Genomic DNA, 72,089 nt, shown 5'->3' with positions numbered 1-72,089 from the left:
ATTAGCGAACTGGGACCATCTTTCTAAGCGAAGAGGTTTCACTTGTTCGTCCCAGTCAGTTCCGTCTAGCCATAATTCTTGGATCAGGATTTTCGCTTGTATCATAATTGGCGAAAGCCATCCTGCGGAGTCAAAAAGTTTTGCCATAGAGGAGAGAATTTGGCGTTTTGTAACGGCGGATAATGCGGATATGGACTCGGTCGTATAGGAAAACTGGTCTGATACCGCATTCCATTGGATGCCAAGAGTTTTTGTGGTACTTTCCTCTTCGGAATATGAGGAAATTAGTATCCAACAAATTTTCTTTTGGTATGTCTTTTAATATATTTGGGTGATTTGCCGTAATCTTTTTTAGGGGGAACCCTGCGGTGTTGAGGGCCTTTGTCACTTGTGATAAGGACTCGTATGGTTGTGAGAGGCTGTGGCTCCCAGACAGAATATCGTCTACATACGTTTGTGTTTTTAAGATTTTTGTTGCCAGAGGAAATTCTGACTTTGTGTCTTCTGCCAGTTCGTGGAGTGTACGGATGGCTAGATATGGGGCACAGTTTACGCCAAAGGTAACTGTTTTTAACTTGAAGTCGCGAAGTGGACTATTGGGGGATTTTCGGAAAATAATGCGCTGAAAATCTTGATCGTCTTTATGTACGACTATTTTTCTATACATTTTTTCGACGTCCCCGTTGAATACGTATTTGAATATACGCCAGTTTAGAATAAGCAGCATTAAATCGGGTTGGAGCGTGGGTCCCGATATCGTTTAGGGAATTCCCCGAGCTAGTAGTTCTTGAGGCATTGAAGACAACTCTGACTTTTGTTGTTTTCTTGTCAGGCTTCACTACTGCATGATGTGGCAAGTAGAATGAGTAATATTTGCCTTTTATGATTTTTTCGCATGGGCTTACTTCCTCCATGGTCTAAATGGAGGTATTCTTCTAAGACACCATCATAATGTTGTTTGAGCTCACCTTTTCTAAGTAGGTTTTTTCCATACTTAGAAACTGCTGTATTGCAGAGGTGCGAGAGTGACCTATGGCGAGTGTATCTGGAAATTGTTGTTTAAATGGTAGTCGTACGACGTACCGACCATTTCCTGATCTAGTAGTTGTGGCTTTGTAAAAGTCTTCACAATACTGATCTTCGGGCGTTGTAATTGTAATGGGGGAAGTTCTTCTAACTCCCAAAATTTCCTTAATTGTGAATTGAGGTATTCGTTTGAGATTTCCTCAACTTGAGTTGTCATTGTTGTGACTGGTTCCGCAACTAGTCCACTTAGTACCCAACCGAAAATGGTATTTTGCGCCAGAAGTGTTTTCGAAATTTTTTCAACACCTTCTATTATAATTTGTGATATAAGGTCGCTGCCTAATAGACGGTCTATTTGAGCGGGGGTGTTGCAGTTGGGATCTGCTAGCTTTAGGTGTGTAACCTTTTGCCAATGCTTGCTATTTATATGATATCTTGGAAGCATGTTCGTGAGTTGCGGTAAGACTATAGCATCTGCTTGAATGCGCTTATCCGCTTGGGGGGAAATTAGGATAATGGGGCAGATTTTATTGGAGTTTTGAACTACTCTTCCGCCCATTCCCGTAATTTCAAAATTGGCTAATTTTGTAGGCAGTTGTAGCCTATTTTGTGCCCTAGACGCAATAAATGATCTTTGTGATCCTTGGTCTATTAAGGCCCTGAGTTTAAACAGTTCTCCTCGGTGTTCGATGGAGACGACTGCTGTTGGTAGTAGTACCATACTTTGGATCTCGCTGTGCAGCGTTTGAGTTTTTAATGCCTTGGAGCAGCATGGTGCCTCTTGGCAAAATTCGGGATTTTGTGTTTCGGGAGTTGCGGTTGCAACTAAACACGTGGCTCTTTTTGAGAAAGCGCTACTTTGAAGTGTGTTGGGAAAGTTATTTAAGTGCAACATAGAATGATGCCTTTTGTGGCAATATACGCGGTTGAATTTGCTTTCGCAATTATTGAGATTGTGTGAGTGAAACAAACAGTTTGTACAGAGTCTTTTCGATCTGACAAAGTTGTTCCTTTCATTGATATTAAGTTTTTTAAACTTTTCGCAAGATTTTAGTTTGTGCCCTCCTTTACACAGTTCGCATGACGTTAATTTATTTTGTTCAGATGTGAACGATTGATTTTTAAAAAAGCTTCTGTTTAAACTGTTGTTGTTACTAGCTTGGGGTCTAATGAAGCTTCGATTTAGGTCGTGTTGAACGTTTTTGGTTCTGACTGTCTTTTTATCTACCCTTTCCGCAATTTCGTATTGGGTAGTTAAGAAATCTTTCATCTGTTGCCACGTTGGGCATTTTCTTCGTGATGAGAGCGATTGCTCCCACAGAAGCAAAGATTTTTCCGGTAATGCCGCGGAGCATACGTTTACCAGAATTGGGTCCCAGCTGTCTGTGGGAATATTTAATGTCGATAGAATCGACAAACAATTTGAAACAGTGGATTGTAGTGTTACAAATTCTTCACTTGTTCCTTTCTTAATTTTTGGCAAGTTTAATAGTGTCGTTACTTGATTATCGACCAGTATTCTTTTGTTTTCGTAACGTGCTTTTAGAGCTTCCCAAGCAAATTTGAAATTTTCGTCATTGAGAGCGAACTGTTTTACTATGACGCCTGCTTGACCTTTGGTTTTGTATCTGAGGTGATACAGTTTTTGCGCTTAAGATAATTTCGGATGGTTTATGTACACGGCCGTAAACATGTCCCGGAAGGACGGCCATTGTTCATAACCTCCGTGAAATGTTTCTGTATCGCATGCTGGCACTTTAAGGTGAATGCCTGAACTCGCCTCTTGGCTTTGAATTTGTGGCAGCTCTACTCTCGGTTGTGGAGTAGGTGCAATTGCTTTAATTAATTTCAATTGATCGGAGATCATGGCTTTTATCTCTTCATATTGGTCAAGGCAATTTTTATATTTGGCGTAAGCCGAGGATTTGAAATTTTCGGGTAGATCTGAGTCGTCAGTTTCTACTATCGCGTCATATGCAGATTGGAGACGTGTCTAGAAATTGTCAATATTTTGATTTTTGATTTCTAGCACCGATTCAGAGTTATCTTGAATCGGTGAAGATGAAAAACGGATGCAGTATCTTATTAAGCTGTCACTCTCAGAAATGAATTTAGCGTAAGAATTATCTTTTCCCCTTTTTTGCTTTGTAGCACCTTGCTTCGAGTGTGTAGCCGGTGTACTTGGACTTTTGTCATCAGACATCATTTTCGGAATTTTTAAAAATTGAGTAGATTTAGAATCTTTAGAGTCTGTGCTCATTTAGTATCAATAAATTAATAAAAGTGAATTTTTTAGTATAAATTCAGACGAATGTAAACCCGAAAACTCTTTTGCGTAAATAAGAGTTTTTAACGGGTGATTTTTTTGAGGTTAGGATTTTCATGCATTAGTATTTGACAGATCACGTGGGATTTCAGACATGGTGTCAAAGAGAAAGATGCTCAGTATGCTTTGACATTTCATCATGAATAGACTTACTAACGAGCAACGCTTGCAAATCATTGAATTTTATTACCAAAATCAGTGTTCGGTTCGAAATGTGTTTTATCGACAAATTTTGTTCAGCGATGAGGCTCATTTCTGGTTGAATGGCTACGTAAATAAGCAAAATTGCCGCATTTGGGGTGAAGAGCAACCAGAAGCCGTTCAAGAACTGCCCATGCATCCCGAAAAATGCACTGTTTGGTGTGGTTTGTACGCTGGTGGAATCATTGGACCGTATTTTTTCAAAGATGCTGTTGGACGCAACGTTACGGTGAATGGCGATCGCTATCGTTCGATGCTAACAAACTTTTTGTTGCCAAAAATGGAAGAACTGAACTTGGTTGACATGTGGTTTCAACAAGATGGCGCTACATGCCACACAGCTCGCGATTCTATGGCCATTTTGAGGGAAAACTTCGGACAACAATTCATCTCAAGAAATGGACCCGTAAGTTGGCCACCAAGATCATGCGATTTAACGCCTTTAGACTATTTTTTGTGGGGCTACGTCAAGTCTAAAGTCTACAGAAATAAGCCAGCAACTATTCCAGCTTTGGAAGACATTTCCGAAGAAATTCGGGCTATTCCGGCCGAAATGCTCGAAAAAGTTGCCCAAAATTGGACTTTCCGAATGGACCACCTAAGACGCAGCCGCGGTCAACATTTAAATGAAATTATCTTCAAAAAGTAAATGTCATGAACCAATCTAACGTTTCAAATAAAGAACCGATGAGATTTTGCAAATTTTATGCGTTTTTTTTTTTAAAAAAGTTATCAAGCTCTTAAAAAATCACCCTATATTTCCGAATTAGCGAGTAATGTATTGAAATACGCGTTTATCGTTTTACGAATTTTTTTGAAAATATTTAAACAAAGTATATATTTAATATATTGTATATAGTATATGTGTGTATATATATATATATTGTTTGCGGACTTATTCGTATGCCCTCGTATAAAATAATTAATATATTGTATATAATATAAGTGCGTACATATATATATATATATATATATATATATATATATGTATATGTATATATATAATTTGATTAGTATTATTATTTAGTATTTTTTTCCTGTGCACGGACTTATTTGTATGCTCTCGTATGCACTCTCGAAATTACAGGCGTCTATACCCTTTGTATATGTGCCTGGTCTGTATGTAATGCGCTATGGTACATATATATCAAATAAAGAACCGATGAGATTTTGCAAATTTTATGCGTTTTTTTTTTTAAAAAAGTTATCAAGCTCTTAAAAAATCACCCTATATTTCCGAATTAGCGAGTAATGTATTGAAATACGCGTTTATCGTTTTACGAATTTTTTTGAAAATATTTAATCAAAGTATATATTTAATATATTGTATATAGTATATGTGTGTACATATATATATATTGTTTGCGGACTTATTCGTATGCCCTCGTATAAAATAATTAATATATTGTATATAATATAAGTGCGTACATATATATATATATATATATAGTGCGGAGTGCTGTAAAAAAAAGGAGATAAAAAGAAATATTAACACATACAGAAAACAAAATACAGAAACGAAGTTCTTTTTTAAAAAAACAATAACATATACATACATATATATATAAACATAGCTATATAATTACATGTTCATGTGTAAAAATATAATAAAATAAAAAATAAGTTTTAAAACAAATTATAATACATAAAAACTAACAAATCATAATCACACGAGCGCGCCGCGTTATAAAAATCTAACCCTAAACATCATTTGGGCGCGATCGGTCAAAAAGAAAAAAAAAAAGGATTAATACAACATAATAACAACAACAGGAATACCGGAGCACACAGGCGCGGGACAACACAACAGGAAAACCGGAGCACACAGGCGCGGGACAACAGGACGGGAAAACCGGAGCACACAGGCATATAACTCCTTTACAAAAGCTTACTATCCCCCAAAACTCCTTGAGGCGAGATAAAGTAAGTGTATCGTTTCTCATTTATATTTATTATATGTATGTACATATGTATGATAACAAACGGAATTATATTTAATATAATCCGTTTGAACGGCACAAACCGCGCAAATTTCAAATGTTTATATCATCTATATACATAAAACAGTAAAAAACAAAAAATTTATATATATAGGTATATTTTATTTGCCTATTTGATTACCCCAGTGTTACAAACACACGTAACAAGCTAATTTAACAACAATTTAAATTCAAGTATCCACTTGCAAGATGTTCCGCAATACTCCTTCTGTTCCTCAAAACAGTAAGCAGTATATCTAAAATAAATTAGCAAAAGGCACAATAAAAATACAAGAAGAGAAATTAAAGACATAATAAATTCGAACATACATGCATACATACATTCATATTAACTAGTAACAACTCCGTATTATATTATACGAAGTTAAAACTAAAAACGCAAAGCATAAAGAGGTGAACACTTGCTCATGGTGCACTCTCTTTTGGATTCGTCGCGCGTCTACAACGGAAGAACGTAAAAGCAATAAAAATACTTAAATATATGTACCATAGCGCATTACATACAGACCAGGCACATATACATAGGGTATAGACGCCTGTAATTTCGAGAGTGCATACGAGAGCATACAAATAAGTCAGTGCACAGGAAAAAAATACTAAATAATAATACTAATCAAATTATATATATACATATACATATATATATATATATATATATATATATATTTTAATTTTAAAATTGATTTTTTTTTTCCAATTGTGCCTTTCTGTGGGCTCGAAGGACCATGTATTTTTCAGTTAATTTCTTAGCACTCACCATTCGGAACCTTATGTATAAAGAAAAAGGCAACACACAATTCCGCCAAAAATTTTATTTCTTATTCAAGGGCAAAAAACAAAAGCGGCTGAAGTTTAATTTATGTAGCTTGAAATGAATGATCCTTCACATTATCTAAGAAGTGCACCCTTTTGCCACCAATGTCACGGTTCTCTGTATATTTTAATCCGCACTCAGAACTTCTTAAATTTGTTAATCTCTATGTTCTATGAAAGCTAATCAAGACACTTTTTAAAAGAAAATTTTGATTCCAGGCATTTTATTTCCTAGAAAAAAGGGTTATACGAGTTTAATGACTTTTAGACTTTCAGCAATGCTTTTCCCTATATTATTTCACATTCATTCTGCTTTTCGGGGATGCTATATCTGTTGCTGTGAATAGTTTAATAAAAAAAGCTATTAATTTGTGTATCGTGGCGGAATAGAATGATCTGAAAAAACTAACTTTATGTTTGAGAGCAAATGTAAACTGAGAACAGTTTTTCGAATTTAAATTTATATACGAGTATATGGATTATATTTCTTGTATTTTTTTATTTTTTCTTCATAGAGCGATCTCCGGAAACCGTATTTTTTTAGTTTCAGATACAAACTGAGAACAGTGTTTGCAATATGTGATATAGTTTTTCAATACAGGTATTTTTAAGATTTATTTTAACTTTTGGAATTGAAAGCGTTGAAGGCTTAATTTCTGTAGCATATTTAGAGCGTTAATATTTTCTCAGCAAGAAAATTAATTAATTGAGAATATTTTTTCTCTTAGTAGTAAACTGAAGTATGCTTAAAAAATAATGAGAACGGTTTACCATTTGAAAACAGATTGCAATTTTTACGAACTTGTAAGGAAGCCCCATATAAAACTATAATAATTATAATTGCATGTGAATAAATATTCTTGCAGTTGTAAAGTTAATAAATTGGAAACACTCAATTATTAAGCATTTTAACGAATATATTAGCAAAAACATTAAAACTTTCATAATTATAAATAAGCAATAGTTTTTAATAATTGGGAACAGTTTTATTTAACAAAAAAGACAAGTATGCTAAAACAATTATAAGTTGCATGCAAATATTTTTTCTCACAGTAGCAAAATTAATAAAATGAGAACAGTTTACCATTTATTATAAATATTTAGAATTTTTGTCACTTTTTAGCAGAAAATATTAAAATCAGAACAATTATAAGTCGGGAACAGTTTTTTTTTGTATAAATGCAGCAAAGTTACACCCAATGAAATTAAATTTTCCAACCACGCTTTGAATATCCGAAAACGTTAATATTTTTCTATAAAGTTGTATGCAAATGTACTGTTAAAGGATGCTCGCTCACCGTCTGATAAAAGTAGAAATGCAAATCAAAGTTAAGTGACAAAGAGGGCCACTAAGCAGTAACGACAACGCCAAAGAGACAAAGTGCTGCCGACTGGAATGCACTGATGGAATTTCCGCCAACACCTACGACACAGCGGCAGCAATCAACACACACACAGCGCTCGTTATACAGTTGGCTGAACTACACCGAGCACAAAACAAGTCAGAGGTAAATGCATAGACATTGAGTACGAGTGTATAACAGGGTGGCAATGCTAAGCACGTATAATTTGGACGCTACAATACTATGAGCTGTCAGTTTGTCTATGTACATGTATGTTTGTGTGCTTTGAATAGAAGCTTAATCGGCGCATCAGCCTTTTTGTATTTGCATACGCCTCGGCCGCCGCGATTGAAAACCAACGACTACTCACTTCAACTTCTGACTACCACGATCTGCCTGAGCGGATTCCTACTGCCAACTTCCGGTGCTGGAGCTTTTTTTCAACATAAAATAGCATCGCCGCTTCTCATCTTACCGTGCTTGCATTTTTCGCCGACAAGCCTTGAAATGCTTCATTAAATCAATGTGCTACATGCAAATTGTGCGAATGAATGAAACGTGCGCAAATCACATTTATGCAGGTGCATGTACATACCTAAATATTTATCTGTGCGTGTGTGTTAGCCTATCTCAGTGCATGTACAGGGAAAAACTTTTATTCTTTAATTTGCTTTATTAATTTACAAGCGAATAAGTTGAAAGGTGCAAAATGAAAAGTTTGTCGTTTTCCAATGCTTTGCTGTTATTGTTGCAAATAATACATATATGTTTGTATATATATATGTACATATATGTTACTTGTGTATATGTGCTTTTCATACAATCTCACCATCACAAAGTTTCTTTAAATTTGATTAGTGTGCATACGGCGTGTAGCACCGAATGCAAAAATTAAATTTGAAGACACACAAAGATCTGTGTAAATATCTAAAAAAGTTGACAAATACGGCAGCACCGTTATATAAAACTTTCAAAGTGTGATGACAGAAATAATATGTACGTAATGTCAGGCTGTTGGCGGAGATTTGCTGTTGGGAAAAAGTAGTTTCAGGGGTATGCTTAGCCGTCACGCTCTCGCTAAACTTGATTTAAATATTAACGAGTTTCGTTTTTCGAGCCCCGGTGGCTAAAACTATTTAATTTTAAGTAGATCTCAACTCTAATAAGGGACTACAGCCATTTTTTCTTTCTCATGGAACCGCTGGCTTAGTATAGTTGAAATCTGATCTCTACTCACCCGGCCTGATCTCAGTAAGAACGAGTTTACATTTTATTCCTCTACTTCTCTACTTTCTTTTTGAATAGAGCTTAACCTTAAGAGAGAAAAAAATCTGCTAGCTTATTAGTAGTAGAAATCTTAACATCTCTAGTTCTTCAAAGAGGGATTGAAGACACTATATTTTATTCAGTGTAATGGCCACTCGATCAACTTCCATTCTTAGATCACTGAAAGATCGAATCAAGACACTTCGAAACTATGTTTTATTCATTCTAAAGCCCACTTAATCACTTTCTATAAACTCCCTTATTTATCTGCTTCTTCGTTCTAAGGTCTCTATTTTTTCAAAGACCGAGTCAAACTAATTTTTATTTATTTATTTCTTCACTTATGCGCTCTTTTGTTCCATGTTAAACCCGAGTATGATGACTTCAGAACTCGTACTTTGACTCGTAAGTATGTACAGTTTATCTTATTTTAACCGATTTTGTTGCCCTAGTTTTTAAACTATGTCAGCTGAATTTTGAGACATAATTTATTTGCGGCTATTTTAGATATTATGTCCTTATAAGTGAATCCCATTGGCAAAATTATAAATATGACTCCAGATCGAACAAAATGAGACATTGTTGCTTTCATATCAAAGCATTTTCCAGTTCATATTGCTGAAAAACATCACCTCATTTATTTTATTTCTGATTCAATTATATGATTATATGAAACGGCGCCCGGACGGGAGAGTATTTCTCAGTTCTTGCCTCTCAGATCATAACACACTGGCTTTTAAATGGAATTGTAATGAATGGACCCTTTCTTAGACAAACGCATCAACTTAAGCTTCCGTACAACTTAAACAGAAGTCAACTATATCGTAAAGCCATCAATAACCTCCTGCTTAAAAATGGCCTCCACCTTAAACTGTGAGCCAAGTCAAGTCCAACAGAATACTAGTCAGTTCCACACCAACAGTTTTTTCACTAAATTTTCCTTATTCCTTCTTCCTTTGAACTTAGTGCCTCCTAATGATAGCTATGCCGTCATTGTTATCATTCCTCGAAAGGCTGCACGCGTTTAAAACACTATTCACTTACACAGCGTACCCCTGCCGTCTCTTATGACACCGCTGCTGTGTTGTTGCTTGTCTCTTGCTTATCCATTTGCCTGTAAATTTATTTTCCATATATACCAGTGGATGTAGTGGAATCAAAATAACTGTGAACAGCAAGCTAAATTGAGTTCCTGCAATTCTGATGCACTTCTACGCAACGGCAACCGCCTGCCCCTTGTAAACTAAAGCACTGCAAGCGCGTCACTTTATGCTGTATATCCGATATACCTAAGTGCGCTTTCTCATGCCTTCCTTTTGTCATTTTCCTTATCGGGCTTGCTACCAGGCAGTCAGGCAGTTGCTACCAGGCAGGCTTCGCCGTCGTCGCAGTTTCCACAATTCCAATGAGTTACTAAACAGCAACAACCAATTCCATCACAGCATTGCTTCATCAATATTCACCTTCCGCTCCGCCAACCGGCGCGTGCCACTTCTATGGCAATCTTTGCTCAGCTGTTTCCTGTTACTGTTACATTCCAACTAATGGTTGTCGCGCTTTGTCTTTTTAATACGCTCCCAGTAAACATATTGGCAAGCGTTTTGTAAATTAAGATTGCAGCAAGCTTGCATAAATAAAAGTTTTGCGAATGTCGTTGACAATTTGTTTGCAAATACAAGTGTTTTGCGAACGTCGTTGACAATTTGCTTGCAAATGCAAGTGTTTTGCGAACGTCGTTGACAATTTGCTTGGAAATGCAAGTGTTTCATTAATTTAAGCAAAACGTGTAGTTCTCGCCGCAAAAGATTGTGCTAATAAGTTGTGTTAATAAATTATGTAAAATTGTTCTTAAAGTTGTTAAATTAAGTGCGTTTCATACTTTTAATTATCATTTGCTATTAAAAAAGGTAATAATCTACTTATTTAATGTCTGCAGCAAAAAATAAGAAAAGTGTTGTGCGCAGCAGCTTCGAAATTTTTGAACATTTATGGAACGGTGCGGCTGTAAGTACCCAGAGTGAATTTGTGGAACAGGAGGTTGTGCCTGAAGCACAGAATAATTTAGATTCCTTGTTGCCAAACGATGGTTATATTTCTGATGAAAGTGAGAACTCGTCCGATGGCGCCGCTATTGATTTCAATAAACGTTTAGCTGCATGGTTTGTAGAGAGCAATGTGTCCAATGTGCATGCTAATAAATTATTGGACTTATTAAGCGACAAAATTGAAGGTCTACCAAAAGATATCAGAACGCTAAAACGTACGCCGACTGATGCTCCAGTTGTCTCGTTAGCAGGTGGAGAATATGCGCATTATGGCTTGAGAGACTGTTTGACAGTTTTTTTGCGGGAATATAAAGTGCATACAAATATTTTAGAATTGAACTTTAACATCGATGGATTGCCAATTTCGAAAAGTTCGCTGAAGAGCGTGTGGCCTATTTTAGTGAATGTAAATGGGACGGATTCAGTTTTCGTGGTTGCTATTTTTTGTGGACGGTCTCATCCCAATGATGTGAATAAGTTTCTGGCACACTTTGTCGATGAGTTGAACGATCTTCTCCAAAATGGATTCTCATACGAAAACAAAACTTTTGTAATAAAATGTCGAGCATTTATTCTGGATGCACCAGCAAGGGCACTTATGCTTGGAGTCAAAGGACACGCAGGCTATAGTTGCTGCACAAAGTGCATTCAGAGGGGCGAATGGAAAGAGAATCGTATGATATTCCATTATCAAAATCATCTTTTGCGCACAAATATAAATTTTCGGCAAAGAACTGATGTCAGCCATCACAACCAGCAAAGTTTTTTGGAGATTGAAAAACTTCCAATCGACGTGATCCAAGTATTCCCTCTAGATTACATGCACGTGGTGTGTTTGGGTGTAATGAAGGCTTTGCTTGGATCCTGGATAAAAGTTAAAAATCGCAATTATTCTTTGCAACAAAATGATATACGAAAACTAAACACAGAATTTCAATCCATTGCGCGTTACATACCAAGAGACTTTTGTAGGAAACCACGGGATTTAAAAGAGATAGACCTCTTCAAGGCAACGGAATTCCGTAAGTTCCTTTTGTATACAGTTGTGCTAAAGGACATATTGAGCGAAGAGAGGTACATTCATTTTTTGCAACTTAGTCTTGCAATGCGAATTCTCCTCAATGCTGAAGATTGTGTACAAAATAACAAATGCGCAGAGGAGCTGATAAAAGATTTCTTACACAGAGTCCCTGTTTTATATGATGATTTAATGTTAACATATAATTGCCACTGTTGGAGTCATTTGGCCAGATATTCCATGCACTATGGATCACTAGAGACAACCAGTGCTTTCAAGTTTGAAAATAAATTAGGAAAAATTAAGAAACTAGTTAAGAAAAAAAATAATGTTCCGTCCCAAATTTACAACAGACTAGTTGAGCAGAGTGTACATGGAAATCATCATACAAATATTGTTTCTAAAAAATCTACAGTACAAACTGATGGCACTTACAAATTTGTTAAAACTAAAAACTTTTATTTATCATCTATTGCACCTGAGAACTTTTATTTAGTACAAAAATTAATTTTCAAACTTATTTCCATATCAAGATCTGCTGATAACGATTTTGTACTTCACGGGCTAAGGGTACAAGACTTACATAACTTATATGATAAGCCGCTTCAATCATCGCTTTTTAATATTTACCGTGCCGAAAATCTCAGTTTTAACAAAACACCGAATCACCATACGCTTGACGAAGTAACATCAAAAGTTATATGCTTCTACACCAGATCGTCTTATAAAGGGTGATTTTTTAAGAGCTTGATAACTTTTTTTAAAAAAAAAACGCATAAAATTTGCAAAATCTCATCGGTTCTTTATTTGAAACGTTAGATTGGTTCATGACATTTACTTTTTGAAGATAATTTCATTTAAATGTTGACCGCGGCTGCGTCTTAGGTGGTCCATTCGGAAAGTCCAATTTTGGGCAACTTTTTCGAGCATTTCGGCCGGAATAGCCCGAATTTCTTCGGAAATGTTGTCTTCCAAAGCTGGAATAGTTGCTGGCTTATTTCTGTAGACTTTAGACTTGACCTAGCCCCACAAAAAATAGTCTAAAGGCGTTAAATCGCATGATCTTGGTGGCCAACTTACGGGTCCATTTCTTGAGATGAATTGTTGTCCGAAGTTTTCCCTCAAAATGGCCATAGAATCGCGAGCTGTGTGGCATGTAGCGCCATCTTGTTGAAACCACATGTCAACCAAGTTCAGTTCTTCCATTTTTGGCAACAAAAAGTTTGTTAGCATCGAACGATAGCGATCGCCATTCACCGTAACGTTGCGTCCAACAGCATCTTTGAAAAAATACGGTCCAATGATTCCACCAGCGTACAAACCACACCAAACAGTGCATTTTTCGGGATGCATGGGCTGTTCTTGAACGGCTTCTGGTTGCTCTTCACCCCAAATGCGGCAATTTTGCTTATTTACGTAGCCATTCAACCAGAAATGAGCCTCATCGCTGAACAAAATTTGTCGATAAACACATTTCGAACCGAACACTGATTTTGGTAATAAAATTCAATGATTTGCAAGCGTTGCTCGTTAGTAAGTCTATTCATGATGAAATGTCAAAGCATACTGAGCATCTTTCTCTTTGACACCATGTCTGAAATCCCACGTGATCTGTCAAATACTAATGCATGAAAATCCTAACCTCAAAAAAATCACCCGTTATATTTGTGCCACTCATAGCTTTTAACATAACACCGCAACACTTTTCTCATATTTGTTTTATATTTTTTTCGGCCGCAATTCAATCAGTAATCATCGACGCATGTCAAAAGGCTGTTGAAAAGGTGGAGGAAAAATATAAGCTAATATTGTTGCGCCTAACAGAAAACGTTGAGGGAATGCGCAAAGAAATCATTGATCTTAAAAAAGCGGTATCACATAATAACGCTACTATTATACCAAGCAAGCCGTATGCTAATATTGAAGACTTCCTCAATTTTGAGAAAACTATTCTGGAAGATATAGATAAATTTTCCTTGCTGGTAAGAATTTAAATTTGAAATATTCTGTGACTGCATACTGATGTCGATTTTATTTATATTTTTAGAAGGCAGATCTAACTCTCGCATGATAAAGTGATAATCGAGATTTCATTATCCGTCATTTACATATGTTTTTATTTTGCAGTAAAATTAATTAGAATTAAATTCTGAGAGATTTACCGATATTTTCGGTGAAAAATTAGGTTAGGTTAGGTTAGGCACTGATTTCTTCGTGTTCGATATCAGGGACCTTGAAAAGTTATAGTCCGATCACGACAATTTTTCCACACGGGATACCTCAGCTCAAATACCGTATTTGTGTAAAGTTTTATTCCGCTATCGTCATTGGTTCCTAATGTATATATTATACACAGATGGAATACAAAATAGCGTTATATTGGAAGAAGGCTTGGTTGTGAACCGATTTCACCCATATTTCGTACACGTCATCAGTGTGTTAAGAAAATATTATATACCGAATTTCATTGAAATCGGTCGAAAAGTTCCTGAGATATGGTTTTTGGTCCATAAGTGGGCGATGCCACGCCCATTTTCAATTTTTAAAAAAATCCTGGGTACAGCTTCCTTCTGCCATTTCTTCCGTAAAATTTAGTGTTTCTGACGTTTATTGTTAGTCGGTTAACGCACTTTTAGTGATTTTCAACATAACCTTTGTATGGGAGGTGGGCGTGGTTATTATCCGATTTCTTCCATTTTTGAAGTGTATATGCAAATGCTTGAAGGAAACGACTCTGTAAAGTTTGGTTGACATAGCTATAGCAGTTTCCGAGATATGTACAAAAAACTTAGTAATGGGCGGGGCCACGCCCACTTTTCCAAAAAAATTTCGTCCAAATATGCCCCTCCCTAATGCGATCCTTTTTGCCAAATTTCACTTTAATATCTTTATTTATGGCTTAGTTATGACACTTTATAGGTTTTCGGTTTCCGCCATTTTGTGGGCGTGGTAGTCGGCCGATTTTGCCCATCTTCGAACTTAACCTTCTTATGGAGCCAAGAAATACGTGTACCAAGTTTCATCATGATATCTCAATTTTTACTCAAGTTACAGCTTGCACGGACGGACGGACGGACAGACAGACATCCGGATTTCAACTCTACTCGTCACCCTGATCACTTTGGTATATATAACCTTATATCTGACTCTTTTAGTTTTAGGACTTACAAACAACCGTTATGTGAACAAAACTATAATACTCTCTTTAGCAACTTTGTTGCGAGAGTATAAAAAGATGGTCAACATCCAATTCGAGAAAATTTGTTACGAAAGCGTGGCAAAAGATTATGACTGACAACGTTGCTGACAGCTTTTCCTGGCGAGGAACTGCAGATAAGAAGTGCATTAGGGCCTTCACTGTCGCCACTGCTATTCATCGTAAGTGAAATACGTTTAAAAGGTTTCTAGTTACATTGCTATATTCATATTTAAATTCTATTGCAGAAACTTTCGCTGAAAATGGAGGAAAGGAAGAGGACTTTGTGTTTGCCTCTAAGTCATATTTCCAGTACGCAAAAGATCGTATTAAAATTAAAACAACAAAAAAAGTAAGCTAAAATACTAAGTAGTAATGATTTTTTAAATGAAAAAACAATGAAGTTCCTATTTTTATATTTTAATGTAATATTATTCTATGAAGAAACCAAATTTAATATTAAAACTGATTTTTTAAATGTATCAATAAAAAAACATATCCAAAACAAAGTAAATGTTTAAAACGCTTACTTATTTCATTAAAAATACCTGTTTTTTAAGCGTTGTAAAAACGTGTTTTAGAAAACGTGTAATTACGTTACTTAAAAAACATGTTTTGCAATTGTCTTTTAAACGCTTATAATGATGGGTCCGTTTCGATTATAAACCCTTTGCTTTGATGTCTTTTGTAAAGGTCACAGCAGCGTTTTATAAGTGTTTTGCTTACATTTGAACGCTTACAAAACGCTTATGTTTATATGTAAATGCTGGCTGGGCTGTTATTAGCTTCACTTGTATGTATGTAACTTTTTTAAGTGGTACTGAAACGTAGAATATTTGAGCGACACTGTAGGAAGGCGATAGTAAGTTTAAGCAGCTCACCAAAAAGATGCACGGTTGTACAGTAGAGCATGTAGTAATTTATCTGGGCTCTCGACTGTTTGCTGCTGGATAAGCTTATGTAGCACTTAGTCGTTGTAGATCTTTGGACTGTATTCGAATTGAAGAACTGGACTGTTCAAAGTTGACAGGCAAAACCCCATGTAACAGTAAAGCTTTAGAAGAAATGATTCGATTAAGAAGTAATAATTCGTTAAGTCGTCAATAGAACTTGGTCGCAAATAATGTAACAATTAGTCAATGAAAGGTTACGAGTAGATATTAAATGCTACTTAAGTATCGATTTACTTAACCAATACTACATGTACTAGTTCATATTTTAACAAATTTTGGGGTTTCTCACATCAAAATATAGTTTAAAAAACTAAAAAACATGCTTTTAAAGCATATCAAACTAAAAATTGAAAAATATTTCTTTGTATAAACTGACAATAATAATGAAGGAAAAATTCCTGCATTATTGTGAGAAAAGCGTGGGGTGCTTTGTGACATATTTTTTATATGTCCCATAGGATGTCCTGATATCGACTAGACCTTTTCGTTGTCAATACCGTCGAATCTATATAAACGAGAACTTTTATTCGATTCGTATCTTTATCCGCCCCGGTTCATTAAACAATCTGAGTATTCCTCAATTAAGAGAACGTTATTAAAAAAGCCGTTTCACAACCAGAACCGATTTATCTGTTCCTATCACTGCTTCACTTCCGTTCACACATACGCTCCGGATGCTATTTGGCTTCGTCAGTTATCTTAATCTTTTCAATGCAGTGGAGTTCCTTTTTTATTCCGTTTTAAAAACTTATAGAGCTAGAGAACCTGAAAAAATTTGAGTGACAGCTTTATGCAGAAACAATTCAGCATGGGTGTAACTTCATCCATGTTTGTTTTATAGGGTCGGCTCCAAAATGGAACTCTGAAGTGTTTTCCGTATTTGAGCAATCCCAAAGTACATTTGGAAGGAAGATATAGAGGTTTATTGCAGATAACACTTAAATCAGTTCCGGCTTGAGTAACTATATATTCAGAGTCTATAACTCCTATATTCCATTGCGTAGTCTAGAATCATTCGTATCTCATTTCAAACAATGTTTTTTTCCTATTCATCATGTTTAAAGTCTATCCACAAGAGCAGTTTTCCGATGGGTATAAATAAAGTTGCTTCGAATTACGGTTTTAACTATTATTCAAAGAAGTTGAAAAAATATTCCCTGGACTTAACCGCTACCAAATGAACTCTAATTTTTAAGCTATCAAGATATACCTTAACGATAACTCTTAAACTTTACCAAAATATATAAATTATTTTAGATGAACAATCGCGCTGCCCATTCTAACTTGCTCGATTTTGATAATGACGAATCTTTTAGCATTCAACTCAACCCAAAGAACCTACTCGCACGACCAGCAAGCGATCATCATGATAATGATAAATCAATGACTTACCGTCTGAACCACCCTTACTCCATTGCACCACCCCATCAGACCCATTATAAATTTATACACACATGTCGCCCCCCAAAGTTCAAGCAATCAATTTTCCGAATATCATGGCATGTTGCTACATGAAATCTGTAGCCACTGGTCATTGGCGTACTATTTCCTCTACCCAGGGTATATTGCCCGCGAAGCGTACGCGTTGCGCAGAGTCACTAAAATCTATTTGCGTACGTGCAAAGTGATCCGCAGCGCCTCACATTGCCAAATGGGAGTTAGTTGCTTTTTTGCAACTCCGTTAACTTTCGCACACACTCCATTTCATACTTCGCCTATTGACTGTTTTTCGCCTTTCAGAGACAGCTGCCAACAGCTGTGTGCTACCATGTTTATTTTTGGTACAAAAAGTGCTACTATTTGTGCTTTCAACAGAAAGTACTACCTAAACTCGCATTGAAGCAACGATCCGCCACACAACTTACGTCGCGTCCCACCTCATACTAGTACGATCTCAAGCCGCACAACTCATGTGTCGCGTTGGCCCTTAGGCTTGGTTAAGCTGTTGGCAGTCCAATCTTTACTGCACTTCGCATTCCAAAATGTAATTTTTAATGAAAATTGCAAGCTTCTAGCGCATTGGCCAGCTACAGTTGCTGAACCCGCTTTGGGAGCAATTTTTAACTTGGTCTTCTCCTATTTGTATTTTTGTATGTGTCTCTTTTTCTTTCAATCTTTTTTTTTTTTTTTTTTTTGACAGTCACTTTGGCGTCTGCTGGCCGGTTGGCGGAGTCCTGAGCGTCATTTTGCAGCAAAAGTGCGAAAATAGCAATAGAAAAAATGTACATTGCCATTAAAACTCAACTTGTTTGGTTAGTGCCAATGCAAACTAACAGTGCCGGCGCTTGAATGCCGTTGAGCGAAGGGATAGAAGCGTCAAATTTCTGAAAGATCAATGTAATCAATGAATTTTTAAATTCCCAAAACTGTGACGATTGTAATCGATGTAGTTCTTCCAGTGAAATATAGATGACTTGCAATGTAATGAAGTCATCAATCCTTTCTTGATTTAACCTCTTTCAATCTCTGCTTATACATATACATTTGCTCTTAGCTCTGTGTTAATAAAAGAAGCCCCGGCAATTTCGCCAGCGTTCTAGGACTATTTTCAAACTGTAATATTCCTTTGCGTAAGGTTCTGACATGATCTCCTTTCTGTTCCAATTTCTTTGCGTTTATGTTTTGGACCGTATTTTAGGGCTAACCTGAGTATGTCTGTAGTCGGTCGTTAATGCTTTCAACAGAAAGATTTTCACAATAATCAAACTGAAACCGGTAGCGAAATCTGCTGCAAAATAAGCAGTGTTCGGTGAACCTTCGGACATATATCGATAAGCACAAGGCCGGTGAATAAATTAGACCACATATTCTCACGTTTTATCTGGGATTAGATAACGTATGAAGTTACACTAAAAGAGGCTCGATGGATGGCGCAGTGATACGCGATGCATCAGCGTAACTTTTAACATCCGCACGGACGGATCGAAAATTGCAGATGAATCGCGTTGTGTCAGAGTCCTTAGCAACAGAGAGGCGGTGGATATAGAGACTGTCGAGAAGCGACTGCATATATATTGGATCCCAGGTCAAAAGGGTATTTCGTGACATGAAATCATGGTGAGATTGCCAAAAACGACATCCGCTTGAAACGGATCAAGGTGAGATGGACTGCCTTAAAGGCTAGCATGATCGCCAAGAGCATATGCAAAATAACGGAATGAACAGACGTTAGGTTTTATACTTTTTTACATAAATAGATATTTAGATATCAAATCTCTACTAAACTTCTCAAAAAGCTTTGACGACTGTTCACCTGACATTATGAAAGACCTATGGGTATATGACGTGAGGGTCAGCCAGTATAACCTAACTGAAATCCAAAGTCTTCTTGATCTATATTGGGTATGGAATATGGATGCAGCTGCTTTTCACGTTGTGAAAATCCATAACAAGCTCCACTTATTATACTCGACGCCACTGTCACGAACATTATTTTTCAAACTTATCACCAGCTCTGCGTGTCATTTCGGATGCAAAATACAAACACACAAAGTACCCAAATCCAAAGTAAACTAACGAAAATCTGCAGCTGCACGCAAAGGGAGGGACCATTGATAAACATATGGACGAGCCATCAGGCAAGTCAATAAATAGATTTTAAAAAGAAACTAACGCAAAACTTGTTGTGGAACCATTAATACTCTAAAAGTCCAGTGTGCAAGTGACACGTAACGCCGCTGCTACTGCCTTCCCCCACTGGTAAAAAGCATGTAAAGCAAAAGCGTGCAGAAGGCGCCGGCAGCACTGAGACGCGCAAAGCACAAAAATCAATTTGCATCTGAATTCGAAATAGCCTTTATATTTACTCTTCCATTCATGTACATAAACCGGCAAAAGTCGGTGACAAACATTCAGGCGAACAGTCGAAAAGTCAATCAGTTCGTGGGTGTATCGGTGCTTAAGTGGAGAATTGAAAATTGCCCAGATCAAGGAACGCTTTGACGTTCGGATGTCTATCATATCGTTTGACTACTTTTGAATTTTGTGTATGTTTTTTTTATTGCAATTGGTCAGCTCTTATTCGGTAACGGTATTAGAACATTACGTTGCTAAGAAGAAGAAGAGTAGTGGGCACTTTGGCGACTGACAGAGGATATGGGTGACTTATACCAACCTCGTAACCTAGTGCTTGATGTTCCTAATTTCAGATTAAAAAATTTCAGTATTATCAATTTATTACTCAGAGTCGTTTCTTCGACAAATAAAAAACTATCATCATCATAAAAAACCGCAACGAGACTACTCGTCAGTAGTCACGATACAGTGATCCAGGTTTTTCTGAATGCAGTTGAAGGAGGAGAGATTTTGGAGCTGTCTGTGGTCGGACCCCTTTATTATACCTGCCGGCAATGTCCATGGGTGCTATGATTAAATCGACATTAAATGCTATTGTTGGTATAGTAAGTAGAGCATCGGAGATACCGGAGAGCCACTCTTAGGATATTTTCGAAGGCATAGACCATCCTTCCTCTATTTATTTAATATTTGGTAGGTATTTCACCTTATCCACATGTTGAAGACATGAGACTCCGAATGAGAAGAGAGACACGTCTGGGATCTTATACCGATTGACAAATAAAAACATTTCAGTTTTACTCGGGTTGACGGTTAAGCTTTTTCCAAACGCCCAATTTGATACTATGTTGCGGTATCCTTCGTTTATCCCATAGAAAATGAAGTAAAGAAAGAAAAGCTTGGTAATAGCTTGGAGACATAGAATATTATATTTCAATGTATTTATAAGAATTATCGAGGTCTAAAGAGTCCGCAATAAAAGAATTTTGTTTCCTCGAGTAAATTTAAAACAGCAAAACATCTTAAAAAAAACAAACATGGATTTTTACAGAGATGTTAAGGGAGTTCAGTATATGTAAGTAGAAGTGAGTAGAACTTAATCTGAGTGTCTCATCAGCATCCAAATATACAATAAAAGCTGAAAACTTCTTGACTCCCTAATTTCAGTAATTGTTTTCTTTTATTTAATTAAATTTTTAAGCTGCAAACTTTCAAGTGTGTTGTAATTGACCTTGTACAAACAAATTGGAAACATTAACCGATTTACAGGGAAACACAAGTTATGTATATACATATAAGTTTATATACATACATACTTGCAAACACATTATATTTTATATATGAATATAGTTGAACTACCATTTACAACATTTATGTTGCATGCCTCATTGCACACACATAAAATACAAATACGAATGCGTAATAATATCCTGTCGATGGCCTCAAAAGCCAAAAAGCTCAACGGCGACAACACGACGATTATGGAAAAGTCAAATTAAGTGTGTGAGCAAAAGTTTCATTTCAATTTTTCAATTTTTCAAATTTTGTATTTTTTTCATTTCTTACATGCTGTTATATTTATTGCTATTTTTATTTTTTTATGGTTTCATTGCGGAATTTTATGAGAAAACTTTGCCTTTTGCTTTTCGGCCCAAGCCACTGCTGTCGGTGTACATATTTTTGCCTGCATTATGTGGAAGCAATCGAACAGCAGACGCTGGGCGAGTGAAGAAGTCAGGAGAGTAGTATAACGGATTGAAGAATATATATGTTTTTTTTTTTAATTCAAATATGGCAGCACTGGTCTTAGCATAATAAAATTGATTATTCGTCATCATGCGGCGGTTTTCTGTAAGGAACTCTTCGTCAATCTTACTTTGAGGCTACTTCATCATCACACTTGTTTGGGTGTCGGGTCATAATGAGTAGTAAAAAAGTTTGAGCTTGTTTTAACAACCCCCATCTGATGCTATGGCTATGCATTTAGGTGATTCCCTAATAGCCTTTCCCTTCTTAAGCTGTTGCTGTTGCACCGGCTAAAAACATCAATGAAGTAATTTATAGGAATGCTGCTGAGTTGACAGTCCTTGGCTGGAAATAAATTCGGATCTGTTTTTGTTAAGTAGACCCGACTGTATTGGGATAATAGGTAGATAATATTCCCAAAATTTTGTTAAATTTTTTTAGAAAACATGCCTGAAAAAATTTGGAGAAATGCCGCCGAGTTGAGAATTCGAGACTGTTCCGATTACGTAGACCCACGGTTATGAGATGATAGATAGATGAGATTCTCAGGATTATTAATTGTCTTGCGCATTCTAGATAACAACCAATATACCTAGTTTTGACGTCTTAGACTTCATTGGAGTGTGCTGCTCCGATTTCGATTATATCATCTTTATAACGCTACCTCAAATGACGGTACGCCCGCACAAGGTTGTCCACAGCTTTCTACCATGTCTGCAATTTAGAGTACTATTTCCTATTAGTAGCACCTTACCGGTTTATAAGTTTTCTTTAATATTTGATAGGAAATGTAAAAATAAAAAATGATTCGCATGCAAAAAATGCTCTCAACACCTACTGCCACTCAGTGTTCGCAGAAATATGCGGAAAAGTTATTTCCCACTTCTCTCTCTCTCTCTTTTCTCTTCGCAATACCTTTGCGTCACTTTCAACACTGTAATAATATTCCTTTGCGCCTCCATTTCGCGCATATTTTCCGGTTCAGCTGCGGTCGCTTGCCGCCTTTTTTATGCTAGTAAAATTTTATTATTTTTTTATTGACGCTCCCAACACAATAGCACAGACACCAGCACACTAGTACGGCTGAGTGGCCCCGCAGCATTTAAAATAAGCATAAAATCCATTTTCAATCGCTGCCAAGTGCGACTAAAAAGTCAAGCGCATGAGACATGTGAGAAGACACAAGAATGCCGCTAAAGAAACATAACATACACATCCATCTATGTATAGATGTACGTGATAATAACAAAAACATATCATTAGGTACACTCAGTTGCCGCCGACAATCCTTTGCAGAGATCAGACTGAAGCTTAAAGTTGCGTATACGCACTGTCCGACTGGAGCCTTTTGGGGTACTCTATTTTATATTCTACACCACCTACACGCATGCTCATATACACACTACAATATAAAACAACACATGCAAGCATGAGTTACTAAAAATAAATCTGCAACCAAAAAAGCTGGTGAAACCGTTTAGTATCCTAAAGGAACAAGCCTGCAAAAGAAACTCGGTTGAGCCCATAAACAACACAGCTTGCTTACTGTTGTTACTGATGCCGCTTTTTATCATCTGTGGATGCGTGTCATACGATATTTACACATAAAATCTGGTTTTATATTGTGGTATTTTTTTGTCTCGCTCCTACTTCGATTTATTTATTTTACTTGCCTTTTCCTTGTTGTTGTGAAAATTTTACATCTTAAAAACCTTTTACCGATTTGAGTTGAATTGGAGCAGTGGGGGAATCAGAAGTGCCAAGCATGTGCTTGTGTAGGTTGCCTTTGTTTGTTTACTTTTTACAGATTGAATTCTTGTTGCTGTGTATTGCAGAAGGAGAAGAAAAATACTTTTGAGTGCAGTTATAAGTTATGGCATATGTTGGTTTATGTGTGTGTTTGTTAAACACATTAATACTCTGATCTTTGTTTAAAAAAATTAAATATGAAGCACAATATATGAAATATGTGTTTACTTTATTGTAAGAAGAGGGGTACCGGGGGGGTCAAGTAAAAAATATACAGCCGTTGACAGCTAATTAGAAACGCTACTTAATTTGAAGTAAATTATGTTATTTTCCAATATACTCGCATCACTTGTTTTTACTGTTTTTTCACTAATTTTATTGAAACTTACGTCGACGTATTTCTCCTTTTTTTGAAATTATATCAATCGTATGGAGTGGACCTACACCATTCCATGAAAAAAATTCCCACGCCCTGATTGATCCTCCACCTTGCTTCACTATGCGTGAAACATAGCGAAGTTGAAATTCTTGATAGATTGGTCGGCGAATATACTTTCGAACATCAGGATCTATGCGATTAACTTTGGTAACATCGCTCCAAACAACATTCTGCCAGTGATTTGTTATCCAAGATCAAAAATAGCTGGAAAAGTCAATGCATTTTTTACTTTGAATTTTAGTCAGAAGCGGTTTCCTGCGTGCTGCCCTACCGTGAAGTCCAAATTCGATCAATCGCCGGAAAATTGTTTTCTTGGATATTTGGCCATTATATTCGTCTTAAGATTTATGTAGAATGTCAAAGAAACTCGTCTTTGGGCCTTTCCGGGCAATGGTAGTAATTCAGCGGTCTATTTATGTTGCAGTTTTTCGGTTTTTTCTTTGCATGTAACATTGGAAATAGTTTTAAAATTTTGTGTATGCTTAAGGACATTGAAAACATATTTTTTGACCTCATTAAAAATTTCTTTGTACATATTTGTAGACTGAGGAAGGTCAGAAATGTAGCTGCTGTTATCTGTATCGTAACGTATTTACTATTTGATAAAAAATTAACAGAACTTCAACTGCACAACTACAAAACTCAGCGAATTTAGTAGTAAATAGAGTAACACGAACAATACAAGATTTTTAAGAATACATGTAAATAACGATATACAAAAACATTTAATCATTATACTCATCAGCCACCTACAATAAAGGGAGCTTTTTTAATTAGTTTTTAACAGCGTATTGTTCAATGACAATGCTTAATATGGGTTGCAGACAAAGTGCAACGTTATCTATAGATGACGAATATTTGGACAATATGAGCATATAATCAAAACGGTGATCATATGTCCAGAAAGACCCAGTTTATCAGTCCTCCATGATACATCCATACCGAAATGGTACCAAATACTTTTCACGCTGGCAACACTTATCCCCTCATTCCATATTAGTCTGCTAGTCAAAAAGATCTCAAAGACCACTTTTGGAAGATTAAATAATCGTCTAGAAGTAATCACCTGTTGTATCAACGTCCATCCACACCATATGAGCGTCATCTGCCTTTTTTAGGTTTTCTTAAACAGATTCTAAACAGCCCAATCGATGGAGCATGGAATAAGACAATTATATTCATTAAGACTTTGGGCTATAATGACAGTAATCGTACTCCGTAATGATGCTTGATTCATTAGAAGATCTGTCCAGATCCAATGCGCGATCACCCCAGAGTCATGTGACTCCTCTATTCTTAAGAAATGGTAAAAAACAAATCCCAGGTTACTTCAGAATGAAGTAGTTAACATAATTGGAACGACCCAGATTTGTACCAAGTTTATAACAAAACGATCACAGAGATAAAATACCGATACCGGTTGGAAATTAAACTTGTCTCTGATTTCTTCTCTATGGTTAATTACGGCGGCTGAAAACGGAGTAATTGAAGCATGTTTCATAAGCCTTTTAGGAGACCTCTCTGATCGCATTAGTGTCATCGAGACCACTATTTACTCAGTCGCCCTGGTCTAGGTAATTTTTTAATCGAATACATTCGAACCAAACTTCTGACAGCAAAAATACCTTTGATATGCGGCTTTCCCTACGAACGTTACGTTTATTGCTTCGGTTATTCATTGTATCTCGTTTTTATACTCTCGCAACAAAGTTGCTAAAGAGAGTATTATAGTTTTGTTCACATAACGGTTGTTTGTAAGTCCTAAAACTAAAGGAGTCAGATATAGGGTTATGTATACCAAAATGATCAGGATGACGAGTAGAGTTGAAATCCGGATGCCTGTCTGTCCGTCCGTCCGTCCGTGCAAGCTGTAACTTGAGTAAAAATTGAGATATCATGATGAAACTTGGTACACGTATTTCTTGGCTCTTTAAGAAGGTTAAGTTCGAAGATGGGTAAAATCGGCCCACTGTCACGCCCACAAAATGGCGGAAACCGAAAACCTATAAAGTGTCATAACTAAGCCATTAATAAAGATATTAAAGTGGAATTTGGCACAAAGGATTGCATTAGGGAGTTTAATATTTAAACGTAATTTTTTTGGAAAATTGGGCGTGGCCCCGCCCCCTACTAAGTTTTTTGTACATATCTCGGAAACTACTATAGCTATGTCAATCAAACTCTACAGAGTCGTTTCCTTCAGGTATTTCCATATACAGATCAAAAATGGAAGAAATAGGATAAAAACCACGCCCACAACCCAGACAAAGGTTATGTTGAAAATCAATAAAAGTTCGTTAACCGACTACCAAAAACGTCAGAAACACTAAATTTTACGGAAGAAATAATAAAAGGAAGCTGCACCCAGGCTGGTTTTTAAAAATTGAAAATGGGTGTGGCGTCGCCTACTTGTGGACCAAAAACCATATCTCAGGAACTACTATACCGATTTCAATGAAATTCGGTACATAATATTTTCTTAATACCCTGATAATATGTACGAAATATGAGTGAAATCGGTTCACAACCACACCTTCCAATATAACGCTATTTTGAATTCCATCTGATGCCTTCTCTGTATAATATATATGTACATTAGGAACCAATGATGATAGCGGAATAAAACTTTACACAAATACGGTATTTGAGCTGAGGTATCCCTTGTGGAAAAATTGTCGTGATCGGACTATAACTTTTCAAGGTCCCTGATATCGAACACGAAGAACTCAGTGCCTAACCTAACCTAATTTTTCACCGAAAATATCGAATTTAATTCTAATTAATTTTACAGCAAAATAAAAAAATATGTAAATGACGGATAATGAAATCTCGATTATCACTTTATCATGCGAGAGTATAAAATGTTCGGTGACACCCGAACTTAGCCCTTCCTTACTTGTTTTTATTCAAATAAACTCCGCTCTCATTTGCGTGCATTCTTAAAATTAGCTATTAAAGGTTACAAGCCTCTCAGGTCAAAAAACAAGCTCCGCATTGGGAAAAAACATGCAATGGAATATTATCACATGAATACAGCTTTCCAATCACTGAAAGCACACCAGTTCTGCATATTTACCTCGTGCGTTTGTTTTTATACTCTCGCAACAAAGTTGCTAAGGAGAGTATTATAGTTTTGTTCACATAACGGTTGTTTGTAAGTCCTAAAACGAAAAGAGTCAGATATAGGGTTATATATACCAAAGTGATCATGGTGACGAGTAGAGTTGAAATGCGGATGTCTGTCTGTCCGTCCGTCTGTCCGTCCGTCCTTCCGTGCAAGTGAAATTTGGCACCAAGGATCGCGTTAGGGAGGGGCATATTTGGACGTAATTTTTTTGGAAAACTGGCATGGCCCCGCCCCCTACTAAGTTTTTGTATATATCTCAGAAACTACTATAGCTATGTCAACCAAACTCTACAAAGTAATTTTCTTCAGGTATTTCAATATACAGTTCGAAAATGGAAGAAATCGGATGAAATCCACGCCCACCTCCCATACAAAGGTTATGTTGAAAATCACTAAAAGTGCTTTCACCGACTAACAAAAAACGTCAGAAACATAAAATTTTACTGAAGAAATGAAAAAAGGAAGCTGCACCCAGGCTTTTTTTAAAAATTGAAAATGAGTGTGGCGTCGCCCACTTATGGATCAAAAACCATATCGCAGGAACTACTTTACCTATTTCAATGAAATTCGGTATACAATATTTTCTTAACACCCTGATGACATGTACGAAATATGGGTGAAATCGGTTAACAACCACGCCTTCTTCCAATATAACGCTATTTTGAATTCCATCTGATGCCTTCTCAGTATAATATATACATTAGGAACCAATGATGATAGCGGAATAAAACTTTACACAAATACGGTATTTGAGCTGAGGTATCCCTTGTGGAAAAATTGTCGTGATCGGACTATAACTTTTTAAGGTCCCTGATATCGAACACGAAGAACTCAGTGCCTAACCTAACCCAACCTATGTAATTTTGCACCGAAAATATCGGTAAATCTCTCAGAATTTAATTCTAATTAATTTTACGGCAAAATAAAAAAAATATGTAAATGACGGATAATGAAATCTCGATTATCACTTTATCATGCGAGAGTATAAAATGTTCGGTGACACCAGAACTTAGCTTACTTGTTTTATTTCCTCTTTCACCGCAATTTTATGTCTTTCTTATAAAACTTAAATTAGCATATCCTATTTGTAGATGATTTTTGCTTTGTTATATATTCAGCATTTAAATACTTTACGAGAGTTGTCTGAGATGTCCGTGTCAAGGGTTTTGATCTTTTTTTCAAAAAGGTTGCTGCCGAATTAGATCGCATACATAGAAAAAAGTAAGTAAATACTGTATACAGAAAAGATCGTGTAAACTATAGTCATGATTCCACGGAGAAGTCACGTATCTAGTAAATTATGAGCTTGAATACTACAGAATCTTTAAATTACAGGAACGCTGAACTTAGTTATTACAGTACTTTCTACGAATAGCTGGACTTACTAGTAATGAGGTTGATCTACGTTCCAAACAATCAACTTTTCCAAATTTGAGCGTGAGATCTTAAGGGCAGCTACTTTGTTATGATCCCTACAATATGAATAAACTCATTTTCTTCCTAGAAGTAGGAGCCTTTGGTCTGTCTTCCATCAACCCTACGCCTTAGCAGCTTCCATAGTCGGATAACGGAAATATAGACGTAACGCTTTTTATAGTCGCACAAATGCGCGTCAACTCCCAGTAAAACTTTGAATACTTCTTAGCTGTCTTCTACAGAATGTTATCAAAATATGTGGAATTGCTTGAGTCCCAAATCCAGAAAAATTAACATTAAAACTTAAGTGAAACCGAATGCATCCAGACACTTTCTTTTCCATTGTTCAGCCTATGCAAGACTGAGGCTGAAACATCTCAATTGTCCTACCTTTCGCGAACCGGAAAGCATAGTAGAAACCTACATTAGCTATTTCAACAAATCTGTTATAGACTCAAATCGTACCTAACCTAGTGAAACTGGAGATAATCACTAAGTTTCATCAACGACACTTTTCGTCACCAATTACCAAATTTCAGTGACTTCTCGATTAGCCCTCGTACGCTTACGCAGCTCAATCACGCACTGTACGTCTATTTTTCTTTCATTTGTTTCCATTTATTTTAATTTCTTGTTTACCAAACAGCCTTCGCGCCGCCTCTACACAGCTCCGCTCACCGGTTGCGCAGATAATGCTACAGGATGCTACCGTTCGGTGCCACGCTTCACTTGTTCGGCGCTATTCTTAAGCTGCTCGTTACTTTTTTGTTGCGTATAATCTTCACTCGCTTCCATTTCCCTTCTTCACTTACCGCTGTTTATTCACTTACCGCTCCATTCGTTTACTCACCTCTTGTTTTGAACTCTCTTCTCCTTATCTCCCTTTGTCTTCTGTCATATGCTGAACACAATGCTGGCGACAGACCGCAAACGACAACTGTCAAATATTAAAAAGAACACGTTCTTATGGACACTGTTATTTTGACAGCTGCACGACTACACGACTGCAGGCCGACATTTGTCGTTCGCGCTAACTTTAATATATTCTTATATTTGCCAACGACAGTAGGACAACAGTAGAGTTGGCAGTAGAATGGAAGATAGAGAGATGAGGTAGAGTGTAAAATTATTCACAGCTCTAATAAACTTGACGTTATTTTACAAATAAAAGCGTAAAGTAGCTCTATTATAGCTCTATTATATCATTTGTAATAACAATTGATAATTTAAAACCAAAATATATACATATTTACCTATTTTTTGCGTAAAAAATTTCACTTTGAACAAAATATTAAAATTTCATTGAAGTGCAAGGTATTAGTATGGCCACAACGAAATTGTGTACATGCAAAATGGAGAGCTGTGCTGTCTTGTGTACATGCTTTCATGTAGTAGGATACACAACGCCATTTTCAGCTCACTCTCCTGCTGCTGCAGTCTGTCGCTGTCATTGTGTTCAGCACTTCAATCCCTATAATTTCTGTCCGTCTATGCGTTCATTTGTTTACTCCGTTGCTTTCTACTTTTGATTTTATTTGATTTCCTTTCAACTGAGGAAATACAACACAACGGACAAATACCCATACAATATGTATACAGCAATATGCAGGGTGGAATGTGTGTTAAGAAAATTTTAAATTTCCGATCACGTAATCCACTGCCAGTCAGCCAGGCAGCGCCAGTCGAAGCACTCACACAAACTCTGGCTTCTGACACGCGCACCCTTTGTAGAACCCGACTTACTGCTTCCCAGCTCTCCTCCTTTTTTCTTCTTCTCTCTCTGACCCCCCTGGCAGCCTTGTGTTGTGTCTAATTCAATATGCACTCGTATGCATGTGTTCGTCGTGTTAGCGTTGCTATAAACGATGTCAAACGGCTTTCCTTTTTTGCAGTGGAAATGACGTTAATGTAACAACATTGACGTTTCATGTTCCAAAATATACTTATAGTTGATTTCCAGGCGCTGCTGATTTCTTAGTTAAAACTGGGCGCCCCGACGTGCTCTATTCTTTCCACACTTATTCCACTCTCGTTCTCTCCATGCCTTAGTAGTCCACCCCAACCGCCGGAAGTTTGTTTGAAAGTGGTTTGCACGTACCTCTCTCCCTATCGTCACGCTGTCAGTTGACCACAAAAGTTTCTCATTCAATGTCATGGTGCACTGAGAATTTTCGTAACTGTCATGAACTTTGACAGCTCCCACGTGATTTCGTTTCGTTCAAATTATTCGCTCAAATAATGTGAGAATATTAATTTTTTGTTTGATCCTAGAATTTGCTTGATCAAGCTTTTAACTATTTGAATTATTTAATATCTAAGTGAAGCAATTATTGATATGAGCTGCTATTTTAAAGTAAAAAAAAAAAAAAAACAATTCAAAAAATAATTAGCAATGGTCTCTACTCAAATATGTCGATCGTATTCAATTCATTGAAGCATTCCTTTTGTCTAGTTAATTGAATATATAACGTAAAACATAGTACAACACGCTAAGACAGTATACGGCTGCTATGTTGCTTCTGTGCGTCCGTGCGGGAATAACTACATAAGTCAGAAATTTGAACTTATAAAAGATGTCCACGAATAGCTTCTGAAATCTGTACCTGAGCAATAACCACGAAATAAGGATGAGCAGGAAAGTTCAACGGACGATTTGTCTTATGAAATAGAAGAAAAAAAAAACGCATAAAATTGCAAAATCTCATCGGTTCTTTATTTGAAACTACTTTTTGAAGATAAAATGTTGACCGCACTCCGAGTTGCTTAGTGGTAAAGCACGACCGCTAAATTGAATTTTATATTTACGACTCCATTCTCAGGCAGGATCTTTTGAGAACAAGAATGGACTTTCAAGTATTGAAATTGGAAACAATGTGATTCTCTACCACCACAGCATGGACAGATTCTAGCCGGTCCGTTTTGATATCTAGAACACCTAAAAATCTATGAGCCCTTTGAGCCGATCACAAATTTGTTGAGGCCGCTAATGGAAACCATGAAAATTGGACAATGGGGTAAAGTCATGCTTCTGGGTAAGCAGTTACAGTCGTAGAGTTATATACAATGCCTATTCTTGCGTTGCACACCATGGAAACGTGAGTAACCCTTGTGTAGGATGCGGTAGCCAACCCGCGTGGAGCCTGGGGTCTCTGCTAAAAGGGAGGAAGTTACATTCGAGCCACTATGACATATTCGGATTAAAGGATCACTGAGGTCGAATGGGTTCACTAGATGTGCGACAGTGAGCGGCCGTCGATTTTGAAAGTAATGGTTCGCTATATTAATGTGAATAAAATTTTATACTATACGCCAAGCGAGGTTGTACGCTGAGTTTGGGATCCGCCACATAGAAACGAATCCCGAGCCAAAAAAACAACAGCCTCGGAGGAAAGACCCCACTTTTGTTGACGACCATAGCAAACGCAATAAGAGCTATACACTAAGAAGCTCTTGGAATGTTCGATCCACAAATTGGGATCCAATGTCCTGATGGTTGATGGCCACCTATAAGAAAAGGCTGACATAACCAGTGTCCAAGAAATTCGCTGGACGGAACAAGGACAGTGACGAGTCCTTGTGACATTTACTACAGTGGCCATATAAAGTAGTATGTATTCAGTGTGGGACTCGTGGTACATTTCGCATCAAAGTAAAATTTTGATCGTGTTGTGACAGATGGACGACATGTATCCAGTGTCCTTGACGTGCGTCTATGGAACTGTAGGATAGTAATGCAGCTGTGTAAGCTGGGTAACAATAAAAGCTTTGGCCTTATATAGAAAAACCTCCCCGAAGCGTTTGATACCAAACGAAGTTTCAGACAAGGGGTCTCCCTACAGGGTTTTGTTCAGAAAATATTGGAACTTAGTCGATTTAAAAAATTTATTGAACCAATCGTTACAACTCTTTAAAAATTTTCAATAGGTTTCTTCTGCGTCGATACAGCGCTGCCATTCTCAAGCATTGAAGGCGTCACGGAAGGCATTATCCGGAATAGCCTTGAAAGCCGAAATGTATGTTGCTTAGATCCGCTTTCATCGGCCTTTTCAGAGCTGCAGGGCGGCTACGGAAGCGTTGGGATGCTGGCCTTGGTTAGGTAGCTGTTCACAAGAAACTCGGTGTGAGCCGTGTCGTTGTCGTGGTGCAACTTCCAGTCGGCTGCGATGTCTTGTCGGAACCGATTGACCATTCGTTTGAGTCTCTTGAGGACTTCCACGTAAAACTTGGCGTTGACGATTTGTTCAGAAGGAACAAATTCATGGTGGACGATGCCTTTGATGTCAAAAAAGACAATGAGCATCGTTTTCACTTTAGATTTGCTCATTTATCCTTTTTTTGGGCGAAGAGACACCAAAAAGGCTTGGTACCAACGAAACACACCACTTCTTGCTAAAGCAACATCTGGGTATGGCTGCATGATCATATAAAACGTCTGTCGCAGATTTACCGAGTTTCACACAAAATTTATTAGCCTAATTCTGTTCTAACGAACACTGCATTTTCGGCTTGGAACACTCACATAAACACGTCGCGCGAAAATGTTTGTCTTGACTCTCCAGATGCTCGGAGACAACTGACCAGCCGCTCGTTTGTTAGCTAGGAATGCCCTCTACCGAATCCAGTCAGTGCGCGCACGCTCTGAAGTACAGTAGTGGCGGAAGAAAATCAGTCCTATTATTAAACTTTGCGGACAGACCCTGTATCGTGCAACGTCTTCAATGTATTGCTGGAGAGCATAATACGAGTTGTAGAGCTATATAGAAAAGATAGAGTCTATTATATAGTGTAAAGCCACTGGAATATGCTGATGTAATTGATATCATTGGCCTCAACAACCGCGCCGTTAGTTCTGCTTTCTTCAGACTGGATAAGGAAGCGAACCAGATGGGTCTGATTGTGAACGTGGACAAGACGGATATTTCGCATCTCATCAAAACTACTTGGTATCTTGATAAAACGAAAAGAAGAAACTACTCGCGCGGCTATAACCGCATAAGCGGTAAAATGGAAAAAGGCTAATGTCAGTCAGGCTCGGCTGACACACATTTTAGTCGAAGGTATGACTGCCGTGATGTTATACCTCAGTCTTGCAAAACCTGTACAATGAAGGAGAAAGTGCCTGATTGCTTCCACCTCATCTTCTTCTATACAAATTTGACATGAACTTGATTTTTTGGCGCATGAATGTCTATTGGATAATGTACAGTAAGAATTCCGAAGAGCAAGTAGTTCTCCAATGTTCCACTCTAGGTCGGAAGGATCTCGCAGTCGCGCAGACACGTCGTCAACAAAGCAACTAACACGTGCCAAGGAGTATTGTTTAGTGTGTGTATCTTTAGCCTGAAAGTCAGAAGGTATATGAATATAAATATGTGTATAAGAATTAGGTGCACAGGACCTGAACTCTGCTCTTCGGCACTTACCATTGTAGTTGCCTATGAAGGAGATGCCAAGTTCCAGCTTGTGGAATGAGCGCTCACTGTACTTCAACCACGACCCCCATACACTTGTCCGCCACCGCCGATGAGAAAGTTGTAACCAATATCAGCCCAACCCAAAGAGTTAATGTGGTAATACCGCATGTTACGCATCAAAAGTCAGGCTCCATCTTTAACATCGTTCGCCTCCGCTCTGAAATGTTATGGTCTTCTGACATCAGGTTAGAAACGCTGTCAAATTAATGCATCCCATTTTGAAATTCGGTATGTTTGACTTGCTAAATATGTATAAAAAGTATAAATAATCTACTCTAATCAATAAACAAATCGTAAACATGAACATATTTTTTGCATTCGCACACAAACCTCAAATGTAACAGATTGTAAATCGGGAAGTATTAGCAGAAAAATATGACACAGATTATACGAAATTGTGATGTGCATTTATGCATTCATGCAAACAAAAGAAATAAAAAATTGCAACAATAAAATTGCGGTTATCGCGCTTGACTGCCAGAACTTGCATAAATTAAAAAAAAACATGGGTTACTAAATCACAAACGCCAGAGTATGTTTCCGTGCATTAATTTTCTATATTTTTGTACACACAAATTTTAACTACTATTATCTGCTTAAAGTTACTTCAGCGCCACCTGTCGTGAACTAATAACAGTCACAGCTTTTGTTACGGCGCCCTCTAATGTGGGTACAAACATTATCAACAATCTAATTCATCGCCATCTTGCGACTAGAACAGGAAATATTATATTTCGCTCTTAAATTTTGAAAAAAAAAATTATGAATTTCGGTTGTTTCAACCAGTTGGCTATATGTATCATCAAAGAATGAGAAGGTACAAATTGAATTTTGTAAAGCAATCGTGCTCCCACTTTTGAGGTAACTGAAGTCGTAAGCGTGAAGGACTCACGCTCAACATGAATACGAATTTCCGTTCGAATCTTGGAAATCATGAAACTTAATTTTATTTTTTTGTTTGTTTTTTTTTTTTTGTATAGATCTCTGTTCAGTTATTTTAATATCTTATCATATTACTGATATCATCTAAACATTTCAAGGAAATATCTTTATATATTTTCCCGTAGTTCCTAGGTGGAACATAGGGACTACATGTTTTTTAAATGGTCCCTTATTTATGTAAACAAACAAGACGATCATACATAAATTTATAAACACACGTACGTAAATGCCTCGGATGGCTGTCTCTAGTATTTTAGACGTACGCTCCTAGGTCCGAACATCGACTTAGACTTCTTGTTGAAGCCAAGATACACAAAAATGCAGCAAAAACCGCATGTCAACAAATAAAAGGAAGGTTTGTCGTCGACAAGCTGCATTCACAACAGACAGCCGAACGATTTTCTACTCGGCTTGCACTCCTGCTCTCTGAAAGTATTCATAAGCAACTCGGTATAAGGGATTTTAAGCTCCTTACTTAAAGCTGCAAACGAAACCATTGGTTTTCGGAAAATGCAAAACAACAGCTGGTACGATGAGGAGTGCCGTGTCACAGCGGAGAGAAAGCAGACTACCTACCTCGCAATCGCCCACAAACACCGAGAGCTGAAAAGGAAAGCGATACGCATTTGCAGACAGAAAAAGATAGACGCCGAAATGTGTGAGTATAAAGAGATTGACAAGCTGGCTGTGGCAACTGAAGGTTTCAAGACCGGAGAACCCCAAGATGTGATCCAGTAACCGATGCTCAGAGCATACTAAAATTATGGAGGGAACACTTATCCGTCCTGCTGACCGGCAGTGAAAGCATCTCAAACCCGATTCCCCATTCGATGACCATGAAGCAAACTTTCCATTGCCCCACCATGAAGAAGTTCGATTAGCAATTACTCGTTTGAAGAACAACATGGTGCCGATGGATTGTCCGCCGAGCTCTTCTTTGTAAAATATGGTCCGAGCAAAGCATTCCCAACGATTGGAATTTAAGTCTACTCTGACAAAATCCGCAAAAAGGAGACCTCACAATCTACGGCAAGTCTCCTAAATATCTAGTATAAGGTTCTACCGAGCGTTTTGTGTGAAAGACTAAAGCCCAGCGCCAACAAACTGACTGGATCTTATCCGTTTGGCTTTAGGCCTGGCAAATCAACAACCGACCGGATATTCACCATGCGTCAAATCTTGGAAAAGACCGGTGAAAAGAGAATCGATACTGTCCACCTTTTCATTGATTTCAAAGCTCCCTTTATGCCGCGATGTCCGAATTTGGTATACCAGCATATTATATTATACGGCTGTGTAAACTGACGTTGAGCAACACCAAAAGCTCTGTCAGGATCGTGAAGGACCTCTCTGAGCTGTTCGATGCTACGCGAGATTTCACACAAGGTGACTCCCTATCGTACGACTTCTTCAATATGCTGCTGGAGAAAATAATTCGAGCTGCAGAATTTAATCCAGCAGGTACAATCTTTTATTATAGTGTACAGCTGCAGGCGTACGCCGATGATATTAATATTATTGGTTTCGACAACCGCGCCGTTAGTTCTGCTTTCTCCAGATTGGATAAAGATGTGAAATAAGTGAATCTGGTAGTGAACGAGGGCAAGATGAAATATCTCCTGTCATCACAAACAGTCGTCGCACTGGTGACTTGGCTTTCACTGTTGATAATTATAATTTCGAATTCGTATACAATTTCGTCTATCTTGGAACTTATTAACACCAATAACAATGTCAGCCTCGAAATTCAATGCAGCATATCTCTTGCCAACAGGTGCTACTTCGGACTGAATAGGCAAATGAGAAGTAAAGTCCAAACTCTATAAGTCACTCATTATAACCGTCCTGTTATATGGTGCGTAGGCGTGGACGATTACAAAAACTGATGAGTCGACGTTGCGAGTTTTCGAAAGAAAGGTTCTGCGGAAGATATATAGTCCTTTGCGCGTTGGCCATGGCGAATATCGCATTCGATTGAACGATGGGCTGTACAAGATATACGACGACATTGATCAGCGAATTAAAAGACAGCAGCTACGCTGGTTAGGTCATGTTGTCCGGATGGATGAAAACATTCCAGCTCTGCAAGTATTCGACGCAGTACCAGGGGTCCTATTCTGTATCTCGATTCGAAAGTAAATTCTATTCGAATTTGATATTCGACTCGAATGTGTTTTAGCATTCTGTAAAAAAGTCGAATTCAGTTTATAAATATGCGAAAGTTGTACCACCCTGTGCCAGTACTTTCGAATGCTAAATGTCAAAATAAAATGAAATAAGGTTTAAATTTATTTGAAAAATATGGATTCCGTTGCATTGTGGATGGTGGACGAGGAATTTATTGAGGAAAGAATCACGAGAATATATATAAGAAGTGAATTTAATATTATGGAATTATCGCAAAAAAGGTAATTTATTTTTACATATGTTATAATCGGTTATAAACTGTTTTTACATTTGGGATTATAGCTTCATACAAAACTTTAGACTTTCTAAGGAAGCCTTTGATTATGTTTTAAGAGGCAAAACTGAAGAACTAACGGTACCTATCCACGGCAATAAATCCACGGCAATAAATCCAGCTATAAAACTTGCTGCTACTCTAAACTTCCTTGGTCAAGGGGGCTATCAACATCAAAGAAGGCAAGACCGGTTTGCAGGGTTAGCACAGTCCACTACATCTAAATATACTGCAGAAGTTTTGAACGCTATTGAAAAAACAATGTGTCCGAAACACATAAAATTTGAAATGAGCTCACAAGAAAAGCGTGAAGCTAAAAATTATTTTTATTCAAAATTTGGATTACCAGGAATAATAGGTGCCTTTGGCCAAGTTTGGATGTGTTTCCATAAACTCCACCGTTTTTTCAAATTGGCTTTGTTTAGTGTGCTGACTTTTGCTACCCGAGTTCCTATTAAAAATATAATTTTTTTTAAACTTATCTATAGTATAATATGCAATAAAACTTATTAAAATACTTACATTTTTTAAAACGTCTTTATTCTACAACTCATAAGCTAACGAATATTTTATACAAAACTCGAATACATTTGACAATCAAATTCGAATGACATAGTTGCAAATTTTCTTAACTCGGATTCACTTTTCGAAATACGGATTGAAAATCCGTAAATAGAGTTACCGAATACAAAAAATTCGAATTCGAGAAAATTCATTTTCGAATCGAGATACAGAATAGGCCCCCAGCCGGGGGAAGCAGAGGAAGAGGGAGACCAGCACTCCGTTGGAAGGGCCAAGTGGAGAAGGACCTGGCTTCGCTTGGAATATCCAATTGGCGCCTCGTAGCGAAAAGAAGAAACGACTGGCGCGCTGTTGTTAACTCGGCTATAATCGCGTAAGCGGTGTCTACGCCAGTAAAGAAGAAGAAGAATCTTACGACAATATCGGCTATGTTTTCATGTTTGACCATTTTGCATTTCTGTATATTAAATAATTATTTGTGCCGATAGGGCTGCATTTTCATAGCCTCGAATTTAGATAAAATGATGTAAATCAGACCTTTATGAAATTATATGTTATATATTGTATATTGTTAAACACATAAAAGATGGAGGATGGAGACATGTGTAGAAGTTCCCGCAAGTGAGGAAAGTTCTCTGATCGCCATTCACTTGGGAATGGAAAGAAACGATTCTTTTACATCAAGCAGCTCACGAATTCCGGTGTTTGACCAAATATCCTCTGGCTAGCCTAAGAACATCCGTTTGAAGGAGAAGGCGAAACATCCCCTCCATTGGGTTGTGCATTGGGTTTGGTACCCGCCACGTAAAAAACAGTACAAATGAAAACTAATCGACAGTCTCGGAAGAGAGACCCCCTGAAGGACCTCTTCTCTCCGGCCATACCCATCTTATCCCCGAAATCCTGGAACGGTATTTTAAAGTTTTCCCTATATTGTTGGCTAAAATATGACGATCGTTTGGATCCGTACTTAAATATTTTGGGATGGATCCGAAAAAAGTATTGTATCATTAAAATTGCATCGTCTAAAAGAACACCCGTTACACAGTTATAAATTCTTTTGAAGAAAACCTCAAGTTTAAAACTGAGTCTGTATATCTATGCTTGGATGAAAACTTGGACGGCGTCACAATGAGATAGATAATAGTTGTGTCGCAAAGTTCAATAAAATTATATTTAACCTTCACAATATTTTTCCTGAGTGTCAAAAGTCTGCATTTATTGACACAAGAAATTGCTGGTAATTAAATTAGTGACATTTATCAGAAATAACTAAACTTTCACGTGGTGGTGGCGGCTAATTTTGATTTCGCATTGAGTATGTTATATATAACTAGCAAGGGACGAGGTGGCGATGCAAAGAAATAAAGATTTGTGATGCGAAGGAAAATAAAGTATTTATGAGAATGTTGGAGCGAACTGTTGAGGCAGAGCTTGTGGCACAACAGAGAGCTCGACGTGTGGGTGAGAGCTATTAGCATGCGAGAAGTTCGTATCACGAGTGTAAACTTCTGGCTTTAGTGGCAGTCGTATGTAAAGTATGAGTATGAGCAGTTGGTTGACTTGGCTCAAGTTTCTAATTGGTTTTATGGACACCTTATTAGTTAATGTCCAATGTCCGGCTGCTGTCAAGTAGAACGCATGCAAACCATTGCGCTGTATTATGTATAAACATCGATATACATACATACATGCAAATACTAATAACCCACATAATGGGAGCAGACGGATGGTGCAACTGAAATTGCTAAGGTCCGTACTGTTTGGTGGGAAGTTAGTCCGACGCGTTCATTCGTCAGTCGCTTGCTGTTAATTTGGCGCATCATGGTTTAGTTAGCAGTTATTGTTGTGGGCCAGGGTGACAATAAACACAGTTGTGTGAGCTTGATCTTTGAATTCAAACGTTTAGCAAATTAGTTTCAGCTGAGATAATTTGCATAAGATTCCAAAGGGAGCCGAGTTTGCGAATCACCCCTATTCCTTTGCTAGTACAAAGACTGCAATGCGGGTCACGAGTGATAAGTATGAATATATTCTGTTATTTGTTTGTACAGTAAAGAGTGACGACAAATGAGCTGGAGGAGAACAAGTTATACTGCATAACTAAGAAACACGAAAACAAAGGAAGGGAGGCCGACATGGGTGGAACATTTAGTGTCTATGTGGCAAGCGAGATGGGAAGGTATCAAAGCACGCATCCCAATTACACCGGATTACAGTCGGTTCAACGGTTGTTCGAGGCCTGTGAGGCAGTTTCCGTTACTTAACGGGCTAAGCGTAATGACCTAAATCCTTGTACTTCAATGAATTTCATGTAGCTGGGCGCATACGAAAATTGCCAGTCGTGCTTATAATTAGAATTAATACGAGCGCGGCGGATGCCACGTCAGCGCGAAAGGCAGCCAGGGCATCCATTCAACGAAGTTGGAGGGGCGTCATAGTACAACTGTCCAGCAAAATAGTTAATGGCATCTCGAACTCCGACGGTAATGTTGAAATGGCTCCACCTACATACCTCTAACCATTTGTGGTGTCTATTTTATGTTATGCGCGGATAGACAACAACCAGCACGGTTGCATACGTGCTCCGCTGATTTGGCTCATTTCAGTGTCGTACGTCTAATGAAATAGCGTTAATACGTTTTTTCGATTTTGCCGTTTCGTACGTTAATGGCGGTGGCATGGCATGCCATGTCTAAATGACCAAATTGACGGCTGGCGCGTAACGGCTATTGTTGAAATGTCGAATTTCACAGATACCTGTTAGCTGGATGCTGCTAATATATTGCCCCCTTTTGGCATTACTATGTGTCGCTCAATCCCGAAGGACTTAGTGAGTTTAGATATTGCAGGTTTTTAAGGGAATTTGGGAAATCTCTACAGTTTTATTAAAAACCTTTATTTCTAGTTTAATTAGAATTCGAAGTCCGGAAGTCATAATCCCTAAACTTCTGTACTCGAATTCGGTATTTTCTGTATCATAAAAGGATTTGGTATCTTCAGAAATCTATGTGTCAAATAGAAGTCACCGCTCATTTATTACCCTGGTTATGAGCACTTTGAGAGCGGCAGTGATTGACATCATTAAAGTTGGTCAAATAATTCCGTATTAAGCGAAATGTTCGGAAGGGGCTTTTATTTATAGTAGCAGGAGGGCTTGATTGTACAATCTGGATTTCGTAGAATATAGATTTGCACTATGATGTCATTATTAAAAGACGAGACAAGTCTCTATACACAGCTTGTATCAGACTTAAGAGTTTTAAATAAACGGTTAGTTTTTAATAATTTAATGCAGGTGAACTTTTTTATCAACCTATATGAGAAAACGATCTTTCATGCCCCATTTAATAGATAATTTATATCTCTTCTTCAGTTTAGCAGATTTGAGACCAAAATTCGATAATTTTTCCATTTTATGCAGGCATGGTAACTCCTTCACTTTTAGAAAATGAATTTAAAATGAGCTGAACGCTTAGTCATACATCTTAGTTCTTTGAGCGACAAAGATGTTAGAAATTTTTTACCCCCTTGAACCACAAGAACCTCCGCACTTTTTCATATCGTATTCCACTTACATGCACAACTTTCAGGTAAATTAACCACAAAACGGGTTGAAACAGAGGAACTGCAGCTGAACATCTGACATGATGGCGCCATTAATCTGTTATATTATTTGGTACACATTTAAACCTGTGAGTCACTTGAAATAAATGAAAATGCTCAAAAATACAAATTTTAGACCGGCGCTGCTCAAAGAGTTAACACATAAATTACCCGTTATCATTCAATGGTCATTCTGTTGTAATTTCCAAATTTGTGTCTTGACTATCTATTTGAGCTTGGCAAGCAATAATCACCTGAAGAATATTACATGGATAGTTGCCAGATTGACGCAAGGTATTTATTTCCAATTAAAAAAGAGCCACAGCACAGTGCACACACTAAAACTGTTTGCACAATGTGTGCATTTCGCTTACCTTGATTTTGAGAGCTTAACAGTTTCCTTGCTGCAATCAACAAACAAATTTTTCTACTACTAAAAACCGCGAAATATATTTCTAGACATCAGATCCTTATCGCTACCAGCAATTTCTATTTCAATGGTGCGATTATACAAGGCAAACACCTGAAGGCAAGTGCGCTGTTCCCTGCATTGCAATGCTGGCTTGGTCATATCGAAACGTGTAATGTGTAATTGCTTTGGCCGATAAAATGCATGCGATGCCAATTATTTGCACAGCTGCTGCCAAAGCAATGCGTCGGTGTTAGTCGGCAATGGTAATACCAAAGCTTTGCCTGAGCGGCCGGCAGGTATCGTGTAGTCTAAGTTGACGAGATTTGTGGGAATGGTGGAGGGCTGTTGGGGGGAGTCAATGGCTTGTCGTTGGCAATAACCAACAGCAGTAGCAGCGGCAGTTACGTCATTTTGTTTTATCTGACAGCATCTGTCGAACGTGTGCCAATATGGCGAAGCGCAAACTGCTGTGAATTGTGGCAGCGACAGCACCGACGCCAGTAGAACGGCTGACAGACGACAGCTATGGCAAAATTTAAGTAACGGGTGGGCCATCTAACATTTTAAATTTGAATTATCTATATTTCGGCAATAGAAACGTCAAATACCATTCGGAAAGTTACAGATATTCAGTAAAAATTCTAAAAATTACGAAATGGGTCGCTATTCACTATTCTACAGTTCGCAGATTGGGCAGAAGATCGTTTGACCGAGGATGGTCAATTTTACCGAAAAATCATCTTTTCGGACGAGGCTCATTTCCACCTCGATGGTTACGTTAACAAGCAGAATTGTCGCATTTGGGGCACAGAAAATCCGCACGTAATCGTCGAGAAGCCAATGCACCCAGCACGAATCACTGTATGGTGCGGATTTTGGTCTGGTGGAATCATCGGCACATTTTTCTTCGAAAATGAAGAAGGAACCGCCGTTCGCCGTGGTGAGCGATATCGCGCATTGTTAACCGAATTTTTCTTCAAGCAAATTGAAGAGGAAGACTTGGACAACATTTGGTTCCAGCAGGACGGCGCTACGTGCCATACAGCAAACTCTACACTCAATCTTTTACGCCCTATCTTCGAAATTTAAAATTTTATATGACCCACCCTATATTTAGCCAAACTTTAAATACTTTACACTCGTAATAACTGAATCGATCTGTGGCGCTGGCATCGGTTAAAGCTGTCCACACATTTCAGTTCTAATGGAATTTTCATGTTCAATTTCTCATGCAAAGTGTGAAGTAGGTGAGTAGAAATACATCCATGTATATGTATATATGTGTGTGTGAGCGTAGATCGGTTTAGGTATTCGTACAACGCTAATGTTCTTTGAAGGTTTTCGGTTATTTCCAATTCAATTGGAAAATTTATTCCGTATGGCAGTATGGTGAATATTAGATTTCTTCCTCAAAATCCATTCCATATAATACTTGCAAAGACGAGAGAGTGAAAGTCGAGTGTAGTATTCGCGTAGTAGTGTTGATGTGCGATATAATAATAGGTTAGAAATGCAAATGCAAACAAAAAGAGAGAAATAAAGTAATAAAAAATTATAAAAATAGGATGAAAGAAAACCCAATTGAATGTGTCATGTGACTTTTTGGGTTCAAATTGGATTAGATTGAATTTCTATTATTCTTAGAAAGAGCTGTATCTATAAAAAATGGACAGAAACACTAATTAAGCACTTCAATGTGTGAACTAAATTTTTCTATCGGAAACTATTACTTTATGCTTCTACAGCGTTGGTCGTCTTGTACAGTAAGTAATAGTAATGGGCGCAACGCAAATTGGAACACATATTCCTTTTACCACCTAAGAGGCATATTTCAAAATACTCACAATGGGGATATGTATGAATAGTTGTAAAACTTCGGTTTTACGCCCATCTCCTGTTATAGGAGTGTGACGATACCCGCACCAACACCAACACCAACAAAAATGAACAGAACAAAAAAACCTACCGAAAACAAAAACTATTAACCCCTTAACGATCAACGCTTTGAATGGGATGATTTTGATACCAGAGTATAGGACTCCAGGACCTCTCAACGAGTCCGACGTAAAAAATTGTTGCAGCTCTCAGCTAACCTGTATTGGTCACCCAGAACCCACCGCGTGGAGGTAGCTGCTTTTCGGGTTCCTCCCAAGCCCAACCCAACCAACCAACCATATGTCAGGCTTGTTTTAGTCTGAATCTGTGTCAAATTTATTGATAAAATCAAATTTTGTACTAAACTTTGGCACTTGTTGCCTAGATTTCAGTGTAGAGCGTATAAAACGATGATGCCTCTGTCACCAGTTTGACGGTTCTCTCGACTCCCACGGTGTGAGAGGGGAATTCACTAAATTTCCATACCTCTGCAGTGTCTCCCGACAGCCCTTTTATGAGTACTTCATTAGAAACTGAACAGTCAAGGTAATAGTCTTCCAGTTAATCATATCGTAATAATTATTAGCTTTGAAATTCAGGTTTGGCACTTTATTACATCTAACCCTTCCATTTACAGTGTCAGAGTCTGCTTCTCTGGCTGCCAGAAGACGGTCAAGTGTCAACTTTCTGACTTCTATCGTCAGTAATCATTCTAAGGAGAATGTTTTCTGGAAGAGCAAAGAAAGCATTCTGTTGAATGGATGAATCGACAACCTTGCGGAGTTTAGCGGGTAAGTATCTCGACCTTTGAATTGCAGCATAGAGATGGCACGAGCCGTCTTTGATTGAACTGTTGAATATTATTGAAAACCACAAAGGTGAGTAAACTGTAAGTATGTACCTGACCAAAATCTTTATTTCCTTTGTTGGTTTGTCAGTAGAAATACATAATCTCAGAATTCTATTTGCACAGGTGAGCCAGCGAGATTTGCACATGTTACCTGGATGCATCGACGCTAAATCTGAGGAACATTGACCGGAAATAACAGCTTCTGATATTTTATAGAGATAAGCTTGGTCTGTGCTAAGTTGGGTCGGATTAATAACCTCAGAAGGTAATTGGCAGGATGGAAAACTTTCAAATTTGACAACAGGCAACTTCTCACAATCAGGGAGCAGTTTACCTATGTCGCCAGAGAATGTATTTGGACTCTTTGAGACACCATCTATGTGTTCGAAAAGCAAACAAACCACTGTAATGGCCTACCTATTCTTTCTTCTAGTTTCCGAATGATTCCACCTTTCCAACCTGTGTTCGTGTTGGTGCCGTCAGCACCGACAACTTCTAGATGTTCCACATCAACTGAATAGTCTTGTAAATGTTGCCATATAGCTTGCGTCTCATCTTCAGCTGACCCGGAAGGAGAGGTGACGTGGCCAAAGTAATGACAACCAGGTTCCGCTATAAGAGAAATATGTTCCTCTTTGACAGAGTCGCGGTAGTACTTTTCACCTTCGCTGACTTGTGTAAGTGTATTGTCTTTGCGGCCGTCAAAATACAGTCCATATACAGAGTCAATACTTTCGGTGTTTTGGAGCTTAACTCCAACACTTTTTTTTGTCCGACTAATCTTGCATTTGCTCTGTCAGTGACAAAGCTAGCCTGATCCTCCGTTATCAAACCTGCTTTTTTGGCATCCGGAAAAGCAGATGAAACAATCAAGGCCGCTGCTCTATCCCTTACTCCAAATCTTTGGGCAGCTAAAGCAGTGTGTTTTAATACTAGTGTGTTTTGTTTGGTTTTAGAGGATGGAAGAGAAAATTCATCATCAGCATCGTTTTTGGAAGAATCCATGTGCGACGCACCTACATTCTTGTCGTCTGTATGAGAGTCTGGCTGATCTGAATGGTCACGTGTTCTAGCTGATGTTGAATGACGTTTTGAAAGCTTTTCTTTACGTTCATTTTTCTTTGTAATCTTTTTTGTTTCAGGTAGATAAACACTTCCAATGCGACCAATTCTTCTGGTTCTCTGGTCCAAGAGAAATGGTTGTTCATTGATAGGAACTTTCCTTTCCTTTGGACAAGTGCAAGAAGAAAAATAGATGCATTTATAAGCAGCGATGTCAAATAATTTTCCGGCAGAAGGGAAAAAGTCGTCTCTTTTAGAGCTCAAACCTATTGGGTTCCTTAAAAACATTTGTTTAAGAGTCAGAAATTTCTTATGGTATGTGGTGAGCATTTGTACAACTCTGGTGTGTGAAACTATCGGAATATATGGCTTTTTGAAAGTATTTTCAACCTTCTTTGCAACTATTTCTGTAACCTCTTTACTCCTAGGTTCATAGTTGTCGCCTCGGAGTCGCCCTATACGAAATCTTTCAAACTGATAACACAAAAGAACATCCTGGTAAGTGGGTAGCTGGGACTCGGAGAGTTTGTACGGATATATGCCAAACACAGGACATTTCTGTCTAAATTTAAATTTAGATACAGACATTTTGAGTTCTGTGTTCTGTTGAGAGAATATAAGTGATAGCACTCGGCGAAATCAACGACAAGAGTGAAGGAACTCGATGAAAAAATATTTATGTGGAGACCAGTCCGAACGTGTCGTATGGCGCAGGGAAATGAATGTAAGTGATAGAACTCGGCGAAATCACCGACAAGAGTGAAGGAACTCGATGAAAAAATATTTGTGTGGAGACCTATCCGAACGTGTCCTTTGGCGTAAGTGAATGAATGTGAGTGATAGCACTCGGCGAAATCAACGTCAAGAAGTGTGGCCGCAAGCCGATTTTCACCTTGCGCTGTAGCGCGTCGCCTTTTCGCTCGTATCTCGGGAACGGTTCGTCCTACGGCCATGATAACGTATACCATTTCGGTAGCAAATGACGTGAAAAATAACTTTTGTTTTATGCATTTTGCCATGAGATGCGTATTTCAGGCGCTAGGTAGACAATTTCACGATTTTAGGCGAATTTCCGAAATTTCAAGGCCGGAGTTTAGGTTGAAGATGCAATCCGATCTCAAAACAAAAAGTTGCATTGGAACCACGAAGTACTAAGGCAACTTTTCCGCACTATTAGAAATCCCGAATCGAAAAAAGTCCGGAATCGACCCACCCTATTGAATACTAACATCGACTCTGAACTTAGGCGCGCTAATTTCATTATTAGGCTCCCACAAAATAAGATCATACCTGGCTGATCTGTCAATAGTTAAAGAAAGTGGTTAGTCTAGTCATTTAAGTTTAAATTAGGTAAGAATCTCGGAATTCGATATACCCATTTATATGTCTGTAAATACTTGTATATTGACATCCTAAAGTTGTCTCAAAACCTACATATGGTAGGGTATATCGAATTCCGAGGTGAACTTACTATAATGACTGGACTAGTTAATAAAATGAATAAAATAATAAAAGCTTTGGTATACGCACTGGGTTGAAGATCCAGGACGACAAAGTGGCTGACGAAGAACACAATAATTGTAATGTGTGTCTGCATCATTAGAAAAGTGCTACAGGCAATTTGACATCCATCTTACTTGGGAGGGGCGTCAACTTCAGTTTGATTCAAGTGAAGTAGGTGAAAAAGAACGGCAACGAAGTGCTAAATAGCAGTAGCTGCAACTTTCTTACAAACAAAATGAAGGTAAACCTAGGGCATGCGTTATCATCAATAAAGATGTAACCGAATTTCTTTGTTCTACCTAGTATGTACCATGGTAAGAATGGAAGAAGAAGAAGGTAACTTCTTTTAATATACCTAGCATTTCCACTCCACTTGTCCATTACTTTCCCACAGAAACGTTTTCCGCTTTCCCTGTGGATGTCCAGATCTATCACAAGCCCGACACAAAAAACTTGGGACCCATCAGACATCAAACCTTAAATGGATATAAGTAGTTCCCCTGAGAGCATCAAAGGGTTAAAATACAACGATGAAATGGAAATGTCGAATCCAGTGCTACGTTTTTTCAAAGTGGTCGTGAGGATATAAATGACGATCAACATATGGGCTAATCAAAATCCGTGATCACCGGAAATTCCATCGAAGCTCTGCGTGAATTCATCAAAAATTAGCCGAAATCATCATTGAAGTTCATGGAAATAGAATTGAACAAATTCAATAAAAACTTTTCAAGCCCTAGGTACTGAGTATTTAGACTCAGGTACCTATAGTTGAATTTTGATCGAAAATGTCGGTGAATGTGTGATATACGAGTATATGACTAAATTTAAGGTATAATCCTTCTGTATTAATGGTATGTCTGTATGTCAAATGGGTTGAATCGGACCAATATTTCCTTTAGCCCCCATTCACATAATTTAAAAATTTTCGAATTTCCAGGTCAATATGTGAGTTATCCCAAAGAAAATAAGAGATAGTATTTTACTTATAACAGTGCAAGTTGCAAGAGTATAAAATGTTCGGTTGCACCCGAACTTAGCCCTTTCTTACTTGTTATATATGACTTGTTTTGAAAAATAGGATTATAGGAATACGTCGAAGTAAACAGAGAGACATATGTCGAGAACATATATTCTATCTCAATTATGAGCTCTTCCTTTATAATTTTTTAGTTCACAATCTTTTTTAAGTGTCAGCAAAAATTTACCATAATGGGACGATCCCATCAAACTTGCTATCTTTTTTCAATTATTTTGAGATCGTAGTGGAACCGCCTTCTCTGTTTTCGCTATAATCTCCAAAATAATCCGAAAATGTATGTAGATCATTGTGAATGTAGTATTATATTTGCACAACTCAAGTCGGCTAATGTTTCAAAATTTGGTGAAACATTATCTAGGAAAATTTTGACTTTCTGTTTAAAGCTTCGAGGTTCGTTGCTATATTAAATATTTTATAATATCTTGGTACAAAAACAGTGTTAGAATAATACCGTCTTCCAACGTTTCTGCATACTTTTGAAATGCAAAGAGGACCTTCCGCATAATTTTACACATATCCAAACAAGCGACATTTGATTTTGTTTTTTTTTTTTTTAATAGTTTAAATCTGTGAAAATATAAATGCTTTTTATTAGTTTTCAAGTTTTGTTTTAATGTGATTCATAACACTAAGCAACATTTTCACCTTTCCTTTCTAATTTCTTAATGTCTGTAGGAGCCCAATAATAAATTAATGTCCAGTTGATAATTTTGGTTTTTATTTAATTTAAGTTTTACATTAATTTTAGTTCACTCTTCACTATCCTAATGCTATACTAATAATATCTTAATGTTATGCTAGCACCGGTTTTTATCCCTTCTTGTGCCTAATTTTCTCATTAGCTACGTAAGCTTGTGCGTATATGCTTATGAGGGCGTAGGTATGAAATACCTATGTTTGTGCGTATGTATATATGTACCTTCTTGCAAAGTGCAAGCGAAAATGAGAACAAAAAATGCAATTATGTACAAATAATAGAAAACCGTAACGTATGTATATGGATGTAAGAATTGATATGCATATGCTTAAGCGGTGCTCTCACAAAGGTGAATAGCCTAATTCACGGTCACGGTCATTCGATTTTGCACAGTGACATGCTTCTGACCAAACATGCTCCCCCCATTGAAATTCTTGCATTTCAATCCGAAATGGATAATGGTGCAATTTTATGGACTGCTCTCCTTATGATCCCTTTAGTAGTTTTGATGTCCACAACCCTCACTTTGCCGTCGGAACCAGGGACGATGTTCATAATTCTCCCAAGTGACCAATGCTGTGGGGGCAAGTTGGATTCATGGATGATCACCATTTGTCCAATTTCGATGTTGGCTTCCGGTTTTAACCACTTAGAGCGTTGTTGTAGGCTAAGAATATAGTCGTGTGACCATATGTCCCAAAAACGCTGCTTCAAATACGTCACCCGCTGCCATTGCGTTAACGAAGATATTGTGTTCATATTTATAGCTTTATCTGGCATCGACAGTAATGATGTCCCAATCAATAGATGAGCTGGAGTTAGAGCTTCGCCATCATTGGGGTCATTTGAAAGCGGTGTCAGCGGACGAGAGTTCAAAATAGCTTCTACTTCAACTACGACGGTCTGAAGTTCTTCATATGTCAGGTGTGCGTTTGAGATGTTTTTTAGCAAAATGGATTTCATTGATTTTACTGCCGCCTCCCATAAACCCCCAAAATGTGGCGCACGAGGCGGAATAAAACAAAACTCAAAACCAGTGTTGGTGCTATAACTAGTGATATCATCAGTAGCCGCTTGATTGAAGAATTGTTGATGAAGATCTCTCAATTTGGCTTGAGCACCAACGAAATTTGTGCCGTTGTCGCAGTAAATGCGTTGAGGTATGCCGCGTCTTCCTACAAAACGTTTTAGACAAAGTATAAAATTATTAGTAGAGAGGTCGGATACTAATTCTGCATGTATAGCTTTGGATGCGAAGCATACAAAGATTGCTATGTATGTTTTGTATGGAGCTCTTCCACGAAGACGATAAGTTGTACTGAAAGGGCCGCAAAAGTCAACGCCGCTAATTAGAATGGACGTTGCATTTGCAAGCGATTGGCAGGAAGATCCGCCATAATTTGGCCCATTAATTTAGGTTTATAATGGAAACAGAGTACGCAATTTCGAACGATTTTCCTTACGATTTCGCGAGCATTTATAACCCAGACTCGCTCACGCAAGATATTTATTAAAACCTTTGGACCAGCATGTAAATGCTTCCGATGGAGATATTCTAGGTACAAATATGTAAATCGATGATCTTTGGAAGAAGTGCGGGAAATTTTGCGTCAAAAGGAATTGGTGCCTTAGACAAACGGCCACCGACTCTGAGAACTGAAACTGTCACTCCGTTGAGATTCATTTCATGTAGAAAAGGAGTCAGCTTCTGTACAAACGATTTTACTTCCTGTTGTTTCTGAAGTCTTTCAATTTCTTCAGCGAATTCGATCTGTTGAATAGATACGACGATTCGCCACCAAGTGTGATCGAGTTCCTCTAATGGTAGATGAAGTATCATTGCTGGCGTTAGTTTATTGTTAACAGCGACTTTGTTGAAAACACGAAATGTATATGCAGCGACGCGAAGTAATCGGTGGTACGATGAACTGCGGTTGATGATGATATTGATGATTTTTCCCTCGTTGCTGCTTTTGCTACACTTGAGGTTGATTCCTTTCCGTCGTTCCAAATCTTGGATTTTAATGTTATGTCCCTTTTTGCTTACAGGCCATTCTGATGAATTTTTCAATAGGTTTAAGCTATGGTCCAGAGTACCAAATCGTACTTACAAGATCCTGAGCGCTGCAGAGACGCGAAACGATGTCTGCGGGAATATCCGTACTTGGTACGTGTTTCCAGTTAATGCCTTCTGAAATTTTCTGAATTTCCGAGACTCGATTGGCAACGAAGCAATTTAACGTCGCCGAATGAATGTTGAGCAACTTTAGCACTATCTCTGAGTCAGTCCAAAAATATATGTTAGTGCAAAATTTTAATACCTTATCCTTGATTTTTTGCCAAGTCCTACTCAGTAACAGTGCTGCACATAACTCCAAACGAGGAAGCGATTGTGCTTTAATTGGTGCCACTTTAGATTTAGCAATAAGTAACGTAGTTTTGTAAGTGTCCTTTATAATAGAACGTAAATAAATGCAGCACCCATATGCGCGCGTTGATGCGTCTGCGAAGCCATGAACTTCACAGCGAGAATTGGATGATGTTTGTACATGACCAGGAACTTCGATTTTATTAATGAAATTTAAATCCGCTTTAATCTCCAACCAAATGTTATGAAGATCGGGTGGTAGTGTTTCATCCCAATCTAATCGGCGAATCCAAATTTCTTGCATTAATATTTTGCCACGTATTATCACGGGGCTCAATAAACCGAGGATATCAAATATTTTGGAAATAATTGATAGAACAGATCGCTTTGTAACTGACAGCATATCTGGTAATTCATAGCGATAACAAATGGTATCAGCTAAAGGTTTCCATGACGTACCTAACGCTTTGGTAATGTTTTCTTCAGTTGTTTTAATTACAACTTCATTATAAGATGCGTCAGATAATTGTTTAGAATTCGAGTGCCATTTAGTCAGAGAAAGACCATGAGAACGAAGAACTTCTATGATTTCAATTTTTAGTTTTTGTAAGTTGTCTATGCTATCTGCACCAGTCAACAAATCGTCAACATAAAAACTTTCACGAATAGCAGACGATGCTAGAGGAAAGGCAGCTTTATTGACATCAGCAATATGAAATAAACTGTGAATAGCTAGGAATGGTGCAGAAGCCAATCCGTAAGTTACAGTTTTGAGTTGAAACAACTGTAATGGCTCATGAGGTTCATTTCTCCACAAAATGAGTTGATATCGTTGATCTTGATCGTTAATCAAAAATTGCCGATACATTTTTGATATATCGGCGGTTAATACGTAGGGATATAAACGAAATGATAATAATGTGATGATTAGTTCTGGTTAAATTGTTGCTCCAACCATGAGTATTTCATTTAATGAATGATCAGGAGTAGTGCGCGCAGAGGCGTCGAATACAACCCGAAGCTTGGTCGTAGTACTTTGTGGACGGAGTACACAATGATGTGGAATTATATAGTGCGAACTATTGAAATCAAAGTTTTTTATGGCAACCATGTGCCCGAGTTCAATATATTCTTTTATGAAATCCGCATACATGTTTTTTAGTAATTTATTGTTAGATAGACGACGTTCAAGAGCGAGAAATCTCTTCCTGGCATTATGGAAAGAGTTGCCTAATATTGTCGGTGAAACCTTAAATGGTAACCGTACTTGTACTCGTCCATCATTTTTCACTTGCACGGTTTCAATGAAATGTTTTTCGCATAAACGTTCTTCTTAGGACAATGTTGCTTCCTTTTCGGTGAAATTTTCAATTTCCCAAAAACGTTGAAGAATCGAATCGATATTCGATAGATTTGAATTTAGTGTGACATTGCAAATGGATGGGCGGGAATTTGAAAGCTTTTCAAAATTGCCCCCTACAATCTTGAAGGCTCTCAAAAAATACTTCTGCATTGAGCAATAAATCTATACGTTGCGGTTTGTAGAAGTATGGATCCGCAAGCTGAAGATTTTCAGGAATATTCCATTTAGAAGTATTTATAAAACTACTAGGAATTTGTGTTGTGATATGTTTAGTTATAACGAATTCCGACAGACAAGTAAAATCTCCAGTACGAGATTTGATTTTCGCATTTACTGCATACTTTGAATTAGAACGAATATCTGAAATACCTGAGATTTCCTGATATGAGAAAAACCTTTTGAGCTGCAAACGCTTCGCTGTTTCTTCGGTGATGAAATTCAATTCGGAACAGGAATCCAATAACGCGCGAGCTGGCTGCATCACTCCAAATTTATCCTGTATGTAAATTAAAGCTGTCGGTAATATCGCTCTTTTACGTGTGCATGCGATGAGTGAAACCGATGGATTAGTTGGTAACTGATGCGCTGGATTCGGCGAAGTAAATGACACAGATGTATTGTCTTTCCCTTGAAGTTCTAATGTTTGTGCAAATGGATAATTTGTAGTTCCAACGGTGGCGAAATGAAGATGAGAATGGTGCGATTGATGACATACGCGGCAACGAGATTTTGATGGGCATTTAAATACGGTGTGTCCTTTTCGTAAGCAATTGATGCAAGCTCCTGCTTGCTTCACCCAATCAAAACGCATCTTAGCTGACAACTGTAGAAATGAAGGACAATTGTTTAGGCTATGCTCTATATTATTGCAATGTATACATGCCGACATCGCATTAACGAATGAATTTGCATTTTTCTTACCGTGTAGCTTACAATCTCGCTGTGTTACCTTTGAGTTTTCACCGTTTGCACAGGTTTCTAAATACTGACAGTGTCGATTCAGCCACTTGTAGCAATCGTCCCACGATGGCAAGTGGTCAAACTCTTGCTTCTGATTGTATGCTGATTTTGAATCGGAATCAATTTTGGTTAAAACGATATGAATTAGCATTGAATTCATTATGTCACTTTCTGAGCCCAACGAGAGTAACGAACCTCGAAGCGCTGCAACAGTGTCGATAATATTACGTAGGCTTGCTGCGTCAGATCTTTTCATAACCGGAGTGTTGAAAAGCGATGTAATATGATCTTGAAAAATCAATACGTTGTTGTCGTATCTTTCCTTGAGCCGCTGTATAGCCTTCGGGTAATTATCTTCGGTTACCTGAAAGGGTTCGATGACGCTAAGAGCTGGTCCTGAAAGACAGTTTAAAAGATAATTAAATTTGTCCACCTTTGGCATTGTTGGATCATCATGCACCATATTACAAAAAGTGCGGAAAAAACGTTTAAATTCTGCATATTTGCCGTCAAATTTAGCCAATTTAAGTGAAGGCAATCGATTATGGTAACTGCTAGTATTTCCAAAAGTTGTTGCGTTGAAAATGCTAGTGTTCAACTCAGAAACGCGGTTTCTGGGGTTGATTAACGAAAGAATTTTGGATTTTGTTGAAATATATGTTTCTTCAATTTCTGCTCTCGATTGGTCTGACGGAGAAAGAGCTTCAATGTTGTTCTGGACGTCACAAATTTGTTGAAAGTAGGACTCAACAATTTGTAGTCGACATTCGAGAACATGCGTATCGCAGTCGACTTCTTCACAAGCAATTCGTTGCTTTGTACTATGCAGGTTGCGAAGAATCGTTGAACGCGTTTGAATCAGCGAGGACAAAGGCGATTGTTCCTCATCAGCCATGTTAGGCACATTGGCTTTACTGTTGTTAGGCATTTGAAGGCAAGAAATAAATATATATACGAGTACCTGAGCAGTGAAGAATGCGATGCAGTTATTGTAGATGTAGCAAAAGCAGATCTGCAATCCGATGAAACTGTTATGTGATGAGTCCCGTAATCTTGCACGGAGACTGCGACGAGTTGACGAACTGTCGGTAACTTCAACAGATGTTGATGAGAAGATCTCGAACGTACGTTAATAAAACCACGTGTAATGTGGATGTATGATTACAGCGGCAAGTACGATGATGTGTGGCAAGAATTGCTATCTGCGCTTACACAGAATGTTGTCCGGGTACAACAATCCAAATGATCCGTTGTTGGATACCGCTACACAGCTTCTGATGATAGATGATGTGGGCAAATTCCAAGTGGTGAACAAACGCAGAGCCAGTTCTTGCCAGTATTACGCAAAATGAATTATTTTAAATTAACTTGGACATTAATCTATTGGCTTTTCTTGATCGAAAATATTAAATGTAGAACACATGTCCTGTCACGGTCGCCAAATTATGTAGGAGCTCAATAATAAATTAATGTCCAGTTGATAATTTTGGTTTTATTTAATTTAAGTTTTACATTAATTTTAGTTCACTCTTCACTATCCTAATGCTATACTAATAATATCTTAATGTTATGCTAGCACCGGTTTTTATCCCTTCTTGTGCCTAATTTTCTCATTAGCTACGTAAGCTTGTGCGTATATGCTTATGAGGGCGTAGGTATGAAATACCTATGTTTGTGCGTATGTATATATGTACCTGTTGCAAAGTGCAAGCGAAAATGAGAACAAAAAATGCAATTATGTACAAATAATAGAAAACCGTAACATATGTATATGGATGTAAGAATTGATATGCATATGCTTAAGCGGTGCTCTCACAAAGGTGAATAGCCTAATTCACGGTCACGGTCATTCGATTTTGCACAGTGACATGCTTCTGACCAAACAATGTCTGCTTGTTTCTGGTAGTTTCCTACTATTGACAGTAAATTGCATTCTTGCCTTCCTTAAAGCTAACAGTTATAATAATACCCAACGGTTATCCTCCGCCCACCCAACCGACGCGAGGGGCGCAATCCGCGAACGAGCGGAATTAGCCGAGTCATAAAAGGCAAGAGAGTTTTAAGCGTTGCGATCTTAAGCTGCTCAGCTACAGAAAGAAAAATTTCAACAGCTTTTTACTTGTTAAGAGTAGCTAAAATAATTTTTTTAATTGTAAAAAGTGAGTCTGTTAAATCAAATGTGCTGGAATGAAAATTGAAATCATGACATATACGGCGGAATGGTTCGTTTAACTCAAAATTTGTTCTAGAAAATTTTAAAAGTAAGGGTCTAAACTGCCTGGTAGAGCGAGCGGGGACGTTAAAATTAATATCAGATAAGAGAGATGGGCTACAGACCGACCCATTCCCGAGTTTTACAAGAAATATTATACCAAGCATCTCCCTACGACTAGCGAGTGTCGGGAGATTTATAAGTTTTAAACGGTTAGTGTAAGGGGGAAGATTTAAACTGGAATCCCAATTCAAATGATTTAAGGCAAAAAGTAAGAATTGTTTTGAACGGACTTTAAATTCTCCGAATGAATTTGGTAACTAGGGTTCCATATCTCAGAAGCATACTCGCCTCACCAAAGATATAAAAAGAATTTTTGCAACAAGCAGATCTCTAAATTCTTTAGACCAATGTTTAACAAAACTAAGAGCACCTTTAGCTTTAAAAACCGTGGAGGATACGTGAAGATTAAAATTGAGTTTGGGGTCCATAGTTACTCCCAAATCAACAAAACTGCATACTTGCTCCAACCTAAAGTTTTGTATTGTGTATAAAGTTGGGTCTACAGATCAACGTGAAAAGCACATTGTTTTACATTTTTTAAGGTTCAATGGCATGTCATTTCTATCACACCAAGAAACTAGGTTGTTTAAGTCTGTTTGCAACTGTAATGAAGCATGCTGCAAATATACAGATATGTCCGAGTGAGGCGGTATGTAAGATAAAGTTAAGTAGATATGGCCACTATTAGCGCAAATACGAATGCACTTAAATTCTATGAAGTCTGCATGCGAAACATCGACTTCTTCAGATGGAATTGAAGAATGAACAGCAAACAAGACACCACCTCCTTTTCTGTCCAGCCGGTCATATCTAAAGATTTGGAATTCGTTGATGAATATTTCATTATCAAAAATGTGAGGCTTTAGCCAATTTTCCGTGAAAGCAATGATTTTAAGGTTACAATGAATGCTGTTTAAATACAAATCAGCAAGTTTTGTGTTAAGACCTCTAACATTTTGATAATAAACAATCAGCGAATTATTGTTAATTAGTTTTTTGTAATACTGGGATTTCTTGGCAATTTGGTGATAACTACACGTGATAAGCCCACGTTTGTGCTCGAATTCGCGCACAAAGACCCCTATGGCCAGAATGAGTTATCTAGTATCGATTGAAAACTGTCCGCGGATACGTTAATTTTAAACGACGAAATATCTCTGTTGTATTTGAAATTAAATATACGGATGTCTGTATCTTCCGTTTTTAATTTCGACGAGATGTAATTTTTTATATCGTCGACTGTGGTATCCACAGAAAGTCTCGAGACAAATATTGCCTTTTTCCGCGGTATCACCACTAAGTTTTTATTAGCTGATTTGGACGTATTTGCAGGCGGATCTTGGGAAGTTTTCTGCTTACTGTGTTCAGTAACAGTTTTCACTGTGTCCTGAGCAGACGGAACTTTCTCACCTTAAGGACAAGGGGATGACAGATTAACAAGGTCAATAGTGGGTGGGGGCATTCGTTTTAACGAAGATACAGTGGTATCTTCATCAGACGGACGTTTACGTTTTGATGAAGGCTTTTGATTCTCTTCCCGAACATTTAGGCATTTAAATGATTGAAAAAGCATTTCATAATGCCTAAATTTTTCAGTAAGGGTCAAGCTCTTGACCAATCTCCTTGAAACCATTGCGCGCTTGCTTAAAGACTTTAAACAATTCAATTTCAGTTGGTCTGCATTTTAAGCAAAACCAGCGCAATCCCTTACTGTCAAGAATTGAATCCAATATCCTACCTGTCAGTCCAGCACATTTAAGATGGGCAAGCCCATCACAAGGCCAGCAAGAAACAAAGCGTTCCGACTCGCCTTTTACAGAGCAGTTCGGAAAGTTACAAGTCATAATGAGTAAAAAAAGAAACAAAACAAAGAAAAAAAAAAACAATATTAAATAGAAATATAAAAATGGTAAATAATAAATGAAACAATGAGCAATGACAAAAATATTTATGACAAATGAATGCAATAAAAATTGATGGTTATCAAAGATAACAACCAATGTAGCGAGCAGTTTGAGATGCACTGTAATACGCGAAAAGTAAGAAACTCGCGAACAGCTGTGGACAAAGATGGAAACGAATAAAAACAAGAAAGAAATTTACGTAAGCAAAGTAAATTAACACTAACAATTGCACTACTTAAAATGTAGCACAACAACAAATTTAAAATGACTCGGCGGAATAAATTAAAATTAGCCAACACAAAATTACTAAATATCAATTGATTCAACAGCACAATATAACACTGATACTTATCGTAAAAGATCACTTAATCCAGACACTTTCAAATAAAGTTTTAAATAAAATTAAACAAATTCGCCAGAGCACGAAACAAAGCACAGCTGAACACGATAAGGGTTCCCAATGATTACCTACCTGATTATGAAACAAATATATTACAGTTTTGCGAATATTCAGAACAAAACGTAACGAAATGTTTTTTCTACTAACTGATATATTAGTAATCGATAAAGAAATGATAATAACACCAAAATAATTTAATTAATCGAAACTAAATCAACCGTTTTTCCCACTGTGTGCTATAGGCATACACACTAAACAAGGTGAAACCTAAACAATTTCAAATCATTTCATGCAAATTAATCATATTAATAGTAATAGGTAATTAATTATTTAGAGTGTGCTGGTTTATGTTGATAAATATAGTTACGTGGGCTGCTATATATATTTCTGGCCTAATAATGAAAATAGGCATATTTATCAACGAAAATGGTTTTTTTTTCGTTGGATTTGGCTCGTCTTGGAAGACCCACACGGTCGATTGCTGTTTTGTTTCGGGCTCATACGCATAGATCCATGATTCGTCACCTGTGACGATCTTATAAACGTCTTTTGAAGCACTGCGATCGTATTTTTTCAGCATTTCTTTACACCAATCCACACTAGACTTTTTTTGAGCGATTGTCAAATTGTGCGGGACCCAACGAGAACAAACCTTTTTTACGGCAAGGTGTTCATGCAATATCGAATGTATGCTGGTGGGAGAAATGCATAGGCATGCAACTATCCAAAGGTATGTTACATGACGGCTCATAGGCATAGATCCATGATTCGTCACCTGTGACGATCTTATAAACGTCTTTTGAAGCACCGCGATCGTATTTTTCCAGCATTGCTTTACAATAATCCACACGAGCCTTTTTTTGAGCGATTGTCAAATTGTGCGGAATCCAACGAGAACAAACCTTTTTTACGGCCAGGTGTTCATGCAATATCGAATGTATGCTGGTGGGAGAAATGCATAGGCATGCCTCTATCTGAAGGTATGTTACATGACGGTCTTGCATTATCAGTTCACGTACGGCATTGATGTTTTCTGGCACAACGGCTGTTTTTGGACGACCTTCACGGAATTCGTCTTTGAGCGAGCGTCGGCCACGATTGAATACGTTGTAACAGTTTTTCGCAGTGCTATAGGATGGTGCTTCATAGCCATACAAAGATTTTGATTCATCGATGCACTCTTGTCGTGATAATCTACATCGAAAGTTGTGAAAAATGATCGCACGAAAATGTTCAAGAGTTAATTCCATTTTTTGGCCGAGATGAATTTTTTAATTCCCTGTAAATAAAACAATTCCCGATTAAATGACAAAACGTTTTGAGTGATGTTATGCTAAAAAATGTCAAACTTTCCAATGGAAATGTCAGATTTCACCTGCCAACACTTAGTGTTGCCTGTGCTACACTGCTAGAGAAGGTGGTGGAAAGTCTTTTCCCATCGCAAGAGCAGCATTCGGGCAGAAGAATACCATCAGTAGTCGAAGTTTTGTCAATCGATGAGGAGGAGGTAGCAGAAGTGGCGTAAAGATTCGGCAATACAAAGGCGCCAGGACTTGATGGCATCCCAAACAAGGCGCTTAAGATTGCAGTTAAACACAGCAAGAAGGCCTTCGCTGAAATTTTTCTAGGGGTCGAAACGAAGGCGTTTTCCCAAGAGTATGAAAGAAGCTGCGCCTGGTTCTCCTCCAGAAGCCAAACAAACCGGCGGGCGAGCCGAGTGCGTATAGACCACTTTGTATGATCGATACGATGGCCAAAATATTGGAGAAATTGATCTGCCAACGTTTGGAACGAAACCTAGAAGGAGAGCTGCCTGGCTTATCCGAAAACCAATTTTGTTTCCGAAGACATCGATCCACCATGGACGCAGTCGGAAAATTGACGGACATTGCAGCCAAGGCCATATAGGGAACCAGGTGGATGCATGGCGATAAAAAATATTGCGCAGTTGTCACACTTGATGTCAAAAATGATTTTAATTCTGCAACCTGGCCACATATAATTAGGGCTTTCGAGGCAAGAAACACTCTATATCTACTAAGGATAATCAGTAACTAAAGGGTGATTTTTTAAGAGCTTGATAACTTTTTTTAAAAAAAAACGCATAAAATTTGCAAAATCTCATCGGTTCTTTATTTGAAACGTTAGATTGGTTCATGACATTTACTTTTTGAAGATAATTTCATTTAAATGTTGACCGCGGCTGCGTCTTAGGTGGTCCATTCGGAAAGTCCAATTTTGGGCAACTTTTTCGAGCATTTCGGCCGGAATAGCCCGAATTTCTTCGGAAATGTTGTCTTCCAAAGCTGGAATAGTTGCTGGCTTATTTCTGTAGACTTTAGACTTGACGTAGCCCCACAAAAAATAGTCTAAAGGCGTTAAATCGCATGATCTTGGTGGCCAACTTACGGGTCCATTTCTTGAGATGAATTGTTGTCCGAAGTTTTCCCTCAAAATGGCCATAGAATCGCATGTCAACCAAGTTCAGTTCTTCCATTTTTGGCAACAAAAAGTTTGTTAGCATCGAACGATAGCGATCGCCATTCACCGTAACGTTGCGTCCAACAGCATCTTTGAAAAAATACGGTCCAATGATTCCACCAGCGTACAAACCACACCAAACAGTGCATTTTTCGGGATGCATGGGCAGTTCTTGAACGGCTTCTGGTTGCTCTTCACCCCAAATGCGGCAATTTTGCTTATTTACGTAGCCATTCAACCAGAAATGAGCCTCATCGCTGAACAAAATAAAGCGCGAAACACATTTCGAACCGAACACTGATTTTGGTAATAAAATTCAATGATTTGCAAGCGTTGCTCGTTAGTAAGTCTATTCATGATGAAATGTCAAAGCATACTGAGCATCTTTCTCTTTGACACCATGTCTGAAATCCCACGTGATCTGTCAAATACTAATGCATGAAAATCCTAACCTCAAAAAAATCACCCGTTATCTGTCTGACAGGGCGCCGTATTGGGTTGGTTACTTTAGAATGTGTTATACGACGGGGTGCTAAGCCTACCGCTGCCAAAAGAGGCTCAAATAATTAGCTAAGCGGACGACATTGCTGTGACGATAGTTTCGAAAGAGCTCTCCCAAATTCAAAACTACTGCAATGCGACCACAGCAAAAATTAAGGACTGGCTCACGGAAACTGAGCTGCAGCTGGCCGGAGAAAAGACGGAAGCGGTACTTATCATGAGCTAGAAAAAACTAGAAACGGTCGCCTTAATTGTCGATGGATACAACATTACAACGCAAAACTCCCTGAGAAACCTTGGTGGTATGATTGATACGAAATTGAATTGGAAAGCCCATGTTGGAAAAGACTGCAGCAAGGCAGCGTCTGTTACAGCGGCCCTGTCAGGAATAATGGCTAACACTGGTTGCCCTAGTCAAAGTAGGAGAGCCGTACTAGCTAAAGTAAGTCAGTAAACACTGATGTATGCGGCCCCTATATGGGGAAAGCACTGCGCCAAAAAACAAATGCCAGTAAGGCAAAAGCAGTGACCAGGCAATGCGCCATTAGAGTGGCGTGTTCATTCAGAACGGTCTCACATGAAGCGGCCAGTATCATATCTGGTCTGATGACTCCGGCTTAATGGCCTCAGAGTTACGTAGAGCCTATCTAAAATCCAAAGCTATGAATAGGCGTCTAACAGCTGACAAGTTAGCCTCGAAGAGTGGCAAAGACAATGAGACGCGGCAGAAAAAAGAAAATGGACGCACAAGCTCATTAAGAACGTATCAGCTTGGATTGAGAGACAACATGGGGAGACAGACTTTTATCTGACGCCATTCTTGACAGGCCATGGCTGTTTCAGGGAATACCTTTACAGATTCAGCCACGACGATGACACAAAATGTTCATTCTGCAGCAGTGCCAACGAAAACGCCCAGCAAATCGTTTTCTTCTGTTCGAGATACGAAGTGGAGAGAACTACCATCGAAGAAATAATTATATATAAATATATATAATAATACATATATTTGTATATCTATATAAGCAAATAATAATTCAGTTATGTGCCGGAAACTTCATTATATAATATATATGGCTACGTGGTGTTGTGGTTTTATGGCGGTTAAGCATAAATGCTCTCATATTCATTCGCTACCTTGTGGAAATTGGGGCTATATAAATTTTACGTTTGCGGTACCACACCATGCCATTATATTACTATCCGATTATAATAAGTGGTGATAATAATGGGTTGTCAAAAAGGTCTTGCGGTATTTTTATTGAATCAATTCGTGTGGCACCCATACATCGAGCTTCTTAGTGACTCCAAGCTTCTTCAAATGGTTTATAACGGTTTGATGACTACTATGCCGGTCTCTTTCGACCAATTCAGCGATTTTATCCCAATTTTCGACGACAGGCCTTCCGGAGCGTGGCGCATCTTCGATCACCACTACACCAGAACGAAAACGTTGAAACCATCGTTGTGCGATGGAAATGGAAACTGTATCTGCACAAATTTTATTGGCGGCTAGAGATGCATTTTTGCCTTTATCATAGTAGTACTGTAAAATATGCCGTATTTTCTCTTTATTTTGCTCCATGTTTGCGACGCTATAACTCACGAATGACTTAAAAGAAACGACAATCAATCGTGAAATGAGCTTTCCAAAAAGGTATAGCATGATGCGACGACTAAAACTAGAACTACGCGCTTTCAGCGCCAACTAGCAAAAATACCGCAAGAGTTTTTTGACAACGCAATATATACAATCTCGGAACTCATTGCGAGACATTTTCAACCTGACATAACAACCACTTAGGATGATGTTCTCGTATTCACCCAAGAAATGGTTACCAAAGTGAGAAAGAAAACTCCAACCGTTTGGAGTTCAGACAGCATGCGTACGTTATAGGGAAAGTGGGTTTATACCACCCTACGACGACAATCGAAAGTTCCTTAGACAAAAGCAAATTCACCCTAACGGCATTCATTAACGTGGAAGGTGCATTTAATAACGCCACTACGGCTGTACTACCTGCAGTAACCAGGTCTGCAGGTAGTACACAATCACATGCTAAGAAAACGATAACCTTTATACGATGGGAAACTAAAGCTCTGGAGGTTATCCTAGACTCCGGCTAACACATATACAAGTGAAGTATAAAACAATGCTTACGATCAACTAGCTCAGGAGCGGTATTCTTCTGCAATAATCCACACACAGATGATAGCTTCAAACTAAATGGTTACAATTCAGTTTTTCAGGCCGAAATTGAGGCAGTAACAGAAGTTCTGCTATTATCTGTAATACCATAAACATTCTTGTCTATAGCCAAGCGACGGTTACTAAATCCCATTGCATAAAGTTATGCAAGCAGGCAATTCGACTCTCAGGAACTAACTCGGTTAATATAATCTGGGTATCCAGTCATGTAGGAATATAGCCAGACGTATTGAATCGCTTGAGGGATGCTGGAAACAAAATCTCAGCTGCCCCAGACCATTCAGCTCCGTTAAGGGATGTGTGAAGCAATGGACCGTAGTAAAGATCTCAGGTCTTGGAACACAGGTAACATCGGGCATACCACAAAGTTACTTTTGGTGTAGTGTTGATGCTGGACAAACCGGAAAGCTCTTACTTCGAAGTAAAAGGAAGCCTATTAACTTTGTTGGGGTCATCACAGGACACCTACTTTTAAGATTCCACCTTCTGGAAATGGAAGAATATTACCAATGCGAATGTCTCGCCTTCAACCGTGTGAGACAGGGCGGCTCCCAATTTTCCAACTTAAGAGACATTAGACAGCTGGGGTGGGAAAGAATCAGCACTGAGTACCTGCCGGTAGCACAACCAACAACTGCTTCAAACCGGATCAATTCGTCAGCTTTCTCAATTTTTCACTAATTTGTGCTCTCTGGTGACGCAGATGAGAGAAATGTCGGAATGTGAGGCGTACTGAACTTTAAACCTCATACGATTTTAGACTTGTCTATATATACTGACTTTTAGTATTATAGAAAATGACTTTATTAGTATTATAGAAAATAAATTTTATATAAAAAGAGTTATAAAAGCTCAATGTCTAGGATGATACTTGCCGTTAAATACCAAAGCTCCAATAAAATTTCCTCGAAAAGATCTCTCAGTCCCATGAAACGAATTTGAAATCGTGCAATCTTTCATTTATGTTATACAGTAAATACGCATAAACTTATTGTAGAAAGAGATCCCAGTTTATGAATATAATTTTTTCAAGGTAATTTTTAAAAAGTTGAAGCCTGGTTTTTATGCATATCAAATTGCATAAGTACCGTTATATAAATAAAAATGGCAAATAAACCGTTCAGACACTCTTTACGATTGAATTCGAAAAGACCGAGAACTTTATAACGCAGAGGATGACAACAGAGGCGCAGAGCCAAAGACTCTAGCTGAAAAGTACGCAAGTTAAAAATATAAATTTTTCAAATATAAAATGAATTCAACACACCTGCTGCTTTAGCTCTGCCTGATGTTTATAGCCACTGACTAGTGTGATACATTCGCGTAGCAGCTCCGCAGATACATTACACTCATGCACAACCCCATTGACCCACGAAAGCAGCAAGAAAGCATCCGTAAAGAAGAGTCCAATCAATAGTGTACCTACAATATCATCCGCTGTACCGACTTTTATGCGATTATTAATGAATTGTACGGCACTGAAGAGTATATTGATGCTGATGCCAAATTGTCGCAACAAGAAGCCCGCAAAGGGTAGGGAGAATAGCTTGAAAACGCGGACAGTCAAATATTGATAATCCGAATGCATTAAATCCAGTTCCAACAAGCGCGCGCTCAGCTCACTGTTCAGCTCTTTGGAGGATTGCTCCGGAAATTTATCCTTAATATTTTGTAATGACCGCACTTCGCATAGCCAAAGGCGTATCAACTCGTTGACACATGCAAATTGTTGACGCAGCAAGTAGAGCGCGTACACAAATTGATGTACACAGGCAATAAGAAATGAATTTGAGAGAAATTGAGCAAGCAGTAGCAATTTATATGTATTTCCATTAGTCTTTCCGTAGACAAAATATATGCGCGCCGTAAGGACGATTCCTATGTTGGCGCTAAAGAATTTCGCCAACAGCTGATACTCCAACTGCGCTTGATTGGGACACGTTAGTACCTTTAGGTGCCGATAACGTTGCCGTAACGTGCGATAACGGCATAGCGCTTCAACTGCGCGTCGTTGACCAAACCATATGTATATACACATTGTGATGAGCGCAACTGTTTTGCATAGTATGGCAACGCTCAACGAGAACATTACGGACAACCAGTCTTGAATGTGTACCAAGTGGATTGACATACGCGACACTATGACGGGATACACAGACCAGCAGAACAAATTTATCGCGACGGTGTACAGCCGGTAAAATAGCTTATGATGCGGCTTCCGCAGTGGCCGCTTGTAGCTAATAAACGTGGGTAACAAACCGAAACCGAACGCGTGGTAATATGAAAAGCGCAGCACCCAACGTAACGCGGCATGTCGCAAATGCGTCGACAACATGACGCTTCGGCGTGTCAAAAGCATTGTGTTGAGTGGCTCAAGCTTTTCGTAATTAGACGACAACATAAATGAGAAATATTTGGAGTGAAATAAAATGACTTAGATAAATGATATGGATAACTTACATAATAATTTCTAAATTATTGAATATCGTGCCAAAAGATAAAACTTGTGCTGGCCATTTAAATAAATTAGTTTTGGATAGCAAAAGAGTAGCCAGGGAATTCGTGGCCCAGCAGTCGAGTCAAAAGGATCTAAATCTAACTAAAAAAAAAACGTAAATTCAACCTAATATCGAAAGAGGAAGGTTATGTTTTGTGTGTGTCAGGTGGTTTCGGCTTAATTAAATAATATAAAATCTAATGACTAAGTAGTCGAAGTAATTTCGTTGGATTGCACATTCAAGTTTCGGGTTTCAATGTGGATATAGAGGTGAATGAGGGAGAATCCTTTTTGGCATTTGGTAACCTAGCAGAAGAAGATTTAGCTAGTTTCCGGCTTTGAATGTCTTCCACTCCATTCAGCCATTTAAAATATCACACAGTCGTTTCGATTTAGGAGATAAGTTTGAAAATTGGATCCACTTGCGAAACAAACTATAAATTGGCGTACGGAAGAAAGCAAACTGTGTATGTTATGTTGTAAAAGCCTTACGAAATGCCTTTCTTCAATATTTTTCTTTATTCGCGTAGAAACCTCTTACGCGGTTATAGCCGAGTTAACAACAGCGCGCCAATCGTTTCCTCTTTTCGCAAGGTAGCGCTAATTGGAGATTCCAAGCGAAGCCAGGTCCCTCTCTGTTTGGTCCTTCCAACGGAGTGGAGGCCTTCCTCTTCCTCTGTTTCCCCCAGCGGGTACAGCGTGGAATACTTTCAGAGTTGGAGACTGTTCATTCGCTGAACTATGTCAATGTCGTGGTATAACTCATACTCGTACAGCTCATCGTCCCATCGAATGCTATATTCGCCGTGGGCAACGCGCAAAAGTCCATAAATCTTTCGCAGAACCTTTCTGTCTAAAACTCGTAGCGTCGACTCATCAGAGATAGAAAAGTGAGTGCCGACGAATATCATTAATTTCGTCGTTATTCAGCTACTAGCATCAATACCTCGAAAGATTTCCCTGCTGAAGGCTTATGCATAAAACTCTAAATATATTATCTTTGCTGAGTGTATAGAGGACATACTTACCACTAGTACGTTGGTGTGTAATCTCTGATCGCCGTAAAATTTATTGCCGGTCGCTATAACTAGGTCTGTAATATTGAACTGATATGAAATAGAGTCTTATGAAATCTAGCAACTGCTCGAATTAATAAGAATCTTTCGAGTTCATACAATATAATCATTTCGTGTAACGGTTTAACTTTATCTCTTATATTATGCTCAATATGCATGGTATCGCGATAAAAGTAGGTTCTCAAGTTATCTACATGAGTTGAATGCTTTCCGCGCCTTTATAGGGCGCAACGAGATTTTTGAACTTCCATTTGACTAGATTCCTTACATAATAATTGAGATATCTTATTGAAACCAAGTGGACATGTTTTTTCAAACATAGTGTGGTTTGGTGCGCAAGTGTTCGGTATTGATCTTTACCCAACGCCAACTTGTCCTCAAAGGATCTTAGCGAATGAATAGCTCTCGCTGGTCGTGTCGTGACAATGCTAAAAAAGATGCGAAAGTTGATTTCCTTCCTCTAACAAATATGTTAATGGCAATTAAGAATGACAGTGAACAGATTCATTCATTCACATCTATCTGAGAAGTGAAACCCGACATAACATTGTTGTTTAATTATACAACGAACTGCTGTTAACTTTTAGTTATCTTTCTTCCAATCATTCATCAAATATAAGAGGGATCAGTTCGAAACGTTGTTTGAGGCTCCGTTCAATTGATGGACAAATTTCGTATGAAAACTTTTCTTCCAGCCATTGCTGAATTGTGAAATGCACTTGAAGACAAAATTTCCGCCAACTCGTAGGTTTACTACCGATTTAATTTTATTAGTGAGCTAATATACATACTTGAAATCAGGTAATAGAGACTTGAACGCAATACAAAAACTTGTGAAGACTTTGAAAACTCTTTAGAGAATAAGAACTCAAAACTTTTGCTAATATTTTTCCAACGCATAATAAATGAAACAGTTAAAGTCTACGTTCATCAATTCAGAAATTATTCTATGACTATACTTGTCTATGATGGTAAAAAATTACATGAGCAAAAGATTCTTATCCAAGATAAAATTGATGAAAAATTGCCTCCTTACGTGTATGGATATTTAATCAGATGATCAGGTGACCATGATGATAACCACATTCTTTATCCGACCTGGAAGCAACAGTTAACTAGCATTCAAAGAAAAAAAGCGTTATACATTTTTGTGTGTTTGTAGGGCGACATTGCGCGTACGCGCGTTTGCGTAACAATTAAGATAATTTGTTTGTTATATGTAGGCAATAAATTAATTTTCTCATTCCCCTCCCTTATTAACATACTCATCCACCGAACACAGCAATGGTGTGCTCATTATACCCTTCCGCTCTTGTAGCACAGGCATTGTCCTTGTCATAATTTGCTATGGGCAAGCACATCAGCATATATTAATACTATATTTACGTTGAGCAAAATTCCTTTGCTTAACTTAATTAACTAATGATAGAATTAGTGATTGGAGAGCAAGTGGGATCTGTTGAGAAAATTTAAAATAATAATAATAATAATAATAATACCCAACGGTTTCCCTCCGCCCGCCCAACCGACGCGAGGGGCGCAATCCGCGAACGAGCGGAATTAGCCGAGTCATAAAAGGCAAGAGAGTTTTAAGGGTTGCGATCTTAAGCTGCTCAGCTACAGAAACAAAAATTTCAACAGCCAAAATTAAGAATTAAATTAAAGTTTATAATTTTACTTGTTAAGAGTAGCTAAAATAATTTTTTTAATTGTAAAAAGTGAGTCTGTTAAATCAAATGTGCTGGAATGAAAATTGAAATCATGACATATACGGCGGAATGGTTCGTTTAACTCAAAATTTGTTCTAGAAAATTTTAAAAGTAAGGGTCTAAACTGCCTGGTAGAGCGAGCGGGGACGTTAAAATTAATATCAGATAAGAGAGATGGGCTACAGACCGACCCATTCACGAGTTTTACAAGAAATATTATACCAAGCATCTCCCTACGACTAGCGAGTGTCGGGAGATTTATAAGTTTTAAACGGTTAGTGTAAGGGGGAAGATTTAAACTGGAATCCCAATTCAAATGATTTAAGGCAAAAAGTAAGAATTGTTTTGAACGGACTCTAACTTATCCGAATGGACTTGGTAACTAGGGTTCCATACCACAGAAGCATACTCTAATATAGGCCTCACCAGAGATATAAAAAGAATTTTTGTGGTAAGCGGATCTCTAAATTCTTTAGACCAACGTTTAACAAAACTAAGAGCGCCTTTAGCTTTAAAAACCGTGGAGGATACGTGAAGATTAAAATTGAGTTTGGGGTCCATAGTTACTCCCAAATCAACAAAACTGCATACTTGCTCCAACCTAAAGTTTTGTATTGTGTATAAAGTTGGGTCTACAGATCAACGTGAAAAGCACATTGTTTTACATTTTTTAAGGTTCAATGGCATGTCATTTCTATCACACCAAGAAACTAGGTTGTTTAAGTCTGTTTGCAACTGTAATGAAGCATGCTGCAAATATACAGATATGTCCGAGTGAGGCGGTATGTAAGATAAAGTTAAGTAGATATGGCCACTATTAGCGCAAATACGAATGCACTTAAATTCTATGAAGTCTGCATGCGAAACATCGACTTCTTCAGATGGAATTGAAGAATGAACAGCAAACAAGACACCACCTCCTTTTCTGTCCAGCCGGTCATATCTAAAGATTTGGAATTCGTTGATGAATATTTCATTATCAAAAATGTGAGGCTTTAGCCAATTTTCCGTGAAAGCAATGATTTTAAGGTTACAATGAATGCTGTTTAAATACAAATCAGCAAGTTTTGTGTTAAGACCTCTAACATTTTGATAATAAACAATCAGCGAATTATTGTTAATTAGTTTTTTGTAATACTGGGATTTCTTGGCAATTTGGTGATAACTACACGTGATAAGCCCACGTTTGTGCTCGAATTCGCGCACAAAGACCCCTATGGCCAGAATGAGTTATCTAGTATCGATTGAAAACTGTCCGCGGATACGTTAATTTTAAACGACGAAATATCTCTGTTGTATTTGAAATTAAATATACGGATGTCTGTATCTTCCGTTTTTAATTTCGACGAGATGTAATTTTTTATATCGTCGACTGTGGTATCCACAGAAAGTCTAGAGACAAATATTGCCTTTTTCCGCGGTATTACCACTAAGTTTTTAGTAGCTGATTTGGACGTATTTGCAGGCGGATCTTGGGAAGTTTTCTGCTTTCTGTGTTCAGTAACAGTTTTCACTGTGTCCTGAGCAGACGGAACTTTCTCACCTTAAGGACAAGGGGATGACTGATTAACAAGGTCAATAGTGGGTGGGGGCATTCGTTTTAACGAAGATACAGTGGTATCTTCATCAGACGGACGTTTACGTTTTGATGAAGGTTTTTGATTCTCTTCCCGAACATTTAGACATTTAAATGATTGAAAAAGCATTTCATAATGCCTAAATTTTTCAGTAAGGGTCAAGCTCTTGACCAATCTCCTTGAAACCATTGCGCGCTTGCTTAAAGACTTTAAACAATTCAATTTCAGTTGGTCTGCATTTTAAGCAAAACCAGCGCAATCCCTTACTGTCAAGAAATGAATCCTTTTACAGAGCAGTTCGGAAAGTTACAAGTCATAATGAGTAAAAAAAGAAAAAAAACAAAGAAAAAAAAAACAATATTAAATAGAAATATAAAAATGGTAAATAATAAATGAAACAACGAGCAATGACAAAAATATTTATGACAAATGAATGCAATAAAAATTGATGGTTATCAAAGATAACAACCAATGTAGCGAGCAGTTTGAGATGCACTGTAATACGCGAAAAGTAAGAAACTCGCGAACAGCTGTGGACAAAGATGGAAACGAATAAAAACAAGAAAGAAATTTAAGTAAGCAAAGTAAATTAACACTAACAATTGCACTACTTAAAATGTAGCACAACAACAAATTTAAAATGACTCGGCGGAATAAATTAAAATTAGCCAACACACAATTACTAAATATCAATTGATTCAACAGCACAATATAACACTGATACTTATCGTAAAAGATCACTTAATCCAGACACTTTCAAATAAAGTTTTAAATAAAATTAAACAAATTCGCCAGAGCACGAAACAAAGCACAGCTGAACACGAGAAGGGTTGCCAATAACAAAAATAACAAAAAATGCTTTAGAACTTACGAACACTATCTTTCGGCTGGGGCGCTAAGGTGTGTGTGTGAATAAATTTCATTAAAGCTGTGTATGCTCAAACTTTATGTTAGAATGGAAGCAGTGTTGCATACTTTTAAGAGCTGCGGTAATTGGTTTGTGAACATTAGGGTACTTCAAAAAAATTTGTGGATTTTTTTTTCAAATCTTACCACCTCAAATGTTAGTGATTGACAAACAAAAAATCCTCCCGCAATCCAGGCGTTGTAGCTTAACTCTAAGGGGTCGCAATTTTTTTGTTTTTGGTTCCCATACATTTTATAATTTCGTTTTTCATTCAAACTAAAATTTCACCAACTAATTTTCGTTTCTCAAAAATAACCATCACATATTCAGAAAGTTCATTTTTCAAACTTTAAAACTTTCTGAGACAAAGTTTGATTATCTCAATTAGACAATTAAACATAGTGATTTGAAATTTTTTCAATAAAAATAAAAAAAGTCTCTGAGAATAATAATTTTGTCGGGGGAATTTTTAAAGTTTGAAAAGCCAACTTTATGAATATGTGAAACACCCTAGATATACATTTTGGTGTCCAAGCACAGTTTGAGCGTAGTAAAATAAATAAAGTGCTGTAAACAATTACAAACTTTTGAATAACTTCGATTTCTATTGAAAAGTCTTGTTTTTCTTAGCTGCAAAATTGAAAGGCCAAAAACAAAAACCTAAAAGCTAATATTGGCAATAATAACAGTATCTTCCGCTTTTCTTCTCGCATTATTATTTTTGGTTGTAACTTAATTAATGAATACTAATCCATATGCTAGTGTGCAATAAGCTACATACTATTACAAAATATTCCAGTTAGCAAGAAGAAATGATATTTCGATATAGATTTTGTTTAAAAATTGAGTTAACTGTTTAAATAAGTACTGATCCAATACTGAATCGCTCGCTGAATTTAAAAACGATTTCCAATTATTTTACGTCTCCAAAGGATTTATTGCTCGAAAGATACCTCA

The 72,089-nt window shown here is 37.8% G+C and overlaps 1 protein-coding gene across 1 annotated transcript; it reads right to left on the bottom strand.

Annotated features, from left to right (window-relative positions):
- Nucleotides 1-51,102: 51,102 nt before the first annotated feature.
- LOC125777266 (uncharacterized) lies at nt 51,103-71,363 on the bottom strand. The gene is made up of 2 exons (XM_049451635.1): nt 68,889-71,363; nt 51,103-55,985 (listed from the first exon to the last, which is right to left on the bottom strand). Exon 2 carries the CDS (start codon nt 54,522-54,524, stop codon nt 52,737-52,739), a length of 1,788 nt encoding a protein of 595 aa, XP_049307592.1. The 5' UTR covers nt 54,525-55,985; nt 68,889-71,363; the 3' UTR covers nt 51,103-52,736.
- Between the last annotated feature and the right edge of the window lie 726 nt (nt 71,364-72,089).

This window comes from Bactrocera dorsalis, chromosome 3 (assembly GCF_023373825.1).
Source record: "Bactrocera dorsalis isolate Fly_Bdor chromosome 3, ASM2337382v1, whole genome shotgun sequence".
Lineage (NCBI taxonomy): Eukaryota > Metazoa > Arthropoda > Insecta > Diptera > Tephritidae > Bactrocera > Bactrocera dorsalis.
The sequence above is the reverse complement of the archived record's forward strand: the minus strand, read 5'-3'. Positions and strand labels throughout refer to the sequence as shown.

Excerpts from the sequence above, each read along its gene's own strand:
- LOC125777266 (XM_049451635.1), bottom strand. The coding sequence starts at position 54,524 with ATGCCTAACAACAGTAAAGCCAATGTGCCTAACATGGCTGATGAGGAA.